This window comes from Hyla sarda, chromosome 9 (assembly GCF_029499605.1).
Source record: "Hyla sarda isolate aHylSar1 chromosome 9, aHylSar1.hap1, whole genome shotgun sequence".
Lineage (NCBI taxonomy): Eukaryota > Metazoa > Chordata > Amphibia > Anura > Hylidae > Hyla > Hyla sarda.
Window position 1 is genome coordinate 44718907 of NC_079197.1, and position 72089 is coordinate 44790995.

At 44.2% G+C, this 72089-nt stretch overlaps 1 pseudogene; it reads right to left on the minus strand.

The window, feature by feature from the left end:
• Window positions 1-14139: 14139 nt before the first annotated feature.
• LOC130291886 (alpha-galactosidase A-like) lies at window positions 14140-51455 on the minus strand (annotated as a pseudogene).
• Window positions 51456-72089: the final 20634 nt, after the last annotated feature.

The following is a 72089-nucleotide window of genomic DNA, read 5'->3' on the forward strand; positions in this document are numbered from 1 at the left end:
GGTCTGTGAAAATGAAAAATAACATTTTTAATTTGCACAGCCCACTGTTCCAAAGATCCGTCAAATGCCAGTGGGGTGTAAATTCTCCCTGCACCCCTTATTACCTTCCGTGAGGGGTGTAGTTTTAAAAATGGGGTCACATGTGGGGGGTCCACTGTTCTGGCACCACGGGGGGGCTTTGGAAATGCACATGGCCAAATTCTCTCTCCAAAAGTTCAATGATGCTCCTTCTCTTCTGAGCATTGTAGTTCGCCCCCAGTGCACTTCACGTCCACTTATTGGGTATTTCCATACTCAGCAGAGATGGGGTTACAAATTTTGGGGGGTATTTTCTGCTATTATCCCTTGTAAAAATGTAAAATTTGGGGGAAAACAAGCATTTTAGTGTAAAAAATATATATATTTTTTTTTTACATATGCAAAAGTCGTGAAACACCTGTGGGGTATTAAGGTTCACTTTACCCCTTGTTACGTTCCCCAAGGGGTCTAGTTTCCAAAATGGTATGCCATGTGTTTTTTTTTTCTGTCCTGGCACCATAGGTGCTTCCTAAATGCGGCATGCCCCCAGAGCAAAATTTGCTTCCAAAAAGCCAAATGTGACTCCTTCTCTTCTGAGACCTGTAGTGCGCCAGCAGAGCACTTTTCATCCCCATATTGGGTGTCTTCTGAATCGGGAGAAATTGGGCTTCAAATGTTGGGGGGTATTTTCTGCTATTACCTTTTTTTAAAATGTAACATTTTTGCTAAACCAAGCATTTTTGGTAAAAAAAAAATCTTTTTTTTTACATATGCAAAAGTCGTGAAACACCTGTGGGGTATTAAGGTTCACTTTATCCCTTGTTACGTTCCTCAAGGAGTCTAGTTTCCAAAATGGTATGCCATGTCGTTTTTTTTTGCTGTCCTGGCACCATAGGGGCTTCCTAAATGCGACATGCCCCCCGAGCAAAATTTGCTCTCAAAAAGCCAAATATGACTCCTTCTCTTCTGAGCATTGTAGTTCGCTCGTAATGCACTTCAGGTCAACTTATGGGGTACCTCCATACTCGGAAGAGATGGGGTTACAAATTTTGGGGGGTATTTTCTGCTATTAACCCTTGCAAAAATGTGAAATTTGGGGGGAAACACACATTTTAGTGAAATTTTTTTTATTTTTTTTTACATATGCAAAAGTCATGAAACACCTGTGGGGTATTAAGGCTCACTTAATTCCTTTTTACGTTCCTCAAGGGGTCTAGTTCCCAAAATGGTATGCCATGTTTTTTTTATTTGCTGTTTTGGCACCATAGGGGCTTCCTAAATGCAACATGCCCCCAAAAAACATTTCAGAAAAACGTACTCTCCAAAATCCCCTTGTCGCTCCTTCGCTTCTGAGCCCTCTACTGCGCCCGCCGAACACTTTACATAGACATATGAGGTATGTGCTTACTCGAGAGAAATTGGGCTACAAATATAAGTATAAATTTTATCCTTTTACACCTTGTAAAAATTCAAAAATTGGGTCTACAAGAACATGCAAGTGTAAAAAATGAAGATTTTGAATTTTCTCCTTCACTTTTCTGCTTTTCCTGTGAAACACCTAAAGGGTTAAAACACTTACTGAATGTCATTTTGAATACTTTGGGGGGTGCAGTTTTTGTAATGGGGTAATTTATGGGGTATTTCTAATATGAAGACCCTTCAAATCCACTTCAAACCTGAACTGGTCCATGAAAAATAGCGAGTTTGAAAATTTTGTGAAAAATTGTAAAATTGCTGCTGAACTTTGAAGCCCTCTGGTGTCTTCCAAAAGTAAACACTTGTCAATTTTATGATGAAAATATAAAGTAGACATATTGTATATGTGAATCCAAAAAAAATAATATTTGGAATATCCATTTTCCTTACAGAGAGCTTCAAAGTTAGAAAAATGCAAAATTTTAAATTTTTTCATCAAATTTTTGGATTTTTCACCAAGAAAGGATGCAATTTACCACAAAAATTTACCACTATGTTAAAGTAGAATATGTCACGAAAAAACAATCTCGGAATCAGATTGATAAGTAAAAGCATTCCAGAGTTATTAATGTTTAAAGTGACAGTGGTCAGATGTGCAAAAAAGGGCTGCGTCCTAGAGGTGAAAATGGGCTGTCCTTAAGGGGGTTAAGGACTCAACTTTTTTTTTGTTTTTTGCATTTTAGTTTTTTTCCTCCTTACCTTTACTATTTTTAATAATTATTACCCTTTCAATTCTCCACCTAAAAATCCATATGATCACTTATTTTTTTAGCATTACCAATTCTACTCTGACATCAGTCATTTTACCCAAAAATCTATGGCAAAACAAAAAAAAACCATTGTGCCACAAAAATGAAGGAAAAAACCCCCACCATTTTGAAACTTTTGGTGGCTTCCGTTTCTACGCAGTGCATTTTTCTGTAAAAATGTCCTTCTCTTCTGTAGGTCCATATGATTAAAATGATACCCTACTTATGTAGGTTTGATTTGGTCGTACTTCTGGAATAAAATCAACTACATGCACGAAAATTTATACGTTTTAAAAATGTCCTATTCTGACCCCTATAACTTCCCCCCCCACATATGGGGAAGTATGAGGGCTCATTTTTTTTGCACCTTGATCTGAAGTTTTTATCACTTCCATTTTGGTCGGACTTTTTGATCGCTTTTTATTCCTTTTTTGTTTTTTGGATAAAAAGTACGCTATTTTGGATTTTTTTGCGTGTACGCCATTGACCGTGCGGTTAAATTAACAATATATTTTTATAGTTCGGACATTAACGCACGTGGTGATACCACATGGTTATATTTATTTACATTGTTTTTTTTTTTTTTTATTGGAAAGGGGGTGATTTGAACTTTTTATTAGGGAAGGGGTTAAATGATCTTAACACACATTCACCTTTTTTTTTTTTGTTGCAATGTTATAGCCCCCATTAGGGGACTATAACATTGCACACACTGATTTCCTACACTAATCACTGCCATGCAATAGCATGGCATTGATCAGTGTTATCACAACTCGACTGCTCCTGCCTGGATCTCAGACACGAAGCAGTCATTCGGCGATCAGACAGCGAGGAGGCAGGTAGAGATCCTCCTTGCTTCCTGCAAGTAGTTCAGTATGCCATGATTTCACTGTGGCAGTCCTGAACAGCACTACTGAGCTGCCTGGAAGGTTTCACTTCAGACACAGCAATCAACTTTGATCGCCACGTCTGAAGGGTCAGTACCGGGCACCCCACCCCATGTCGGCGATCGGTGTTTTGCGGCGATTCCAGGTCAATCAGGTCTCTGACCTGGAAAAAAAGGGTGAATGGGGTTGTCCGAGACAGCCCCATTCACCCAGCAGGAGTGAGGTGGCACGGGTACCGCCTCATGATCACGTGATTGATCGGTCAGAACGACCGACCAATCACAACCCTTTGGGGCAGCGATCAGGGCTGGCGAGGGTCTTTTACCTCTCCCTGGTCCGGCGGTGGTCCCAATTGTTGCGGCGACAGGAGCAGCAGAATCGGTGGTGGCAGGATACAGCAGGAGGTGAGGCCTGTTCACCTCCTGCTGTTGCTTAGCAACAACTCAGCATGCAAAGCCAAAGGGCTTGCTGGGAGTTGTAGTTTTGCAACAGCTTGAGTTCCAACTACAACTCCCAGCATGCCATTTGGTAGTCTGTGCATGCTGTGGGTGTAGTTATGCAACAGCTGAAGGCACATTTTTTCTATGAAAGTGTGCATCCAGCTGTTCCATAACTACAATTCCCAACATGCATGCTGGGAGGTGTAGCAGTGCGCCTCCAGCTGTTGTAAAACTAAAACTCTCAGCATGCCCTTCGACTGTCAATGCATGCTGATTGTTGCAGTTTTGCAACAGCTCGAGACACATTGGTTGTGAAACAGAGTTTGTATCCTAACTGTGTTTCGCAACCATTGTGCCTCCAGCTGTTGCAAAAATACAACTTTCAGCATGCACTGAGACTGTACATGCTGCGAATTCCAGTTTTGCAACAGCTGGAGGCACACTGGTTGCGAAACAGTTAAGCAACACTCTGTGTTTTGCAACCAATGTGCCTCCAGCTGTTGCATAACTACAACTCCCAGCATGTTTTTCTGTCAGTGCATGCTTGGAGTTGTAATTTTGCAACAGCTGAAGGTTTGCCCCTCCCCCAATGTGAATGTACAGGGTACATTCACATGGGCGGGTTTACAGAGAGTTTTCTGCTGCAAGTTTGAGATGTGGCAAATTTTCCGCTGCAGCTCAGACTCCCAGTGAGAAACTCACTGTAAACCCACCTGTGTGAATGTACCCTAAAAACACTACATATACACATACCCCTATGCAATTTCTCCGGAGCACAGAACTACCCCATATGGGGGGCGTAAAGTGCTCTGCGGGCGCACAACAGGGCTCAGGAGTGAGAGTGTGCCATGTACATTTGAGGTCTAAATTGGTTATTTGCACAGGGGTGGCTGATTTACACCGATTCTGACATATGAAAAACAATAAATACCCAGATGTTACCCCATTTTGGAAACTACACCCCTCACGGAATGTAACAAGGGGTATAGTGAGCCTTAACACCCCACAGGTGTTTGACGAACTTTCGTTAACCTCTTAAAGACCCAGCCATTTTACACCTTAGGACCCGGCCATTTTTTGAACAGCTGACCACTGTCACTTTAAACATTAATAACTCTGGAATGCTTTTAGTTATCATTCTGATTCCGAGATTGTTTTTTCGTGACATATTCTACTTTAACATAGTGGTAAAAAAAATTGTAACTTGCATCCTTTCTTGGTGAAAAATTTGAAAATTTTATGACAAATTTGAAAATTTAGCATTTTTCTAACTTTGAAGCTCTCTGCTTGTAAGGAAAATGGATATTCAAAATATTTTTAATTTTTTTTCCACATATACAATATGTCTACTTTATGTTTGCATCATAAAATTTACAAGTTTTTACTTTTGGAAGACACCAGAGGGCTTCAAAGTTCAGCAGCAATTTTCCAAATTTTCACAAAATTTCCAAACTCACTATTTTTCAGGGACCAGTTCAGGTTTGAAGTGGATTTGAAGGGTCTTCATCTTAGAAATACCCCACAAATGACCCCATTATAAAAATTGCACCCCCCAAAGTATTCAAAATGATATTCGGTCAGCCTTTTTAACCCTTTAGGTGTTTCACAGGAATAGCAGGAATATGAAGGAGAAGATTCATAATCTTAATTTTTTACACTCGCATGTTCTTGTAGACCCAATTTTTGAATTTTTAAGAGGGGTAAAAGGAGAAAATGTATACTTATATTTTTAGCCCAATTTCTCTTGAGTAAGCAGATACCTCATATGTCTATGTTAAGTGTTCGGCGGACGCAGTAGACCGCTCAGAACAGAAGGAGCGACAAGGGGATTTTGAAGAGTACGTTTTTCTGAAATGGTTTTTGGGGGGCATGTTGCATTTAGGAAGCCCCTATGGTGCCAGAACAGCAAAGAAAAACCACATGGCATACCAGACCCCTTGAGGAATGTAACAAGGAATTAAGTGAGCCTTAATACCCCACATGTGTTTCACGACTTTTGCCTATGTAAAAAAAAAAAAAAAAAAAATTTCACTAAAATGTGTGTTTCCCCCAAATTTCACATTTTTGCAAGGATTAATAGCAAAAAATACCCCCCGAATTTGAAACCCCATCTCTTCTGAGTATGGAGGTACCCCATAAGTTCACCTGAAGTGCACTACGGGCGAACTACAATGCTCAGAAGAGGAGTCATTTGGCTTTTTGAGAGCAAATTTTGCTCGGGGGGCATGTCGCATTTAGGAAGCCCCTATGGGGCCAGAACATCAAAAAAAAAAACACATGGCATACCATTTTGGAAACTAGACCCTTTGAGGAACGTAACAAGGGGTACAGTGAGCATTTACCCCCACTGGTGTCTGTCAGATCTTTGGAACAGTGGGCTGTACGAAATTTTTAATTTGCACAGCCCACTGTTCCAAAGATCTGTCAGACACCAGTGGGGTGTAAAGTCTCACTGCACCCCTCATTACATTCCGTGAGGGGTGTAGTTTCCAAAATGGGGTCACATGTGGTTTTTTTTTTTTTTGCGTTTGTCAAAACGCTGTAACAATCAGCCAGCCCTGTGCAAATCACCTCAAATGTACATGGCGCACTCTCCCTTCTGGGCCTTGTTGTGCGCCCCCAGAGCACTTTACGCCCACATATGGGGTATCTCCGTAGTCGGGAGAAATTGCATTACAAATTTTGGGGGCTTTTTTCCCTTTTACCTCTTGTCAAAAGTATAGGGCAACTCCAGCATGTTAGTGTAAACAATTTATTTTTTTACACTAACATGCTGGTGTAGACCCCAACTTCACATTTTCATAAGGGGTGAATGGAGAAAAAGCCCCCCAAAATTTGTAGTGCAATTTCTCCCGAGTACGGCGATACCCCATATGTGACCCTAAACTGTTGCCATGAAATACGACAGGGCTCCAAAGTGAGAGCGCCATGCGCATTTGAGGCCTAAATTAGGGATTTGCATAGGGGTGGACATAGGGGTATTCTACGCCAGTGATTCCCAAACAGGGTGCCTCCAGCTGTTGCAAAACTCCCAACATGATTGGTCAGTCAATGGCAGTTGTTGTTTTGCAACAGCTGGAGGCTCCATTTTGGAAACAGTGGCGTACCAGACGTTTTTCGTTTTTATTGGGGAGGGGGGCTGTGTTAGGGGTATGTGTATATGTAGTGTTTTTTACTTTTTATTTTGTGTTAGGGTAGTGTAGTGTTTTTAGGGTACAGTCACATGGGCGGGGGGTTACAGCGAGATTCCCGCTGCGAGTTTGAGCTGCCGCGCAAAATTTGCTGCATCGCAAACTTGCAGCCTGATACTCACTGTAAGCCCCTGCCCATGTGAATGTACCCTGTACATTCACCGGGGGGGGGGGGGGGGGGGAAACCTCCAGCTGTTGCAAAACGACAACTCCCAGCATGCACAGTCTATCAGTGCCTGCTGGTAGTTATAGTTTTGCAACAGCTGGCGGCACACGGGTTGGGAAACACTGAGTTGGGAAACAGACAATGTTTCCCAACCAGTGTGCCTCCAGTTGTTGCAAAACCACTACTCCCAAACATTCTCAGGCATGCTGGAAGTAGTAGTTCGGCAACATCTTTAGAGCCAGACGTTGCCGAACTACAACTCTCAGCATGCTTGGAGTTGTAGTTTTGCAACACCTGGAGGATTACAGTTTGCAGACCACGAATACAGTGGTTCCCAATCTGTGCCCTTCCAGATGTTGCAAAACTACAACTCCCAGTATGCCAAAAATGTCCAGGCATGCTGAGGATGTGTAGTTTTGCAACATCTGGAAGGGCACAGTGGTCCCAAAACTGTGGACCTCCAGATGTTGCAAAACTGCAACTCCCAGCATGCCCAGATGCCAAGGGCTGTCTGGGCATGCTGGGAGTTGTAGTATACAGGGTTCCCATTACAGCAATGCATGTGGCTTTACGGCGACTTGCATTGCTGTAAAGGTCCCGACCGCGGCTGAAGATCAACTCACCTGTCGCCACCGTCTTCATCGCAGGGATCCGGGTCTTCAGGGACGAGGTAAGTTCCGGGGCCGGGCCCCAGCACTCCCCCGTCCCCCACCGCGTCCTCCGGTCTTCCTCCTGTCCTCTCCGGACTTCAAGGGGCCGGGCAGGGCGGGAGGAAGTAGCCGCCCCCCCCCCCCCCCCCCCACCCCTGCGATTGGTCGGTTAACTAACCTAAGAATCGCAGGGGATCGGAGGAGGTGGCAGGCTTGCCACCTCGCTCCTATACTTCAGCATGGTCCTATCAGCCCGGTATCGCCGCAGATCGCAAGGGCGATTTCCCTACATGGCCCCCCTCGGCGTTTGCCCTGGATGCCTGCTGAAGCATTTCAGCAGGCATCCGGTTCCGATCTCTGCCCGGCGCGCGGCAGAGACCGGAAAACGCCAGGGCGTATGGATATGCCCTGGGTCCTTAAGGCCCAGGGTGTGAGGGCATATCCATACGCCCTGGGTCCTTAAGAGGTTAAAGTTGGATGTGAAAATGAAAAGTAAGAAAAAAAAAATTTCACTAAATTGCTGTTACCCTACATTTTTCATTTTCACAAGGGAGAATAGGAAAAAAAGCCCCCCAAAATCTTTAGTCCCATTTCTTTTGAGTAATAACACCCGATATGTGGATGTAAAGTGCTCTGTGGGTGAACTACAATGCTCAGAAGAGGAGGAGCGCGGAGAGAATGTGTCCAAAATTGAAGGCCATGTGTGTTTACAAAGCCCCCATAGTGCCAGAAAAGTGGACGACCCCATTTTTGGAAACTACACCCCTTATGTAATGTAATAAGGGGTACAGTGAGCATTTACACCCCACTGGTGTCTGACAGATTTTTGGAACAGTGGTCCGTGAAAATGATAAAATGTAATTTTTCATTTGCACAGCCCTCTGTTCCAAAGGTCTGTCAAATGCCAGTGGGGTGTAAATGTTCACTGCACCCCTTATTAAATTATGTGAGGGGTGTAATTTGCAAAAAACACTCTTGTCCTTAAGGTGAAAATGGGCTTGGTCCTTAAGGGGTTAATGTTGTCCCCTTAGACAAATAACCCAACACACAGCCATTGATAACCAAACCTTGGCAACAAAAGTAAATATTTAAATTGGACCAAAAGTATCCATTTTGTCAGCCGTTATTTTTCCCGGGAGTTTGCCAGACCTTTACAGGTTGCCACTGGAGGATTTTCTACTACTCCATGATGACATCAGTGAGCTGATAGATGTTAGAGACCTTGTGCTACTCACCTTCTGTTTTAAGATGCCCCCACAGATGCTCAATAGAGTTTAGTTCTGGAGACCTGCTTGGCTAGTCCATCACCTTTACCCTCAGCTTCTTTAGCAAGGCAGTGGTTGTCTTGGAGGTGTGTTTGGGGGTCATTATCATGTTGGAATACTGCCATGCAACCCAGTCTCCGTAGGGTGGGCTCATGCTATGCTTCAGTATGTCAGAGTACATGTTGACATCTATGTTTCCCTCAATGAACTGTAGCTTCCCAGTGCCAGCAGCACTCATGCAAGCCCAGACCCTGACACCACCATGCTTGACTGTAGGCAAGACACTCTTTTCTTGGTATGGCTCACCTGGTTGCTGCCACACAGACTTGACACATCGGACCATGGGACATGGTTTCACGTGCACTCAAACTCTTTGGCCGATCATGACATGTCCCCTTCTGAGCCAAGCCTGTCATGTGAAACCACTGTATGGTCTTGCTCACTGTGCTACAGCATAGTTTCAGGGTCATGGTAACCTTAACCCCTTCAGGACCAAGCCCATTTTGGCCTTAAGGACCAGAGGGTTTTTTGCACATCTGACCACTGTCACTTTAAATATTAATAACTCTGGAATGCTTTTAGTTATCATTCTGATTCCGAGATTGTTTTTTTGTGACATATTCTACTTTAACATGGTGGTAAATTTTTGTGGTAACTTGCATCCTTTCCTTGTGAAAAATCCTAAAATTTGATGAAAAATTTGAAAATTTTGCATTTTTCTAACTTTGAAGCTCTCTGCTTGTAAGAAAAATGTATATTACAAATAAAAAAATTTTTTATTCACATATACAATATGTCTACTTTATGTCTGCATCATAAAAGTGAGGAGTTTTTACTTTTGGAAGACACCAGAGGGCTTCAAAGTTCAGCAGCAATTTTCCAATTTTTCACAAAATTTTCAAACTCACTATTTTTCAGGGACCAGTTCAGGTTTGAAGTGGATTTGAAGGGTCTTCATATTAGAAATACCCCACTAAAGACCCCATTATAAAAACTGCACCCCCCAAAGTATTCAAAATGACATTCAGTCATCATTTTAACCCTTTAGGTGTTTCACAGGAATAGAAGCAAAGTGAAGGAGAAAATTCACAATCTTCATTTTTTACACTCGCATGTTCTTGTAGACCCAATTTTTGAATTTTTACAAGGGGTAAAAGGATAAAATTTATACTTATATTTGTAGCCCGATTTCTCTCGAGTAAGCACATACCTCATATGTCTATGTAAAGTGTTTGGCGGGCACAGTAGAGGGCTCAGAAGCGAAAGAGCGACAAGGGGATTTTGGAGAGTACGTTTTTCTGAAATGGTTTTTGGGGGGCATGTTGCATTTAGGAAGCCCCTATGGTGCCAGAACAGCAAAAAAAAAACACATGGCATACCATTTTGGAAACTACACCCCTTGAGGAACATAACAAGGAATAAAGTGAGCCTTAATACCCCACAGGTGTTTCACGACTTTTGCATATGTAAAAAAAAATATATTTTTTTTCACTAAAATGTGTTTCCCCCCAAATTTCACATTTTTGCAAGGGTTAATAGCAGGAAATACCCCCCAATATTTGTAACCCCTTCTCTTCTGAGTATGGAGGTATCCCATAAGTTGACCTGAAGTGCACTATGGGCGAACTACAATGCTCAGAAGAGAAGGAGTCATATTTGGCTTTTTGAGAGCAAATTTTGCTCGGGGGGCATGTCGCATTTAGGAAGCCCCTATGGTGCCAGAACAGCAAAAAAAAAACCACATGGCATACCATTTTGGAAACTAGACCCCTTGAGGAATGTAATAAGGAATAAAGTGAGCCTTATTACCCCACAGGTGTTTCACAACTTTTGCATATGTAAAAAAAAATAAATAAATTCCACTAAAATGTGTGTTTCCCCCCAAATTTCACATTTTTGCAAGGGTTAATAGCAGGAAATACCCCCCAATATTTGTAACCCCTTCTCTTCTGAGTATGGAGGTACCCCATAAGTTGACCTGAAGTGTACTATGGGCGAACTACAATGCTCAGAAGAGAAGGAGTCATATTTGGCTTTTTGAGAGCAAATTTTGCTCGGGGGGCATATCGCATTTAGGAAGCCCCTCTGGTGCCAGAACAGCAAAAAAAAAACACATGGCATACCATTTTGGAAACGAGACCCCTTGAGGAACGTAACAAGGGGTACAGTGAGCATTTGCCCCCCACTGGTGTCTGACAGATCTTTGGAACAGTGGGCTGTACAAGTTTTCATTTTCACGGACCACTGTTCCAAAGATCCGTAAGACACCTGTGGGGGGTAAATTCTCACTGCACCCCTCATTACATTCCGTGAGGGGTGTCATTTCCAAAATGGGGTCACGTGGGGTTTTTTTTTTTTTGCGTTTGTCAAAACCGCTGTAACAATCAGCCACCCCTGTGCAAATCACCTCAAATGTACATGGTGCGCTCTCCCTTCTGGGCCTTGTTGTGCGCCCCCAGAGCACTTTGCGCTCACATATGGGGTATCTCTGTAGTCGGGAGAAATTGCGTTACAAATTTTGGGGGGCTTTTTTCCCTTTTACCTCTTGTGAAAATGTAAAGTATAGGGCAACATCAGCATGTTAGTGTAAAAAATTTAATTTTTTTACACTAACTTTCTGGTGTAGACCCCAACATTTCCTTTTCATGAAGGGTTAAAGAAGAAAAAGCCCCCCAAACCTTGTAACGCAATTTCTCCCGAGTACGGTGATACCCCATATGTGGCCCTAAACTGTTGCCTTGAAATACGACAGGGCTCCAAAGTGAGTGCGCCGTGCGCATTTGAGGCCTAAATTAGGGATTTGCATAGGGGTGGACATAGGGGTATTCTACGCCAGTGATTCCCAAACAGGGTGCCTCCAACTGTTGCAAAACTCCCAGCATGCGTGGACAGTCAACGGCTGTCCAGCAATACTGGGAGTTGTTGTTTTTCAACAGCTGGAGGCTCTGCTTTGGAAACAGTGGCGTACCGGACGTTCTTATTGGGGGAGGGGGGCTGTGTAGGGGTATGTGTATATGTAGTGTTTTTAACTTTTTTATTTTGTGTTAGTGTAGTGTAGTGTTTTTAGGGTACAGTCACATGGGCGGGGGATTACAGCGAGTTTCCCGGCGCAAAATTTGCTGCATCTCAAGATGCGAGAAACCCACTGTAAAAGCCTCGCCCATGTGAATGTACCAGCTGTTGCAAAACCACAACTCCCAGCATGCATGGTCTGTTAGTGCATGCTGGGAGTTATAGTTTTGCAACAGCTGGAGGCACACAGGTTAGGAAACACTGAGTTAGAAACAGACAATGTTTCCCAACCAGTGTGTCTCCAGTTGTTGCAAAACTACAACTCCCAGCATGCCCAGACAGCTGAAGGGCATGCTGGGAGTTGTAGTTCGGCAACATCTGAAGGGCCAGATGTTGCTGAACTAAAACTCCCAGCATGCCTGGACAGTTAGTGCATACTGGGAGTTGTAGTTTTGCAACAGCTGGAAGAGCACAGATTGGAGACCATTATACAATGGTCTCCAAACTGGGGCCCTCCAGATGTTGCAAAACTACAACTCCCAGCATGCATGGTCTGTTAGTGCATGCTGGGAGTTATAGTTTTGCAACAGCTGGAGGCACACAGGTTAGGAAACACTGAGTTAGAAACAATGTTTCCCAACCAGTGTGTCTCCAGTTGTTGCAAAACTACAACTCCCAGCATGCCCAGACAGCTGAAGGGCATGCTGGGAGTTGTAGTTCGGCAACATCTGAAGGGCCAGATGTTGCTGAACTAAAACTCCCAGCATGCCTGGACAGTCAGTGCATGCTGGGAGTTGTAGTTTTGCAACAGCTGGAAGAGCACAGATTGGAGACCATTATACAATGGTCTCCAAACTGGGGCCCTCCAGATGTTGCAAAACTACAACTCCCAGCATGCCCAGACAGCCAAAGGCTGTCTAGGCATGCTGGGAGTTGTAGTTTTCAGACTCCTAGAAGCAGCAGTGAAGATCTTCACTGCTGCTTCTGAGGACCATATACTTACCTGCCGGTCCCGTCGCTGCTCGCCCACGTGGCCGGTCCCGCAGTGCTCCTCGGTCCCGCCAGGTAAGTCCGCCGGTCCCCTGATGTCCCCCCCCCCCCCCCTATGCCGCAGGTCCCCGCAGCCATCGTCCCCCGTTCTGCCCGACTTCCAGGGGCGGGCAGTGCGGGGGATCTCAACTTTCACCCCAGATGACCAGGACCATCAATGGATGGTCCTGGGGGTGAAGCAGAAGTTGTCCCCTGCTGGAAACAGCGGGACTTCTGCCAGTTAACCCGTGCGATGCTGCGCATCGCCGGGTTAACTGAATGTCATTTATAAACGCCGGGATGCGCGAACGCACTGCACAACCCGGCGTTTATATATGACATTCTGCGGGAAGGGGTTAATAGCCTAGGCCATCTTTATGTAGAGTAACAACTCTTCTTTTTTCAGATGCTCAGTTCTTTGCCATGAGGTGTCATATTGAATTTCTAGAGACCAGTATAATGTTTAGACATTATTGGCAGTGAGTTATTTTGAGGGGACACAACATTAAACAATGTTATACAGGCTGTGCACTCACTACTTTACGGTGTACCAGAGTGTAATTTCTTCAGTGCTGTCACATAGAAAGAGTACAACATTTACAAATATGTGAAGGGTGTACTCATGGGAGGTACTGTATATCCCGAAAGGCATAACTGGACATGTTGTAGAGGCATCAACTTAAAAGTGACCATGTCCTTTTAATAAAATTAAAGGAATTCTTGTACAGCTACAGAAAATAAGTCATTGTATAAAATATACTAATGCCCAACTCTTTTTTGATTTACACTTTTTTTGGGGGACAATGTACAAAGATTAGCATTTCAAACACCAGTCCTAAGTAATTAATTGTCCGAATGCTATGTCTTCTGGGTCTTTAAAAGGATACAGCCTTTTAAAGAATCACAAAGTGCCGTGCCTGTCCTGCTTGTATCACACTGAAATCCACACCAACTCTGAGCTTATGTCAATTTCAGCCACAATCTTTGTCATCTTATGTTGCCTATATTGTAATAAATTAGATGAAGGGTTAGATTTTTATTCACTACCCTCTTTTTAAAAACAGGCAAGAGTGGTGTAAAAATGCAAAAAGGCACACTTTTTTTTAATGCCTAAAAGCAGGCGTAGCAGCATAATAAATTGCCCCCCTCATGGTCTGCTATTGAAAAAGCAAAGTGGGATACCCTTGAAGACATGTTTTAAAATATATAGAATAGGCAAAATCACACTGAAGGGAATCTGCCCATGATTTCATGCTGCCTGAACCACAGGTAGTGTAAAACAGAGACAGGAATAATGATATACAATGACCCTCATTTACTATTGGAATTCTGTATAAATTGTGAATGGAGGAAAAAAAAAATGGAGGAATGCATTTCACCTAACATTGTGTGGCAAAATTATTTTTGTCCTGATAGCTGTCACTTTCAGCTATTTATCTGTGTGTGGTTATGGCTCAGTTACCCAACATAAGTTCTTTATTAAAAATTTTGATTAATAGTCATAGTCCACAGATCTTTCTCTTGTGAGCTGTAACATCACGTCACACTTACTAAATGCAGAGCTCCCCCCTTCCTTTTGTCTGCTCAGCCAGTAATATGAACTTGGGTGATCACACATCACTGCTTATTAGCTAGAGAAACTAATGTGACCATAAATCCAATGAACAGTAATATAAGCTCCAAATATCACCACCCCCTTCTGGACTCCCTCCACATCACTGGTCTTGTCCTGAGCAGACAAGAGGCGAGGGGGAAGCAGGGACGGGAGCTTAACCTTTAGAGTCTTTGACATGATGGCACAGCTTTAGGGCTCGTTCACACAGGCAGATCCACAGCGTATTTTACATTGTGCATCCACCGATGATGGACCCCTACAGTGTGTCTCAGATGTGCCTGCTTGCTGCTTGGAGCGACCATCCGCCACTACGAGCAGACACACTGCGATGTGCGAGTCGCCGCGCAGTATACGCGCACAGATCGCAGCTGCTCTCGGCCTAGGTCAGGGAGCAGGGGGAGCGGCCACGATGTGTGCGAGTACACATTATATTACACCAGTGTGTTTGCCTGTAGCGGCAGATTGCAGGCACATCTGAGACACACTGTAGGGGTCCATCATCGGCGGATCCACCTGTGTGAACGAGCCCTTAAGCCAGACAACACAGCTGGTATGGAAGATCTCTGCACTATGGCTAATAACATTATATTAGTAAGTGGCTTTATTATACATTGACACCATACACAGGTTGCCTGTTTTGTTAGACAATCCCTTTAACCGATCTTCAACACCAATGAATTCACCAATGATTGTTCTCCAAGCTGCAGTGCTGTCCTTGATCTGATTTTCCTGCTCCTTTATTATTAAACAGTGTAAGATTAATCCACCCTCAACAATACAGTGCCTGAGGGGTTCACAGGTAGCAGCAAGCTGAATGTTTCATTGAAGTACCCATATTCGTACCGTCTTGGAAGCAACTGTGTTATGTAACACTTGTTTTTACAAGCTAATCCTTCCCAAAGTATGCCACGTGACAGAAGGAATTGTCGAGCACCACCTATTTCTTGGCGATTTGTCATAGAAACTGCGAGAGATCCTCCAGTAAGGGGCTTTTCCCACAAGTCAAAGTTATCTCCCTGAAAGAAATGAATATTAGGTTCAATTAAAGTGACAAAAAGGCAACATTTGTAATAAAAATCCCAAACCAATGTATTTAAAGGGGTACTCTGGTGCTTACACATCTTATCCCCTATCCAAAGGATAGGGGATAAGATGCCTGATCGAGGGAGTCCCGCAGCTGGGGACGCCTGCGATCATGCACGCGGCACCCCGTTTATAATAAGTCCCCGGAGCGTGTTCGGGGACTGATTACAAACGGGGTGCTGCGGGACTCCCGCGATCAGGCATCTTATCCCCTATCCTTTGGATAGGGGGATAAGATGTGTAAGCACCGGAGTACCCCTTTAAAGCTATGGCCACTTTTACATGTAAAAAACATTTACATATGTTAATACAACCGTTTTAACTCATAATAAGCACTAAGCTTGAGTATGCAATCTTCATTCATATTCAGACCCCCAATGAACAGTTTGCAGCCTGCTCCTAGATTCATTTTATGTGGATGTGTCCTCTATGTATTGCATGCTGGATGTGATGTTTGTGTCTCCAAAAGTCTAGTTTGCTGTGGGTGCACTGCTTTCTCTCTACACTTGTACATAGCCCATGGTATTCTCCCCTGTCTACATCCAGTGTGACCTGCCCTCCATGTATTGTCTCCCTCCTCTCTACACCCTGAGCTGCTGTGTACAACCTACTGCTATTGCTAACACTGAAAGAAGAAATTGGTGGAGCAGAGGGCCAATGGGAAACAAACTGCTTTGATTTCTCTCACACAAGACAGATAGCCAGGTATAGGAGATCCTGGAGATGCTCCACATGTTCTTGTGAAAAAAAAAAATTCAAATAAACCTTGAAGTGCTGCAGTGTGTTTCCCCCCTCTTATTTATTATGATATAAGCTAATGAAACCAGGACTCCAGCTGCTGTGCACCCTCCACCGATACTGGAGATCTTTGAGAAGCTGTAGGCTTTAATGGTGTCTTTTCACAAAGCTTCCCTCCATGTGATAGCCTATGTAATTCCTAAAATGTTTGCAAATCAATTCAATTACGAAAAAGGCTCCTCACCCCAGAAAAAGTCATGCCCACTAGGTGTGTTTTTTTCCCCTGGCAAACTGCTAGCCAATACCCATTATTAGGGAAATTCCATCTCAGCAGTAAAGAGGCCATGCAGGAAATGGGGGCAAGTCTTAGCCAGTGCTATGCAGGGGATAGAGAGAGTAAGACTATGTGCATGTAAAACTGGGTCTTCCTGCCTTCTTTAACCCCTTAAGGACTCAGCCCTTTTTTTTGCAATTCTGACCACTGTCACTTTATGCATTAATAATTGTTTTTTAGCGATATATTCTACTTGCATCCATGCAAATTTAGAAAATTTAGCATTTTTCAAACTTTCTGCTTGTAAGGAAAATGGAGATTCCAAATAACTTATATACTGATTCACAAATACAATCGGGGAGATTCATCAAGACATGTGCCGAGGAAAAGTCGACCAGTTACCCATAGCAACCAATTAGATTACTTCTTTCATTATTGAAAAGGCCTGTGAAAAATAAAAGAAGCGATCTGATTGGTAGCCATGGGCAACTGGACAACTTTTTCTCAGCACAGGTCTTGATGAATCTCCCCAATATGTCTACTTTATGTTGGCATCATCAAGTTGACATGTTTTTACTTTTTGAAGACATTAGGGGGCTTCAAAGTATAGCAGCAATTTTAAAATTTTTCACGAAAATTCAAAATCTGAATTTTTCAGGGACCAGTTAAGTTTGAAGTGGATTTGAGGGGCCTTTCTGTGAGAAATACCCCATAAATTACCCCATTATAGAAACTGCACCCCTCAAAGTATTATAAATTGACATTCAGAAAGTTTGTTAACCCTTTAGGTGTTTCACAGGAATAGTAGCAAAGTGAAGGAGAAATTTCTAAATCTTAATATTTTCCACTCGCATTTTCTTGTAGAGCCATTTTTTGTATTTTTACAAAGGGTAAAAGGACAGAAATCCCCCCAAAATTTGTAACTCAATTTCTCTCAAGTAAGGAAATACCTCATATGTGGATGTAAAGTGTTCGGCGGGCGCAGTAGAGGGCTCAGAAGGGAAGGAGCGACAATGGGATTTTGGAGAGTGAATTTTGCTGAAATGGTTTTTGGGGGGCATGTCACATTTAAGAAGCCCCTATGGTGCCAGAACAGCAAAAAACACATGGCATACTATTTTGGAAACTACATCCCTCAAGGAATGTAACAAGGGGTACAGTGAGCCTTAACACCCCACAGGTTTTAGACAACTTTTCGTTAAAGTCGGATGTGTAAATGAAAAATTATTTTTCTTTTCACTGGTTTTTACCCAAATGTTACATTTTTAAAGGGGTAATAGGACAAAATACCCCCCCAAATTTGTAACACCATTTCTTCTGAGTATGGAAATATCGCATATGTGGATGTACAGTACTCTGCGGGCAAACTACAATGCTCAGAAGAGAAGGAGCGCCATTGAGCTTTTGGAGAGAAAATTTGTCCGGAATTGAAGGACACGTGTGTTTACAAAGCCCCCATAGTGCCAGAACAATGGACCCCCCCCCCCACATGTGACCCCAGTTTGGAAACTACACCCCTCACAATTTAATAAAGGGTGCAGTGAGCATTTACACCCCACTGGTGTTTGACAGATCTTTTGAACAGTAGGCTGTGCAAATAAAAAATTACATTTACAATTAGAATTCCGCTTGAGGAATTCCTCCTTAAATGAAACTTAATACACTTCTATGGGAGTCCACACTCCCATTCACACTTCTGCAGAATTTCCGCTTGGATTCCGCACAAAAGCCTCAAAAGCGGAAGCGGAATTTTTGGCGGATGAGCGGAAACTCTTCTGTGTGAATAGGGCATTACAATTGCCTCAGCTACCAAAAATATTCTATGCCAGTGATTCCCAAATGGTGCCTCCAGCTGTTGCTAAACTGCCAGTATGCCTGGACTGTCAGTAGCTGTCCGGCAATTTTATTGGGATGGCGAAGGGGGGGGGGGGGGGACAGTGTAAGGGTGTGTATATATACAGTTTTTTACCCTTTATTTTGTGTTAGTATAGCATAGTGTAGTGATTTTAGGGTACAATCACATGGGCGGGGGTTTACAGCAAGTTTCTTGCTGGGAGTATGAGCTGTGGCGGAAAATTTGTCGTAGCTCAAACTTGAAGCAGGAAGTTCACTGTAAACCCCTACCCGTGTGATTGTACCCTGTACATTCACATGGAGGGGCGAGGCGGTGGGGGGTCAAACCTCCAGCTGTTGCAAAACTACAACTCCCAGCATGCACTGACAAACCGTGCATGCTGGGAGTTGTACTTTTGCAACAGCTAGAGGCACACTGGTTGGAAAACCAGATACCTAACTAAGTATTTTCCAATCAGTGTGCCTCCAGCTGTGGCAAAACTACAAACTTACTGCATGTATTGATCGCCAAAGGGCATGCTGGGAGTTGTAGCTATGCAACAGCTTGAGGCACGCAACTACAACTCCCAGCATGCCGAGACAGCCATTTGCCGTTCGTGCATGCTGGGATTTGTAGTTTTGCAAGATTTAGAGGGCCACGGTTTAGAGACCACCGCACAGTGATCTCCAAACTGTAGCCCTCCAGCTGTTGCAAAATGCAAATCCCAGCATGCCCAAACAGCAAACAGCTGTCTGGGCATGCTGGGAGTTGTAGTTTTGCAACATCTGTAGGGCTAGAGTTTAGAGACCAGTGGTCTCCAAACTGGCCCTCACCTCCTGGCTCCTGCAGCAGGATCTCACCCGGCGCACCAGCAGGAGTCCCCGCCGCCCGTTAAGGGACCTCCACTGCTGCCGCCGCTCACAGGACAGTTCCCCCTCTCTGCCCGGACTACCCTGGGGGGACATAGCAGGGGAACTGAACTTTAACCCCTACAACCCCCCCCCCCGATCCAATAGCAGGGATAGGAGGGGTGGCACCCCTGCCACCTCCCTCCTATCCCTTCAGGGGGATCGGGGCTGTCTTGGACAGCCACGTTTATCTTCCGGGTCACAGTCCCGTATGACCCGGAATTGCCGCAGATCGCCAGTCTGAATTGACCAGCGATGTGGGCATTGGACGATATGGAGGGGTCTCAGGACCCCCCTCGGCGATCTCAGCAGGCATCCCGGTCCGGTCCTCACACGGTGAGCGTCAGGGATCAGAGAAACACAGGGCGTACCTGTACACCCTGAGTCCTTAAGGACTCAGGAACGGGGCATACGGGAACACCCTGCATCCTTAAGGGGTTAAAGGGTACATGCTGCTCCTCAAAAGGTAAATCAAGGTTTTCTACCCATCTCTTACCACCCATAAAATTCTTGGCAGCTGTCCCTTGCAAAAACATGTGTTCTACTACAGTATGTATAAAGTGCTATACTAAAATATACCTTTTAGGGTATGTTCACACTGAGGAATTGGAGAGGAATTTCCACGAGTAATCTGCTCGCTTTTTCCTCTCCAAATCATTCAGCAGTGAAATCCTCATAGAGTTGTACAGAATTTCTGCCCCTCAGTTCACACTGAGGAATTTCCTCAAGCAGAATTCTGACGAGGAAGTCTGTTCCGCTTGAAGAAAGAACATGTTCTTTCTTTCAGGCGGAATCAGCGTCGTTCTCCCATAGAGATCAATGTTATTTTTTTTTCAATCAGAAGCATTTCCATGCGGAATTCGCGCGGAATTTGAAATACTTGATACTCCTCCTCTGCATGAAACCTGCATTTCCGCGCGGAGTTCTGCGCATAATCTCTGTGAGTTCTTGTGGAAAAGTAACAATATTTTGAGGCAGAAATTTTCTGCTTGATTTCCGCCCAAATTCCTCAGTGTGAACATACCCTTATAATAGTTACCATTAAATAATGAGGTGACCACCTCTAACCAAGCAAAAGAGGAAACACAAAACAAAAAAAAGCCAATAAACAGGAAGAATGCTTCCACCACAGTTGATATACGACCAAGGGGGTGGAGGGAGTGCCTCCTTGTCTTTTGAGGGGTACAGCTTTTCACCATATTCTTTGTATGGTCCATTCATATACTTAAAAGGGTTGATCATCTTTTCTTATAAATAAGATTCTCCTTGTAAGTATGGTTCCTCTTTTGGTCTAACTAAACTGGCTGCAGCAGTGTGCATGCCTAGGCCAAACCCATCCCTCTAGTTCAGCCCTCTTATCTTTACTAATCAAGCTTGGCATCACACGGTGATGCTTCGCTTTGATGTGGCACGTCACCCAACATACTGATGATGCCAGTGACAAGATGTACAACAGGTGTTTTATTAATGTTGTACTGCTATATGCAGATGTAACCTTATAAACTTTGACTCCCTGGGATGATGCCACCCTCGGAAGCGACGATCAAATGCGCATTGGACCTGGTGCATCATTCGGCCAAGAAGCAAATAAGCAAGAGAGTTTTATTTGGGGCATTTACAACACTAGCAGTGCTCCCGCTAGCCTGACTCCTTATTACCCTGAATTAGTTCCCCTGTGGGCCCTTACTCACCCGACGGGAGCGTGCTAGTGCTCTGGTGGGCTTGCTCCTGCGGCTGCTGTGGGGAGAGAGTGATGGGGGCTCCCACTTACCCTGCCATATCTGTGGACTTCTGCATTGGCCTGCAATCACCTAGAAGAGCGGTTATAAAAAAAAAAAAGGTGTCCGGTTGCCTTGCTGGAGAACACTTCTGTCTACTGGCATCTGCTGCTGGAACACTGGGGGTCTCCTGCATGTACCTGCCCTGGGAGGAATAGTGAGTGCAACTGCCAGTGTTATAATTTCTCCAGCATTACTGGACATTATTGTGGTGAGCCTGCCTGCATCATAACTATTGCTGGACTTAACAGTATTGCTACAACTCCTGTGTAATCCTAGTGGGGCTGATTCTGCCCGCCTTCTACTTGTGCATACAGTGAGACTTGCTGTGAGGCTGCTGACATTCTGTGGGCTGTTTGATCCTGCTGTGCTTGCTCCTGTTACCTGGACTCTGCTGCTCTGCTGAGACTTGTGGTGTCTACATTACAGCTGATTGCAATCCTTCAGTAGATATAGGTGGCTCACAGAACAAGGCTAAAAAATCTAAACAAGCTGCTGAGGCCGCAAGGCAATTGTCAGAGGAAGACGCATCTTCAGATGAGGGTCATTCCCAGGCTAGCGGACATTCCAGGCGGAATTCATGTGTTCCCACTCTTCTGGTTTCTAAGGTTTCTACACATGCTGCCAAGGCCCTCAATTCTCCAGGCCTGCGGAGGTTGTGGATAGAGCCTTGCCCGAGCCCTCTCCTCCCATGTTTTCTGGTTGTCCTAGCCATGAAGGGCGATGTTCTCCACCACATACTTCCTGCCATGCTGAGTCTACTGATCAAAAATGTAATCAGTTGCTGGTGGCCTTTACTTCGTGTCAAACTATGATGGTGTCCAAGGTGGATGAACTTCAACAAGAATTCGTTATTCTCCGTCATGAGACACAGAAGCTGCGGGAACGCACTGGAGAGGTGGAGATCAGGCTCTCGGCTGTTGAAGATACCCTCCATCCTTTGCCTGAACAGATGTCCTCAGTACAGTGCCAAAACTACACAAGTTCTTGAGCAGGTGGATGATCCGGAAAACAGACTTAGGCATAACAATATACGCCTGGTGGGACTGCCTGAGAAAGCGGAGGGCTCTGATCCTGTGAGCTTTCTGGAATCCTGGCTGAAGGAAATACTACCCACTGACACCTTCTCACCTTACTTTAGAGAGGGCGCATAAGGTCCCAGCCAGGCCCTCCCAGACCGTTCTTGGCGAAACTGCTTCATTATCATGACAGAGAGGCTATCCTGCGGGCGGTTCGTATCAAAGGAGAGCTGTGCTTTAATGACTCCAGGGTTGCCTTTTATCCGGACTTCTCTGTTGAACTCCGTAAACAGAGGATTAAATTTGCGGAAGTCAGTCTTCGCCTGCGCACTAAAGGATATCGCTATGCGATGCTTTTTCCGGCCAGGCTTTCGAGTTGTGGATGGAGTGACTGCACGGTTCTTTACGTCACCAGCTGAGACTCTGCAGTGGGTGGACGCTGCACCTGTGGCGAGCCCTCCAGACTTCCATGTCAAGACTCTTGCTGCTCCCCCTTTTAGTTAGTCTTGTTAAGCTAGGGAGTTAGGATTTCTATCTAATGTTTCCCTGCTAAGAGACAACCTGCAGACACTCATCTACAAGTATCTGACCAGTTTAAGGGGCTCTTTAGTGAGTTGGCCCACTTAGCTAGTTTAGTTGGGGTTGGTTTGGGGGGAGGGAGTGGAATGGTTTGAATACTTGAGTTCTTTCTACTGCCCATCTGTTAGAGTTTAGGGTCTAGGTCTGCACGAGTTCCCAGTGTTAGACAGGGTTTAATGGGGATGCTATTGCTATATTTTGCATTTGTTTTTGTGTTGTTTTGGTCTAATGTTCATATGTCTGCTGTGTTGGTGTGTATGTGGTGTGTGTGGTCCATGTTCCTGGAGAGCCCAACCAGGTAGGAGTTTACAGCTTAGTTGGTTTTTCCTGAAATCTTTGATTCGCTATTGGGATTATGGGGACGCTTAAGGTATTGAGTTGGAACGTCAGAGGCCTCAACTCTAAGTTTAAAAGGTCTAGATTTTTATTAAAGGTCAGGCCCCACATTTGATTTGTCTACAAGAAACACATAATCACGGGGCAAAAAATGTTATTCCTTAAGAGGGCATGGATTGCAAGGGGTTATCATTCCACTTACTCGTCTTCCACTAGGGGGTGTCCCTGTTAGTGTCTAAATCCCTTCTCCTGGTAATTGAACAGGTGGCTTGTGCCCATTTTGGAAGATTTGTGATTGTCCACTGCTCCTTACATTTCTTTAGTTTTCTCCTGATGTCATTGTATGTCCCCCCTCTGCTTCATCTTGATGTCTTAGAGTGTATTACATCTAAAATGCTTACATTTCCCTCTATTCCTGTTCTTATTATAGGCAATTTTAATGCAGTTCCGGATCCAAGTGTTGATCGCACTAGTGTGGTGGATTCTGGCTCTCCTGGTCTTAACGCCTGGAGTTCTGTGTGGTCTCTTACTGAGGTATGGCGCTGGAAGCACCCGTCTGACCCAGTGTTCTCCTTTTAGTCAGCAAAACATTCTCCAGAATTGATCTGGCGTATGCGTCCTCAGATCTTCTGTCTATGGTAAGAGATGTCACGTACACCACTAGGGGGATCTCAGACCACTCAGCTCTTGTGCTCACCCTATATTTGGGCCCTAGTCGTTCCTCTAGAATTTGGTGTATGCATCCCGGCTGGCTGCAGGAAGTGGTGGTGGCGGCCTCATTGCCTGAAGCTCTTAATTGTTTTTGGGAACATAACAGGTCTCACCCCGACAAATTAGTGCATATTAGTGCAGTGGGATGCTTATAAGACACATGTTAAGGGTGCATTTATGGCAGGGGTTGTGGGGCAGAGGATTGCTTATTCTGCTAGGGAGCGGGCATTGCAGATGGAGATTGGGGTTTTGGAGGCGGAGATGGTGAGAAACCCTTCACCCGAAGTAGAGAGGAATTGGGTTGAGGCCCAGAGAACTTTATTGATTAGTCAGAAGGAGAGAATTCAGAAGAGGATGGTGGATAGGGAGGCGGGCCTTTTTCAGTTTGGAGATAAAAAATGGCAAGCTGCTGGCGTATTTAGCTAGGGCGAGTAGGCACATCCATTCCTTGTATTATAGAGAGAATCTGGGGTGTTGGAGAGGGACCCACTGGTTAGTAAAGGCCCCCCCGTAGGCTTGCATTGAGGGGCGGAGCGTGACGTCACACGGGGCGGAGGCGTGACGTCACACGCCACCGACCCTGCGGTAGACCCTTATCAGACCCGGAGCAAACACGCTCCGGGGACTGATTAAAAATGGGGTGCCGCGTGCATGATCACAGGCGTCCCCAGCTGCAGGACTCCCGCGATCAGGCATCTTATCCCCTATCCTTTGGATAGGGGATAAGATGTGTAAGCACCGGAGAACCCCTTTAATGATGTTTTCTGGGCTTTCTATAGTACTCTATATGCTTCCCGCTTATTGGATGTCCCAGAGTACTTAGTCTCATTTTTGAGGGAATTGCCCCTTAAATCCCTAACTGAGGTGCAGGCAACTGCTTTAGATGCCCCCTTTTCCCCGCTGCAAATGGCGAAAACTCTGGGTTTAGACAAGATGATTGGGGACTGGTAAAGGGTGAACAAGGAGAGGCTGATCCCTATTTTGCAAAATCTCTTTAGCGTTGCTGCGGAGACTGGGAAACTTCCGGACTCCATGAGGGAAGCCCTTATTGTGGTTCTCCCCAAGCTGGGGAAGGATCTGACTCTTACCGATGTCTTAGCTGCAGACATTAATGTTAATGGGCTTACATCTTAATATTGCTGCTGCGGAGAATGATGCTTCTGTGGGCTTCTGTGTATAAGGCTTTTGATTCAGTAGAATGGCCTTATCTTTGGACTGTGCTGAGGATCCTTCGTTTTGGTCAGACGTTCTGAGCTTTGGTAAGGTTACTATATGGTAAACCGAGGGCTAGAATACACACAAATTTGGATATCTCTGCATATTTCTCTTGGGCAGGGGTGTCCGCTGTCTCTGTTTCTGTTTGCTTTAGCTGTTGAACCGCTGGCAGCGGCCATAAGAGCTTCACCTGATATCCATGGGTTAAGTAGGGGGTCCCTTGAAGAGAAGGTCTCCTTGTATGCAGAAGATACTTTGGTCTACTTAGCAGATGTTCGTGGTTCCCTGGGGGCGTTATTCTATCTCCTGGATAGCTTTGGTTCCTTCTTGGGCTTGAGGGTTAACTGGGCAAAATCTTCCCAGATGCCTTTGTCGGTGGTTGCTGATCCTCTGCCCTCTCTTCCCAATGGTTTGCAGGTGGTTACCCAATTTAGATATCTTGGAGTAGAGGTTACTGCGTGTCTGAGGGATTATATGGCGTTGAATCTGGATCCTGTTCTGGCCTCTACGGCTACCAGATTGCAATCCTGGACCTCCTTGCTTCTTTCCTCAGCGGGTAGAATTAATATTTTCAAAGTTATATATCTCCCTAAGTTTCTGTATGTTTTCCATTTGTCCCCCCTGTTCCCCCTAAGAGGTTCTTTGTGAAGTTGGGCGGTGTTCTGAGATCTACTGGCAAAATAAACCTCCACGACTGGGTCAGGCACTGGTCCAGGCGTCGAAGCAACTGGGTGGTTTTGCTTCCCCTGCCATGCATAACTATTTTCTAGCATCACAATTAGTGTACACCGCCTGGTGGATCTACCTGGATCTTGCGAATGTAGCTACAGCACTGGCAGGAGCTATCATGGGTTTATATGAGACTCTTACTAACACCCTGTATAGGTACACCCCCTCTTTTAGGTTACCGTCTCCTATTAAAGGTATAGTTTAGGTGTGGTCGGTGGTCTCCAGACACTTCCCGTTGCCGGCACTGTCTCCTAGAGCACCCCTGTGGGGAAACCCTCACTTTGAGCACCTACGGGAGTTGAAAGTGACCGGCTTCTGGAGTGATCATGGGATGAAGTTTGCCATGCATTTATTTGGGGAATTCTCATCCTTCCCCCTACTTCCATGAATTGTGTGAGTGCTTTCATGTTCCAAGGAATGCCCATTTTAGGTACCTCCAGTTGAGACCTGCAGTTGTGGCACAATTTAGTTCTCTTGATGTGACTCCTGTCTTTTCTGAAGTGGAACTACTGCTGCTGGGTACTACTGACTTCGCCAAACCCCTGACAAAGGCGTTTACTTTACTTCAGTCCATGGGTCCAGATCCCTTTGAGTTGGCGTTTGTGAACTGGGTGGTGGATATCCCAGAGTTGACAGAGGACCAGTGGCAGGAAGTTGTAAAAATGTATTACCCTACTGTGGTAAGTGCTAGGAATATGCTTATACAGGATAGATTAATACTGCGTCTATATTATACTCCCGTTAAACTGTTCCGTATAGGTGTCTCCTCTTCTGATACTTGCTTCTGTTGTCAATCGGATGTGGGACCTCTTACTCATGCTGTGTGTAGTTGTCCGTGTGTAGAACCATTTTGGAGGGTTGTCATGCAGTTCTTGTCCGACCATCTAGAGTTCCCCTTTGTGTTTTCCCCGGTAGTTTGTTGGGAATCATTAATTGTCTCGAATTGGGTTCACATAGATGCTTGCTTTTGCGTATGTAAGGTTGTGATAATGGCATGGAAAAACACTACCATCCCCCTATTTCTCGGTGGTTTACTTTAGTTAACAAGTATGTTCCTTTATATAGAACTTTATATAATCCGTCGCAGGTGCCCAAAGAAATTTGATAAGGTCTGGATGCCGTGGCTGATTTTAAGAGAGTCGGTGGTCCCTCCGGAGCGGGTAAGTGCTCCTCAATAAAGTATTTCCTCCTTGTGAGTGGGGGCTGGGTGGGGGTGCTTCTTTGGGTGTGTCAGTGTGGTGTGTGTGGGTGTCCGTGTGTTGTGTTACTGTGCTGCCTAGTGCTGGGCTTCATGATTGACCTGTCTTCCATGTGTTTCTTGTATCTTTTTCCTGCCTCTCATTACTGGTTGTGATGCTTTGAGGAGTTCTGTGCTGGTGTAGTATTTGTTCTTTTTTTTTGTTCTTTAAAAAACAGTTCTAAATAAATACTTACAAAAAAAAAAAAAACTTTAATCATTTGCAATCTCACGGTGCCGCCCAATCCATGTGTGACTCATTTTACTTACATATACGTTTAATCCAATTGCTCAATAAAGATGTTTTCATTAACTGCAACTATATATCGACACTAATCTTCAGTAGCATTTTTGTTATTCACCTAAACAGGTTTTTAAAATCTTTCATATACTGTAATAACTTATAAGAAAATCGTATACCACCATATTTTACCTTAAACACTCTGTACCCCTGAGCACCTAGGGGGTCTTGGTTGACGGCAATCACCTCTTGGTTTTGCAGAAGTGCTGTGGATCTTGGATTGATATCTCGTAAATCATTAGACATTAGCAGTGGAGCAGCCATGATGGAGCCATTTGTGTGACTTCTTGATCCCAACTCAAGCCAAAGTTACCAATGACCAGCTAGAAAATTAGGAAAAACGGGAATAGTTAGGAAGATAACTATTAGGGACAATAAATAGAAATTGATCTCCAAAAACTCTTCTTAGTGTAGGGTCGCACATGCCGTATTTGCTGCTGCATATTTTCACACCCGTTAAAGTCAATAAGTAGCGAAATCAGCTGCGTATAATGCTACCCTTTGACTTCAATGGGTGAGAAAATATGCAGCAAAATACGGCATGTGTAACCCTACCCTTAAGCAGATTATTAATCATGAGGAAATGGTGGAACCACCGTCCCTAGTACTCAGTCTATGACCTTATAGTGTTCTGCCTAGTACCCTTTAGTGTTGATGCAAAGGAAGTAAATAAATAAAATAAAACCAACCCTGAGGCTGAAGACCATTTTCCTCATTTTAGGGGTAAAAAATGTCTTCCTGACAATCAGAATAAATTCCTTAATCAACATCCCACCTACAGAATCTAGTGACTATAACATTATATTATTGCTCTCTAGAAATGCATCCAGGTCTTTTTTTGAACACTTCTATTAGGTTTACCATGACCACTTCCTATTGCAGAGAGTTCCATACTCTCACTGCTCTTACATTAAAGAACCCCCATCAGTGCTAGTGTGGGAATTTTTTTCCTCTAGGAGTAGAAAATGTCCCCTTGTAATAAGTACAGTTCTGGGTATAAATAGATCATGGAAAAGATCTCTGTACTGCCCCCTAATATATTTATACATAGGTAATAGGTTGCCCCACAGACATCTTTTTTATAAACTAAATAACCCTAATTTTGATAATCTTTCTGGGTATTGTAGTCCTCCCATTCCCTGTATTACTCTGGTTGCCCGTCTTTGAACCCTCTCCAGCTCCACTATATCTTTCTTGTACACTGGTGCCCAGTACTGTACACAGTATTCCATGTGTGGTCTGACTAGTGATTTGTACAGAATAATTTCCTTGTCGTGGGCATCTACGCCCATTTGATTCACCCCATGATTTTATTTGCCTTGGCAGCAGCTGCCTGACACTGGTTGCTACAGGTAAATTTACTGATTACTAAATTTTTATACATATTTCCAGCCTGAATGTTTCCTCCCCATGTGCATAACCTTACATTTATCAGTGTTGAACCTATTTTGCCACTTCTCAGCCAAAGCCTCCAACCTATCCAGATCCATTGGCAACAGTGCACTGTCCTGTATTGTGTTAACCACTTTACAGAGCTTAGTATCATCTGCAAAGGTTGATAACTTACTATGCAATCCCTTTGCAAGGACATTAAAGGGGTACTCCAGTGCAGGATATCTTATTCCAATTGTGGGGGGGGTGGGGTCTGAACCAATGGTCGAGCCCCTGCAATCTCCTGCCAGGCACCCTCAGGCACGGAGAAACCTTTGTTCCGTGCACAGATTACTGTCAAACACCGCACAAAGCAGTGGCCGACACACCCCTCCATGTATCTCTTTGGGAGAGCCAGAGATACACAGTGTTCATGTAAAAGCCAATTTAATAATAAAAAATTAAATTCAAGGAAATGTGAAGACAATTTACTGACCATGTCTGGATCATTCCATGCTCCTGGTCCAGCTGCAGGAACCAGCTGATCTTGTAAAGCTGCAGTGAAATCTAACACCATCTTTACACTTGTCCAAGAGTCTTGAATATCATCAAAATTTTTCCAAGAATTACAGTACTCTGCAACTTGAGTATAATTTACCTAAAGCAAATGTATAACAAATAAAGACTACTGTAATACTAATGTGAGACATGTCACTGAAGTGCTGAAAATACTATGTTAAGTCATGGCCAAAAATGTATTGTTGACCGTTCTTTTTCAAGACTTCTGCAATTCGCCCTGGCATGCTGGATATCAGCTTCTGTGCCAAATCCTGACTGAGGACAACCCATTCTTGTCTAATAGGTTCTTGGAGTTTATCACAATTTCTGTTTTATTGTTTGTCCACCCACTTTTTAAAGGACTGACCACAGGTTCTCAACGGGGTTTAAATCTGGGGAGTTTCCTGGCATAGACCCAAAAATTCAAGATTTTGTTCACTGAGCACTGACTGGGCAAAAAGGGGTTGCCATCGGTCAGGATTTGGCACAGAAGCAGATATCCAGCATGCCGGGGAAAGTTGCAGTCTTGAAGTCTTAAAAAAGAAGGGTCATGACTGAATACTGAATCTTTGCATAAACTTCATGTATTTGCCAGTAAAATGCTTAAGAAATACATATATTACTAATATATTACCATTCTCCCTTACCCACAAAAGTGTCATAGCACAATACCCACAAGACCTCCAAAATTCCGAACCACAGAACTGCTAATAAAAAGGAAGTCAGGTGTGTACTTACAGGAAATTTGCCAGCTGTTTTCAGCCATCAAGTGCTATTTAGTGGTCAGGGAGAGTAACAATGCCTGGTGTTTTGGTCATGCAAGTTGCCTTGGAAAATGTTGTTTAATATCACAACTGTCACCATGGGAAGTGTCCAGGAGGTGGGCTCTTTTTGTTAGATGCACGGAGCTCCTTGGATTGGGTTTCCCTAGCCCCTTTTCTTCACAGTTCTAGTGTGCACTGAGTCTGGGGAATCTCTTAAAGGAAAACTGTCAGCCAGTTCACTCACACTAAACCCAATACACTGAGTTATAGTGCGGGTGAACAGGAGTCCAATGATTGGTCACTTACTTAAATATGTCCAGTAGGTGCTAAATTCAATGAATCTTGTGCAGGGGGGTGGGGCTATGTCAGCTCAATTTACATATTCATTGTCTATGACTCCCCATCCTAGTGAAGTGGTGTCACAGACAATGAATATGTAAATTGATTTAGAAACTCCACCCCCTGCGTGCTATTCACAGAAAATAGCAGTAGATCTTTTGGGGGGCATATCTCAAGACCTACTGCACATATTTCAGTAAGTGACCCCTCGTTGGGCTCCTGTCTACCCACACTATAACCCAGTGTATTGGGTTTAGTGTGGGTGAACAGGTTGACCGTTTTCCTTTAATACAGAGAGTCAAGGGCACCTAAGGAGTAGAGCCGATCTCTTGGACACATTCTGGGAGATTTATCAAAACCTGTGCAGAGGAAAAGTGGAGCAGTTGTCCATAGCAACCAATCAGATCTTTCATTTCTCAAAGGCCTTTTTATAAATTAAAGAAGCGATCTGATCGGTTACTATGGGCAACTGCTCCACTTTTCCTCTACAGGTTTTGATAAATGTTTACCTGTTAACGACTTCACAGCCCTTAAACAAAGGTAACCAATTGCCTAAGATTTTGGTGTCTCTACTGTAAAAACTACCCTTTAAAAAGCCTGGGAATGTAACAGCTAATACTGATTTCACAGGGCACCAGGCAGCCATAAGATCACGCTATACTTATCCCGGTTGCACCTATCTTCACTACCTTGAGGTTTGGGGGTAGCAAACTGCTGGCTAAACTGACACAATGGGAAAGGTACAATTGGCCAGTTTGCCTTGTTATTTCTGACATGTGTACATATGGGTTCTAGAGAAATTTCAGTTTTATACAAATTTTAGCTTCTAAAAAGGACACATCTTTTCACTGTATGAAGAGCACTATTTTTTCATACTTTTGTGAAACGATGGGCATAAAGTGGCCACTCACAAGAATACACGATATTTCTACCTGTGCGGTTCAATGCTATAGACATATTGCGGTAACCTGTAGAAATACAAATGAAAAAACAAACTAAAAAAGGTCTATGGAAGTTGGTCTAGCCTTACACTTAAGCTTATGTGTAAAAAAAAAATAAAATATGCACTGTATGTCGGGGTTTGTCCTTGTGTGTTTCAAAAGTCCCCCCCCCCCCCCCTCATAAATCTTAGAAAAAAGCCAACAACCTGCCCATTGTGGTGGGACTGGATGACTGTCTAATGTGTATGGGGCCTCTTAAAGGGGTACTCCAGTGGCAAACAACATTTTTTCTAATCAACTGGTGCCAGAAAGTTAAACAAATTTGTAAATTACTTCCATTTAAAAATCTTAATCCTTCCAGTACTTAGCTGCTGTATGCGCCACAGGAAGTTCATTTATTTTTTGCCTGACCACAGTGCTCTCTGCTGACACCTCTGTCCGCGTCAAGAACTGTCTGGAGCAGGAGAGGTTTGCTATTGGGATTTGCTCCTAGTCTGGACAGTTCCTGACACGGAAAGAGAGCACTGTGGTCCGACAGTAAAGAACTATCCAACTTTCTGTGGAGCATACAGCAGCTGATAAGTACTGGAAGGATTAAGATTTTTAAATAGAAGTAATTTACAAATCTGTTTTTTGCTCCAGTTAATTTAAAAAAAATAGTTTTCCACCAGAGTACCCATTTAACTCTCCCTGGTAGAAGTTATTGGAGGAAAGAAGGATCAGACATGTTGGATTTAAACTGCTTAAATCTTTTTGTTCTTGGACAGATAAGCCACTGTCAGTGGAGTCTGGCTACATGGATGCTTGGCCTCATGGAGGGATTAGCAGAGATAGCTGTTGGTCGTCTCTTATCCCCTGTGTATGGGTATCTTAAGTCTTTGGATGAGACACTCTAGAATACAATAAACCTGCTCCACTTGTGCATGGCTCCAGCTTTTTTTATGGAAACAGCTAAACAAACAAATCTCCCATAAAAGTGAATGTACACAACTGAAGTAGAACTTGTTTATCATATGACTCCATAGTAATTCCAAAGATCATCTGTCCCCAAAATGTGTTTAACATGAATATGTCAATAGTACAGCCCCCTTTATTGAGCACCTATATGATTCTCCTCTTATATGCAGCAGTCACCTCATTAGGTGGGGATCCTGTGGGAATGGCAACTTTTAGAGAGTAATGGCATATCTACAAAAATATCTGGGATGGGAATAACCAAACAGTAAACCAAAGAACATACAATGCATCAAATAAGTGCACCCAAATACCAACATCTGACTTATTTCTGCTACTGGTGCACGTTTCCACATATTTCCACAGCGCACGTGGCATACCGTACACTTGTACTAATATAATAGACATGGTATACACGTGTACCATATATTAGACCTTCATCAGACCTCGGCCTACCATGACAACCTATCGACACTCTGAATGCAGGGGCACTAATGGGTGACAGAGGAAACCCCTCCCTCTGTAAACCAATGAGGCGGTGCAAGTGCTATTGATCATAACATCTATGGAATTAAAATTTAGCAAATATATATCTTTACAATAACATTTTAGAAACAGGTTATTGAGTCCCCAGGGACTCCAGTCATGTCTATATCATTGTATATCAATACATACTTGATGTTTCCTTTTGGCAGGCTTACATACTGAAGCCTTTTTTCTTAAAGGATCCTACAATGTCACAACAATAATACACACTATTTTCTGGCACTTACCTTCTTCCAACTGCTCCAGATTTTCATAATAACAACCATCAAATTTGAGCAAATCTACACCCCAGTCAGCAAAGGTTTGTGCATCCAACTCCTAAAATCCCTGGCTTCCTGGATATCCAGCACAAGTCTTTATGCCAAGATCCTGATATATTCCAAGCAGTAATCCATGGGAGTGAACCTGGGTGTATAAAATGACAAAACATGCAGTTATACTGCAAGAGACAAGGTTTACAAGTTGTACATTTATCCTTTTTTTTTTTTTTGCTAATTTGTTGTTGAAAATCATGTTTATTTTTTTTAACTCAAGTATTAAAATGACCTTTAAACTTTACTAGACATAGTGTGCTTTATACAGAGCATTTGTACATAAGTAGGATCATACTCTGTATTCTACTCCCAAGTTGTTCTTTTATTGCAGAAAGTAAATCTGTCACTTTCAAATTTACTATAGTAAATGGGGTTATCCTAATATTTAAAAAAATATATATTATCTATTTATAAAATAGGTGATAACTGGCTGAATGGAGGGCTCCGAGCACTGGGACCCGCATCTATCAAGAGAACAGCACAGTATATAGAGTACGGTGCTCGGCAATGTTTGAAATTCCAATAGAGAGTGAATGGAGTGGTGGCAGAGCATGTATACTGTTACTCCAGGGCTGTAGCTCCCATGAGACAAGTGAGGCGATCACCTCAGGCGCATTGTTGCAAGGGGTCGCAGCAACCAGGACTGGATTGACCCTGGCCGATGCACCTGCTTGCACAGGGAGTCTGGCACACATTACACTAGGCAGTGCTTCCCAAATGGGGTGCCAGGACACTCTGGTGTGAAATATGGTGCTAAGATTTTTTGATTCTCCTGCCCAGGCCTGTGCACCTGTGAATTAAAGGCATGCAAGCTGGGCTGGAGAGAAGCCTGTGTGCAGTGCCGGGACGGGTGATGCTGCCGCTCCAATCCTCGTGTATCCTCCCTCTCCTGTGGAGCAGCTCTGGACTCTGGATTCTCCCGGGTCCCTCAGCAGAATGAAGGAGCAGGGGCTGCGCTGACAGAGGCCTACTCAGCTTCAGGTACTGAACCCCTGCCCTTCTGTCACCCCTCTATATCCCTCTGTCACCTGCTGTAACCTCTCTACACCCCTTTGTCACCCCTGTAATACCTTTACACCCCTGTTATCCCTGTATGCCCTGTCATTCATGTACACCCCTCTACACCTCTGTCATCCATGTACAATCCTCGGTCACATCTCTACACCCCTCTGACACTCCTGTACACCCGTCTGGCACCCATGTGCACCCCTCTGTCTCCCAAGTACACCCCTCTGTCTCCCAAGTACACCCCTCTGTTAGCCATCTGTCACCCATGTACACCTCTCTGACACCCATGTGCACCCCTCTGTTTCCTTTCTGTCTCCCAAGTACACCTCTGTTACCCCAAGTACACCTATTCACCCCTGTACTCCTCTACACCTGTAAAAGGGGTGAAACCGGGGCCAAGCTACCTACCTACAGGGGGTCCGCAATTTTCTGTTCCCGCCCCAGGCACAAAAAAGGGCTAGCCTCATCTCCTCTTCTTCCCATATGTTGCTTACACCAACCACATTGTTGTTGATTGTACCTACCCTGATCGCATAGAAGCTCGGACCATGTACCTTGAGTTGACTAATTGATGTTTGAATTGTCATGTCTTTAACTATTCACTTTAATGTATTCAACATCCTGTCTTGTTACTGAATACCTGACTTTATATAGTGATGGTATGCATCATATGTGTGTACCCTATTGACAACCGCGTTTCTTACGATGCCTGTTTATTGATGGTGTTTTTGTACTTTACTTGAATTTTGTACTTTGAATAAAATTAATAAAATGTTAATATTAAAAAAAAAAAAAAAAAAGGGCTAGCTACAGCTCTGTGTTACTAAGTTCATTATTGGATAAGGGACTTTCATTCTCTTGATCACTAAAGTGGTCGGATCCCTTATAATCAGCAAGTTATTACCTATCCTGTGGACAAGTGATGACTTTAGATCTTGAGATATCCTCTTTAACCACTTATTGGCATTTACCTTACAACAAATTATGTTTTGTTAAAATATACATTGGGTGCTACCATTCGGAATATATTAACACTGGACAGGCTCTTGACAAGAAGCACCTATAGTATTCTTTAGTGTATTCCCTGTCAGTTCAGGAAGTGCAGTAACACAGGGCGGCCAATGTGTTGGTTCAAAGCATTTTAGGAGTCTGAGAGACTATCTCTTCTATTCAAAAATACAAAGCCTCTTAAAGGGGCAGTCCAGTGAAAAACTTCTCTATCTTACGGATAGGGGATAAGTTTCAGATCGCGGGGGGGGGGGATACGACCACTGGGGACTACTGGGGTCTACCACTGTAGAGCAAAATAAGAAAGATTTACCTTTACATTTAAGAATACACCAATGAATAACCATCAAAAATATTATTTTCTACAATTGGCCTATTTTAAAACAAGATTGGGATTTAAAGGGGTCTTCCGGTGGAAAACTTTTTTTTTTTTTAAATACACTGTTGTCAGAAAGTTATTTATTAGCTGCTGAATAATACAGAGGAAATTATTTTCTTTTTGGAACACAGCGCTCTCTGCTGAATCACGAGCACAGTTCTCTCTGCTGACATCTCTGTCCATTTTAGGAACTGTTCAGAACAGCACATATTTGCTATGTGGATTTTCTCCTACTCTGGACAGTTCTTATAATGGACAGAGATGTCAGCAGAGAGCACTGTGTTCATGATTCAGCAGAGAGCGCTGTGTTCCAAAAAGATAATAATTTCCTCTGTAGTATTCAGCAGCTAATAAGTACTAGAAGGATTAAGATTTTTTTTATAGAAGTAATTTGCAAATCTCTTTAACTTTCTGACAACAGTGTATTTAAAAAAAAAAAAAAAGTTTTCCACCGGAGGACCCCTTTAAATCACAATCTTGTTTTAAAATAAGCCAATTGTAGGAAATAATATTGTTGATGGTTATTCATTGGTGTTTTCTTAAATGTAAAGGTAAATCTGTCTTACTTTGCTCTACATGTACTATTATTATACAGTAATTCTCTGTTTTTTCTCTCCACCTTGCAGAAAGCTTCTCCTACCACATCCTACCATTCTATTAAACCATCTGTCAATTCCCTCACCTGCTCAAGGTAAGTTTCCGTGGCATTATTGATTCTCTTAATTCGTATAAACTCGCTGTAAGGAATACGTCTTTTGACATGGTCTGGGTGGGAGCTCCCAAAATGTAGAAATACATTTTTGGAAATCGTTTTTCTGTGAAGTGGAAGTATAGAAGCAATCTTCTATTTCTGTAATCTTTACATCGAGAAACGATTTCCCTCCAAAGTGATGGGTAAATAGCATATTCATGTAACAATTCCTATCCACCTCCATAGGGGCTATAACACTGCACACACTGATCTTTTACATTGATCATTGTTATCCCATAGGATAACGTTGATCAATGATTCTGCCGCTTGACTGCTCATGCTCATGTGTTCCAGCTGTTCGGGAAGCCGCGATTTTGTCGTGGCGGTCCCGAACAGCCGACTGAGCTAGCCGGAAGTAGTTTACTTTCACTTCAGACGCGGCGATCAACATTGAACGCCGCGTCTAAAAGCTTAATAGCGCGCGGCACCGCGATCAGTGCTTCGCTCTATTAACTAAGGGTCCCGCTTTGACGGCTTTTTTTAAAGTTGGATGTGTAAATTAATTTTTTTTTCACTAAAATGCTGGATTTCCCCCAAATTTAAAATTTTTACAAGGGGTAATAGGAGAAAATGCCCTCCAAAACTAGTTTCTTCTGAGTATGGAAATACCCCATGTGTGGACGCCAAGTGCTCTGCGGGTGAACTATTATGCTCAGAAGAGAATGAGTCAGATTTGGCTTTTGGAAAGCAAATTTTGCTGAAATGGTTTTTGGGGGGGGCATGTCGCATTTAGGAAGCCCCTGTGGTGCCAGAACAGCAAATTAAAAGCCCAACATGGCACACTATTTGGGAAACAACACCCCTCAAGGAATGTAACAAGGGGTACAGTGAGCCTTTGCACCCCACAGGTGTTTGACAAATTTGGACTAAAGTTGGACGTGAAAATGAAAAATTAGATTTTTTTTCACTAAAATACTGGTTTTACTCCACATTTTTTATTTTCACAAGGAGCAGTAGGAGACAAAGCCTCCTAAAATGTTTAATCCCATTTCTTCTGAGTATGCAAATACCCCATATGTGGATGTAAAGTGCTCTGCGGGCGCACTGCAATGAGCAGAAGAGGAGGAGCGCCATTGAGCTTTTGGAGAGAGAATTTGTTTGGAATGGTAGTCAGGGACCATGTGCGTTTACAAAGCCCCCCGTGGTGCCAGAACAGTGGATCCCCCCACATGTGACCCCATTTTGGAAACTGCACCCCTCACAGAATTTAATAAGGGGTGCAGTGAGCATTTACACCCCACTGGTGTTTGACAGATCTTTGGAACATTGGGTTATGCATATTAAAAAATTACATTTTTCATTTTCATGGACCACTGTTACAAAAATCTGTCAGACGCCTGTGGGGTGTAAATGCTCACTGCACCCCTTAATACATTTCCGAGAGGGGATTACTTTCCAAAATGGGGTCAAATGTGGGGGGGGGGGGGGGGGGGCACTGTTCTGGAACCATGGGGGCTTTGTAAACACATATGGCCTTCAATTCCAGACACATTCTCTCTCCAAAAGCCCAATGGCGCTCCTTCTCTTCTGAGCATTGTAGCGTGGCAGCAGAGCACTTTACAGCCACATATTTATATACTCAGAAGAAATGGTGTTCCATATCCAAATTTTGGGGGTCATTTTTTCCTATTACCCCTTGTGAAAATGAAAAATTTGGGATAACACCAGCATTTTAGTGAAAAAAAAAAATATTTCATTTTCACGCCCAACTTAACCCCTTAAGGACTCAGCCCATTTGGGCCTTAAGGACAATTTTATTTTTACGTTTTAGTTTTTTCCTCCTCACCTTCAAAAAATCATAACTCTTTTATATTTTCATTCACAGACTAATGGGAGGGCTTGTTTTTTGCACGACCAGTTGTCCGTTGTAATGCCATCACTCACTTTACCATAAAATGTATGGCGCAACCCAAAAAAATACTATTTGTGTGGGAAAATTGAAAAGAAAACCGCAATTTTCCACATTTTGGAAGGTTTTGTTTTCACGCCGTACAATTTATGGTAAAAATGACATTTGTTCTTTATTCTTTGGGTCAATACGATTAAAATGATACCCATGATAACATACTTTTCTATTACTGTTGCGTAGTACATTTAAAATCCCCCTATTTTGAAGACCTATAAATTTTTCATTTTTCCGTATAAGCGGCGGTATGAGGGCTCATTTTTTGCACCGTGATCTGTACTTTTTATTGATACCATGTTTGCTTATATAAAACTTTTAATACACTTTTTATAATTTTTTGGGGAATAAAATGTTTTTAAAAAAGCTGCTTTTTTGGACTTTTTTTTTCCGTTCACACCGTTCACCGTACGGTATCATTAACATTTTATTTTTATAGTTCGGTTATTTTTTACAATAACATGCTGGAGTAGACCCCAACATTACCTTTTCATAAGGGGTAAAAGGAGAAAAAGCCCCCCAAAATTTGTTAGGTAATTTCTCCCGAGTACTGAAATACCCCATATGTGACCCTAAACTGTTGCCTTGAAATACGACAGAGCTCTGAAGTGAGAGAGTGCCATGCGCGTTTGAGGCCTAAATTAGGGATTTGCATGGGACAGACCCGGATGCAAGAATTACACTTGCCTCTGATACCAAAATACCCGACGGCAGTGTTTCCCCAAACAGGGTGCCTCCAGCTGTTGCAAAACTCCTAGTATGCCTGGACAGTCAATGGCTGTCCGGCAATACTGGGAGTTGTTATTTTGCAACAGCTGGAGGCTCCGTTTTGGAAACAGTGCCGTACGAGATGTTTTTATTGGGGGGGGGGGGGGGGGGTAACTGTGTAGGGGTATATGTATATGTAGGGTTTTACCCTTTAAGTTCGGCCCAGAGAATGGTTTGAGTGACGTTGGGGCCGCTCTGCCAGTGGGTCGTTCCCCCTGTGGGCACTGGTGTTGCTGCAGTGGTGGTCACCGCACAGTGCTACACCATTTTACGCTAGGGACATTAGGGACCCACTCTAAATAGGTGGCCTTGACGTGGCGAGTGGGCTAATACTTTTTATCAAAATGTATACTAACAACCTGTTAGTTTTTGAATTTATGCTGAGAAGCAATTAGATCAAAATACAATTTGTGGATGTGCGACCATGTCTGTTTTCTCTACTTGAATTCCCATTGTGTTTTCTATCCCTTTTTTTTTTTTTTTTTTACTTGTTCTGCACTCTGCCCCACCCCTTCAGCCCAACCCTATATAAAGTAGCAGGTAGCTACAGAGGGCCCTTTCATTTCTGGCAGCCTCCCAGTCTGACTGGGAGCATATGGTAAGTGAGCTTTTACACCTTGTTCACACTGGTGGGGTGCTGTGCGGCGTACATTGCTGCCGTGGCACCGTGTCTGTGGGAAGGTGTGGCCCAGGGACTGGTTTGAGTGGCATTGGGGCCGCTCTGCCAGTGGGTCATTCCCCCTGTGGGCACTGGTGTTGCTGCGGTGGTGGTCGCCGCCCAGTGCTACGCCATTTTATGCTAGGGACGTTAGGGACCCGCTCTAAATAGGTGGCCTTGACGTGGCGAGTGGGCTTGTACTTTTTGATCAAAATGTATACTCCGGCCCCGTGATCATGATTCCTCAGACCCGGAGTGATATTCACTCCGGAAGCTGATGACAGCAGGGTGCTGCATGAAAAATTGCGGGGGTCCCCAGCAGCGGGACCCCCACGATCAGGCATCTTCCTTTGGATAGGGGATAAGATGTCTTGGGCTGGAGTACCCCTTTAAAATGTAAAGCAAAATGGAATAGAGATGTAGGGGAAATCAAAGAAGAGGAGTGGAAAACTATTTTTAGAAACATCAAAAGGGCATCTGGTAACTCCAATCACCGGTTATCATACTTTAAAATTATTCACTATTTACATTTCGCACCATGAGTTTTAAAACCGATGGGTATAAGATAAGTAGCTATATGCCCTAAATGTAAAAGTGAAGAGACAGATTTATTACACATGTATAGCGGGGGTCAAAAAATGTAAAGGTTTTGGAAAGGTGTTTATGACCAAATAGTGGAGGATTCGAAGGTTAAAATCCACTTTAAGGGTACGTTGAGATGAGCGGATTTACAGCGTATTTTACACTGCAGATCCGCCGCTGAAGGACCTCTGTATGGTGCCTTTACATGTGCCTGCTCGGAGCGGCAATACGCTGCTATGTACAGACACACTGAAGCGATGTGCTAGGCCGAGAGCTGCCGCGATGTTCGAGTATACTGCGCATGCACATGTGGACTCGCACATCGCAGTGTGTGTCTGCTCGTAGCGGCGTATTGCCGCTCCGAGTAGGCACATGTAAAGGCAGCATATAGAGGTCCTTCAGCGGCGGATCCGCAGCAAAATACGCACAATTCTAGGTTTATTCAGGATGAAAGGAGGTAAAGAGGGAATGGTACTCAAGCTATTGGGGTTACAAAAGTTGAGGAAGGAAAAATTAAAAAGTTTGCACGGAATGGAAGGAATGGAGGAGTTAAGGATGTACTAACTGCGTTAGTGTTTAGTGTTTAGTAGTGCCAGGCATCGAGGTACGGGAGGGAAGGAGGAAAGGGGATGGGATAGGAAATGTACTTAATTTAATGTATACATTTTTGTATCGCTGCATAAGGAAAGAAAAAATATCTGTAACCTTGCATTGGTGTATTTATTACCCTGTGCCTGGCCCAGGAGAAGCTATTTCATCCTCAGAACATGGAGGTTAACATTGCCCTGGCATCATGAATTTCACCTTACAACCTTTTTTGGTCACCTCAACATCATCACTAGTGGGTGCCACAATACCAGTTTTTTTTCACTATTTATGCTGTGACTTGTGCTTGCCACAGAATCAGGTGACAGCTCCAGCAAAGCAGGTGGAATGCGAGATGTCTATCGTCTGCTATGCACTGTGGGGGAGATTTATCAAAACCTATGTAGAGGAAGAGGGATGCCCACGGCAACCAATCCGATTGTTTCTTTCATTTTTTACAAAGGCCTTTGAAAAATGTAGATAGCGATCTGATTGGTTGCTATGGGCAACTGCAGTACTGTACTCTTTCTCTACACAGGTTTTGTTAAATATCCCCATGTCTGTAATAAAGCACCTGTGTATGTGTTGTGCAGTTCAGAACATATGTATAAATTAGAAAAAAAAAAGAAAGTAAAATTATATAACGTTTGAAGTTTTAAATTTTGAATTACAAATGAAAAAGAAAAATAATAAAAAGTGAGACATTCCTGCTGAATGAAAAACAAAAAATTGATTAGTGGTGTCAGCAATAGGTATTTTCTGTTATGCAGGTGATTTGGAGCCAAGATTTATAATAGTGTTTAAAGTATTAAATTAAATGTAATAATTCTAAACTATATTGATAAATATATAGTAAATATAAATCATGGTGTAGTCCTTCACATGGGGGAAGCTATGATGTTCTAGAATAAAAATGTTATGAAATTCTTCCATGTAATCAGAACATAAGAAAAGCTTCTCATCACAATTGTAACAATCTACCTAATAATCTGCAGGAGCTTGAAAAAGACCAGGGAGCTGGTTGAAACGTTGTTCTGAACATCCTCACTGTGATGGAATAAAACTTTTTTTTGGATTTTATCATTCAGTCTGCTGCGGATATTTCCAATTTTTGTTTATATATGGATCCCTGACCCGGGTCTGGACTCTGCGTGCACCAATTCCTGTTTGTTCGGGTGCTGCTCTCCTTTCAATTTATAATAATCTGCAGTGATATATTCTCAGTTAAACTGCACTTACCATATATACTCGAGTATAAGCCGAGTTTTTCAGCACAATTTTTCGTGCTGAAAACGCCCCCCTCGGCTTATACTCGAGTGAACTCTCCGCCTGTCAATCCCTTCTCAGTGCCCGGAAAGCCCTCTTCTCCGCTCGGGGCTGGCCCCATACTAGTGATGTTGCCTTGACGACGACGTACAGGGATGTCCGTGTGCAGCAGAAGAGGGCCTCCCGGTGAAGATGGACAGCCCGGAACGACTAACCCTCCCCACCGGATGGTCCCTGCAGCATAGATGGCCTGGAACAGCTCACCCTTCCCACCGAGGGGAAGTGAGAAGAAAACTAAAGGGGGGTCTGGATGATGACGAAGGCTGCCGATGGCTGTCCGGGCATGCTGGGAGTTGTAGTTTTGCAACATCTGGAGGTCCGCAGGTTGAAGACAACTGATGAAAAGATTGACAGGCGGTGATGATGAAGAGGGGGGGAGGGGGGAATGATGACGGGGGTCTGGATGATGACAGGGTGATGATGACGGGGGTGAAAATGACAGGGTGATGATGACGGGGGTGATAATGACTGGGGTCTGGATGATGACAGGGGGGGATGATAACAGGGTGATGATGACAGTGGTGTTAATGACGGGGTCTGGATGATGACAGGGGGGGGATGATGACAGGGGGGGGGGATGATGTATTTTCCACCCTAGGCTTATAGTCGAGTCACTAACTTTTCCTGGGTTTTTGGGAGTTAAATTAGGGGGCCTCGGCTTATATTCGGGTTGGCTTATACTCGAGTATATACGGTACTCCTCTGAAGAGGGAGAAAAGTGGAACCTATTCCCATATTTCAATGGGTAAATAATTTAGGCAACGTTTCACAGATTTGTTTTAAGCAAATTTCTATTTATGTACAATATATGTGAATTGGGATTTCAAAAGATTACTCACACATAGCAGAAAATTTTCATCTGCAGATTTTCAGGGCCATAACATGCCTATTATATGGTAAAGTTGCATCAAATTTCACCTCCTCTATGAATGTCTTACCTGATCTTTTCGCTTCACTCCTCACTCTCCATCATGAGGGTACAGTTAGAAAAATCATAGTCCTCATCTGGATAATATCCCACTACAAAAACAAGAAGAAGAACATGACTCTTCTGCTCTATTCTACACAGTGAAGAAAACAATACCCAACAGGTCTATTATAAATTATCATTACACGGATCATCGGTGTAGGCCGACTCAAGGTCCTTAAATACCATAAATTGGCTTTTCTTTCTAAAAATAAACAAAACAACAAATGGTTAGCAGCTATTAGGTGATTGTCCTGTACAGAATGAACCCACCAACCCTGTACAGAATAAACTAATAATGCAGGGACTTACCTGAAAAATTTCCTAAACAGGGCAATGCCCACCACAAACACTCCTACGCTCACCACATAGAAAACTGTTAAGGAATAAAACAGTAGCGATGATAAGCCATAATATCTAAAAACACTTCCATCCTCCTAAATATTACTTCAGCCACAGGACCAGTTCTGGTAGAAGCCTTTGATAGTAGCATAGGGGGAGATTCATCAAAACCTGTCCAGAGGCCAGAGACCTGTCCAAAGTTGCTGAGTTGCCCATAGCAACCAATCAGATTTCTTCTTTCATTTTTAACAAGGCCTCTGTAAAGTGAAAGAAGCAATCTGATTGGTTGCTATGGACAACAGGGCAACTTTTCCTCTGGACAGGTTTTGATAAATCTCCCCCATAGTCCACATCCTGCTTCATACAGGTGATAACGTCAAAATCCAGATCTTTAGTAGTAAATAAACCCCTAAAAATATATTAATAAAGGACCCCACAGACCTGACATCCTGTCGCTCTCCATCACTAACCCTCAAAGATTCAGGCGGCTGATGGAATTCTAATGACACCACTGACATCATTGTGACATCACTGCCTCATCTTTACCAGCCTATAACATGTACATTACATACAGTACATACTATATAGGGGGAGATTTATCAAAACCTGTGAAGAGGAAAAGTCGCTGCGTGGCCCATAGCAACCAATCAGATTGCTTCTTTCATTTTTTAAAAGCCCTCTGAAAAGTGAAAGAAGCGATCTGATTGGTTGCTATGGGCAATTCAGCAACTTTTCCTCAAGACAGGTTTTGATAAATCTTCCCCATAGTTTTCAATGATAACATGCTGGCTACCATTAAATGGGAACCTACTGCTTACACTGAACTGAATTCAAACACTTTAGGCAAATTTACTAACACCTTATAAAGTCTCAGAGACTGAAGACAGTGTAAAAATGTGCGGGATTTTTCACAATGGTCGGGCTGTTTGATAAATCTTAAGACTTTCTAGTTTAAGTTTAGACCATTTATTAGCTCAGTTTATGGCAAAATTGTGTGCAAAAATGTTTTGGTGCACAAAGCCTCATGTAAAAAACGGATCTATTCTTGATAGACCACACCCCCTTTTTAGACCAATGCCACACCCCCTTATCAAGCCCTGCATAATGGTATCTATAAAAGCATCTATAATACTTGTGGGGCAAGGCATGTATGCCTCTGGTACATTTTCCATAGTAAATCTGCCCTAATATGCCGCTGGCAACTTAGCTCCATGAAGTCGTGGCTGCAGCATGTCATGCAGGGGATTTGGATCTCTATAAGAAAAAGAAAGTAATCAATATACCGTATTTTTCGCCGTATAAGACGCACTTTTTCTTCCCCAAAACTAGGGGGAAAAAGTCGGTGCGTCTTATACGGCGAATACACCCCTATCGCGGCGGTCCCTGCGGCCATCAACGGCCAGGACCCGCGGCTAATACAGGACATCACCCATCGCGGTGATGCCCTGCATTAACCCTTCAGACGCAGTGATCAAAGCTGACCGCCGCATCTGAAGGGAAAGTGACACTAACCCTGCTGTTCAGTCGGGCTGTTCGGGACCGCCGCAATTTCAATGCGGCGGTCCCGAACAGCCCGACTGAATAGCCGGGTTAGTGCTTACAGGACACCGGGAGGGACCTTACCTGTCTCCTCTGTGTCTTCTCCGTTCAGGGATCCCCTGTATGGCCGGCGCTCTCCTTCCTCGTCATCACGTCGTCGCGTACGTGCGTCGGCGTGCGTAACGACGTGATGGCGGCGACGGAGAGCGAGGATACCCGGCCGGCAGCAGAGACGTTCCAGAGCGACGGGGACACGGCAACAGCGATGGAGCAACATCCAGGGCAGCGGTGACGGGTCTGGAGCGGCGGGGACACGTGAGTATTACCTCCTCCTGCAGTGGTCTTCAATCTGCGGACCTTCAGATGTTGCAAAACTACAACTCCCAGCATGCTGGGAGTTGTAGTTTTGCAACATCTGGAGGTCTGCAGGTTGAAGACCACTATTGGGTTCAAAATCTTTATTTTTTTAGATTTTGCCCCTAAAAATTGGGTGCGTCTTATACGCCGGTGCGTCCTATAGGGTGAAAAATACGGTAATTTGGGGTCTAAAAACTATATGGTGTTAAAAGGAGGAGATAACCCTTTAGTCCAGGGGTACTCAACTATTTTTAGTGAGGGTCCGCTTATCCAGGTCTGCCACTGGTAAAGGTCCGAGCAAAGCGCTGAGGCCTGATTCACACCTAGTTGCTGCAGTGCCATGAAGGAAATAGGTAAAACGACTGAAGACTGGAGGATGTAAATGTATTTTCGGGATACTGAGAGACTGTACCCCTGAATAAAATACTGCCACATTGTATGTCCCTGAATATAACACTGCCACATTGTATGTCCCTGAATATAATACTACCACACACTGTGCCCCTGAATATATTACTGCCACACACTGTACCCCCTAAATATATTACTGTCGCACGATGTGCCCCTGAATATATTACTGCTGCACGCCGTGCCCCTGAATATATTACTGCCACACACTGTGCCCCTGAATATATTACTGCCGCACACTGTACCCCCTGAATATATTACTGAAGCAGGCTATGCCCCTGAATATATTACTGCCACATGCTGTGCCCCTGAATATATTACTGCCGCACGCTGTGCCCCAGAATATATTACTGCCACACGCTATGCCCCTGAGTAATATATTTAGGGGCACAACATGCGTCAATAATATATTGCCGCACGATGTGCCCCTAAATATATTAATGCCGCAGGCTGTTCCCATGGTATTATACTGACACGCTATGCCCCTGGTATAGTGCTGCCACATGCTATGCCCCTAATATATTAAAGCCACACGCTGTTCTCCAGGTATATTACTGCCACACGGTGTGCCCCTGGTATATTTCTGGCACTTGGTATGCCCCTGCTATAGTACTGCCACTTGGTATGCCCCTGGTGTAGTACTTGACAGTAGAAAATGAAAAAGTGTTCCCCTTGAATGAAGGCACTGGTCCCACTAGTTAAGATATATATACTTTATTGCAACGCGTTTCGATCCCGAACTGGGATCCCAGTTTGGGATCGAAATGCATTGCAATAAAGTATACTGGTATATATCTTAACTAGTGGGACCAATGCCTTCATTCGAGGGGAACACTTTTTCATTTTCTAATGTCATGCATCCACACCGGACCAACAGACGTCATCTCCGGGAGTTCCCCTTGGCGGCTATCCTGCGAATTTGTCTCCACAAGCCACTGTACGTGTTGTGCCCTCAGCGCAACACCTAAGGGTAAGGACCCTATATTACCTCTTATTGCCTCCCTATCAAAACGATCTTCACTAGGAACGTACTCTATGTATCTTTTTCTCCCCATCTCCTACCTTGTGTAGTACTGCCACACTCTATATCCATGGTATAGTACTGCCACACACTATGTAGCTGGTATAGTACTGCTACATGCTATGTCCCTGGTACATTACTGCCGCACAATATGGCCCCAAATATAATTTTAACGAACACTGTGCCATGTAATGACTAAGTGTACCATAAAACAACGAATGATACCACCGTCACTCTCAATGAATGATACCACCATACCATCGTGCCCCCAGAATAAATGATGTCAATATGCCCCCAGAATAAATGAAGTCACTGTGCCCCCAGAATAAATGATGTCACTGTGCCCCAAGAATAAATTATGTAACTTTATCCTCTTAAGAAATGAAGTCACTGTGCCCCCAGAATAAATGAAATCACTGTGCCCCCAGAATAAATGAAGTCACTGTGCCCCCAGAATAAACGATGCCACTGTGGTGTCCCGTACCGTATCCTATCTGGTACCTTTTATTGTGGGTCCCCATAGCCAGAGTCCCTAGGACGTCAGGGTCCCTATTGTCTTATCCACACCTAGTCACCTCTCATCCCTATAGTACTTATCCTGTAGCCATTTAGGATTTGTATGTGTAAGATTGTATAAATGTAAATAAATAGTTAATTACCTGCCCATAGCGTAGCAGGACCTGCGGGTCACGTGGTCAGGTGAACTCTATGGTATTTCTGCTTGAGGACCTTTGGAGGTCCTTGTGACGTAGTCAATCCCATCACACTGTGTAACAGTGAGTGACGGATGTTCGGACCAATCAGATTAGCCCCGCCCCCTGCCCATATAAGGGAGCGGCGGCCATGTTCTCGCTCTCTTGTTCCTGTGCAAGCAAGCGAGAAGCATCTGCGCTGCTGAGATCAGTGAGTCTAGGCCTTTACCTTGCGGCGACGGCCGATAACTTCTAAATTCTGAGTGTATCAATCCCCACGCACTCTGCAAGATCACCGAACCTTATCTATCCCCTAAATCCGGACGGATCTGCAATAATTACCCTAAATTCAGAGACTTTAATCTCTTTCAAGGTCCGCAACAGTTGTCAGTCATTTAGCTATATAATGACTGTATTCCTGAGACTGTCATTGTTCACTGGATGTACCGCAAGCACTTAAGTAAAGTTACCCAAGTTCAAGTTCAAGTACCTTATGGACCTTCAGTCATTTTATTACATGCACCTGTCGTTTCTGGGAAGGGCGGCGATAGCCGGAGAATTACCTCAGCATACTAGCCCTCAGCCTGGCGTCACGAACTATAGGGTTAACATTAACCCCTTACCTACTACAACATCCCAGCTACCCTACACCCCCCAAGGCATACCACACCACTTTGTCCTCTTAATAAACTGTGCCCCCAGAATAAATGAAGTCACTGTGCCCCCAGAATAAATGAAGTCACTGTGACTCTACAGCTGCTGCAACGTACAACTCCCATCATGCATAGACAGATGGTTATGATGGGACTTGGAGTTCTGTAACAACTGGAGAGTCACAGGTGGGGGGAATGACTGCTCACCTGACAGCGTAGGCTCCCCGTCTCAGGTCCTGTGCTGCTCCGCTGCTCTGGCCTCTTCTTGTCTGGCCTGGCTAATCGCTCCGTCTGCATCACTGGAGAAGTGCCAGGCAGGGATCTGGACCGCGGCCCGCCAGTTGAGTATCCCTGCTCTAGTTAGAGACCCCTGAAGTGGGAGGAATTTGGTTGCTATGGAGAATACTGACACATTTTGCATTTATGCTGGAGGTCCTGTACATAATATAAGCTAAGCGCTCGGAGTGGTTGTCCAATTGTGTGTTATACATGGGGTCCTGGAATTGGTCTCATAGACGAGTCTAACATTTGACACCCAAGGTAGACAATGGAATGGCACCCCTCTTCGTGACAAAATATTACGGCCATAGCATGATTGAATAAACACCCATATTTAATTACTTACTTTTTTGGGATTTATTTGGTTGTGGTCAGTTGCTTTCCTTTACATCTTCACCTGGCCTAGTTATAAAAGCATATTATATGAGTTTTTAAAGCCATAATTATTTTAGAAGCATTAAAACACAACAAAAGCAGTATAAATCTGTTATCATCATAATTAACATGTCATTTTTACAGCATGGTGAAACAATCATGATTTTTTTTTCCCTTCAATTTAGTGCTAAAGTATTTTTTTTTGTTCTACAATTCAAGAAAAAAAGGTACAATTAAAAAGTACAATTTGTCTCTAACACGTCCCCTCCCCCACCTCATCTGGCCCAGTGTCCCTGCAAACCAATGTTAGCAAGGCTGGTAGCCTCAGCTTTAGAATGACACCGCCAGTGCCTCAAGAAGTAAGAGACCAGAATTGAAGCTGAAAAATGGCCACATGGCCACAAGTATATTATACCCTTATTTAGCGTTGTTGATGCAAAACATTATAGCCATTAAAAGGTGAGGAGGAGAAAAAAGAAGCAAAACAGCTCTTCCTGGGTGGGCCATAGTGATGTTGTCGGCTATAAAACTGGTATCATGGGCGTGGTTTGCCATGCGGGTGTGAGGACGTGCTTTCTAGGAGCTCCGGTCCTGCACCCCCTGTTATTCCCTGAAACCTCTGTCCGACCTTATGGGGAACCAAAAGAAAAGGCAGAAGAGGCAGACTAGATCTCGGCCATCCTCGCCACAGAGGGATTTGAGGGGCTACTTCACCCGCTCGCAGCCCCAGAGGAGTGCATCCCTACCTCCCTCTGCACAGCCCGGCAAGATGGCGGCTCCTCCTTCACCCATGCAGTCTCCAGAGTGCTGCCCTGCTAATGGGCTGCCTGCTCATCCTCAAGCGCAGGACTCCGTACCCGCTCCTCCGGTGCCAGCCCCGGCCACAGTCCTCCGGCTCTGGCCTCCTGGATGCCGGCTGCGGCCCAGCCACTACAGACCGAGGCTCCCTCTTCTCCTAGGTCGCAAGTGAAGGACCCCGGGGCTGGCCCCGACTCTGCAAGCAGCGCCAGAGGGCTCCAGCGGCGTCAGGAGATGGACAGGTGAGGCAAAACTCCCCTTCACCTGCAGTCACCTGGGACTCCCTGTCCGGCTGCAGCACTACATTTTCTCCCCGGGGGTCTGTGGGCTGCCTGCTCCCTCCTGCAGCCTCTCCCACCCCTCAGCTGGCTCCCACCTCCCCGGTCACTGCACCCTGGGCACTGCTCTCTGGCTCCCTGGTGGTGGGCTCCCCTGCATCCTCTGTGTGGGGGCTCTTGCTGGGGTCCCCTCACTTACAAATGGACTGGCCTCCATTGCCTGGCTCCTGCTCCTCCCCTCTGGTGGCCTTCTACGCGGTACCCCAATCGGGCCCCTCTACTTTGCCGGTGGCTGCCCCCCTGTCTCCACAGTGGTCCTCGGGCCCCTCCTGGGGACTCCCAGCACAGCGCTCCCCAGCTGCCCTATGTGGGGGTGACCTGCCGCCTCTCAGCGAACAGCCATTGTCCGTAGGGGGTACACCAATGGCTTCTGGGCCTCATGCTGACCTACCCCCGAGTTTGAGGGGCACGCCACCTGTCTTTAGAGCCCCTTCGCCGGGTCCCACAACACCGACGCCTGTCATGGAAATGCCGGCCTCCTATGCCCCAGCTCCTTCTGTTGCTGAGACTGAATGTCCGCTGACTCTGGCTGACCTGCCTTCTTTGATTTCTTCCTTACCTACCAAGGAGGATTTTTCCTGTGTAAACAGGAGTTTGTGCAAATCCGTTCTGAAGTTTCCACGTTGTCATCCAGGGTGGACACCATTGCTTCTGCTCAGGACTCCTCCTCGGCCATTGTTCAATCTCTTCATGAGACGGTGCAAAAACATGGCAATCAAATCTTCCATTTGCCGCAGCACCTGGACGATGTGGAAAACCGCAGCCGGCGGAATAACATTAGCATATGGGGCTTGCCTGAGGTGGTTGGCCCTGATGAACTGCATTCTGCTTTGCTCGCAATCTTCAATGACCTATTGGACAGGCCTGCTGATACCCATATTGAGCCCTGCGTCCCCCTTCACCGGATGATCGACGTCCCAGAGATGTTATTTGTCGAGTGCACTTCTATAACATCAAGGAGGACATAATGCGGTTGTCCCGCACCCGCCGTTGGATTTACTACAAGGATGTGGAAATTCAATTGTTCCCAAATCTGTCCAGCCATACTCTGGCGCAATGTGCTGCCCTTCGTCCTTTGTTAGAAGTGCTTCGTGAACGGGGCCTGTTGTTCCGCTGGGGCTTCCCCTTTGCCCTCACGGTCCGTAAGGAGGGCAGAGCCTACACTCTGCGCTCCCCTGATGATCTTCCAAGTTTCCTTAAGGACCTGGACATTACTCCTCTCTCATTGACTGACTGGCCCACTGTGGCCTCTCAAGCCCCCAAGCGCCCCATCCAAAGGTCCCCCCAGAAAATCTCTAAACAGGCCCGGCCGGGTCTCCCGCCCCGGGACACTAGGTGTCAGCGTTTGGTTACTAGATGGGAGTCTGTCCCTTCCTCATCCCGAGCGGGCCCACTCCCTGCTTCCTGAGACTTTCCTTATTGGGGTGGTTGATTGTTTATTGAGTAGTACTGCCCCCGGGCCCTGATCTCATGGAGGAGATACAGAATGTATATGTTTCTTTGATGTTTGCATAATGTGATATTAACATATTGTTTTCTCCTTTCTTAGGGCCGCATTGCTCACTGTCTTTCTCCTGTATTGTCCCTTCCACTGTTCTCTCTATGCCGTCATTTGTCTGTGTCACTTCCCCGTTCCCCATCTGCACCGACTCATTACCTCTACTCTTTGACGGAGGTTTCTCTGTTTTCATGTTTTTCTCATGTACATTTTTGGGGGTGCCGGCTCCGGCCTCCTCTCATGCTTGTTTGCGTTCCACGTTGCCCCAGTAGGTTGAAACTGTCGGGGGTTCTGTACCCCGGCGTAGGTTTCCTTGGTCTAGGACCTTCTCCTTTGTAGTCAGTGCCGCAGCAGATCATAATCTGCTGCTACGTTGTCTTTTGGTAGTCTTCTATTTCTTTTTCTTCTATTTTCTCCCCTCTTTCCCTCTTTTCTTTGGTTACTTGTGCTTCTCCTCTTTCTAGTTTTTTCTTCTTGACTTTTTGGAAGAACGGGCCGGTGAACGTGCGTGCCTTCCCTTCGTGACCACCCCTTCGTGATCTCAATTTGGCCTCTTTCAATGCGAAGGGTCTCAACACGCCAGTGAAACGGACGCAGATTCTACACCACCTTCATAAACGCAAGGCACATGTTGCATGCTTTCAGGAAACCCATTTTAAAACTGGACATGCCCCCACACTTAAAAATAGACATTTCCCACTATGGTTTTGTGCCAACATCCCGAAGGCTCGTGCTAAGGGGATTGTGATTGCCACTCATAGGTCCCTTGCACATTAGGTCCTTAACCCCTTAAGGACTCAGGGTTTTTCAGTTTTTGCACTTTCGTTTTTTCCTCCTTACCTTTTAAAAATCATAATCCTTTCAATTTTCCACCTAAAAATCCATATTATGGCTTATTTTTTGCATCACCAATTCTTCTTTGCAGTGACATTAGTCATTTTACCCAATAATTCACCGAAAAACGAAAAAAAAAATCATTGTGCAACAAAATCGAAGAAAAACGCCATTTTGTAACTTTTGGTGGCTTCCGTTTCTACGCAGTGCATATTTCGGTAAAAATGACACCTTATCATTAGTTTGTAGGTCCGTACGGTTAAATTGATACCCTACTTATATAGGTTTGATTTTGTCGTACTTCTGGAAAAAATCATAACTACATGCAGGAAAATGTATACGTTTAAAAATGTCATCTTCTGACCCCTATAACTTTTTTTATTTTTACACATACAGGGCAATATGAGGACTCATTTTTTGCGCCGTGATCTGAAGGTTTTATCGGTATGATTTTTGTTTTGATCTGACTTTTTGATCACTTTTATTCATTTTTTAATGGTGTAAAAAGTGACCAAAAATATGCTTTTTTGGACTTTGGAATTTTTTGGCGCGTACGCCATTGACCTTGCGGTTTAATTAATGATATATTTTTATATATTGGACATTTATGCATGTGGCGATACCACATATGTTTATTTTTCATTTTATTTACACTGTTTTATTTTTTTTATGGGAAAAGGGGGGTGATTCAAACTTTTATTAGGGAAGGGGTTAAATGACCTTTATTAACACTTTTTTTTTACTTTTTTTGTGCAGTGTTATAGGTCCCATATAGGTCCCATTTGCATAAGTTTTAGTGCCCTATTCACATTACGTCAGAAGAAAACAGTGTTACATTTAAAATACAAATAACGTAAAGTGCATTTTAAAAACATGGTGCATAATCTATCTTGTAGTTTAAGCCTAAGGGACCTGTAGCTGACGTTCGAATTATCCAGTATGTTTCACGTTGTACAAGATACCTTTCTATATTCTGTCCTGCTTTGGGTTTAATTCGTTCAATACCTGAAAATTTAAGAACATTAGATTGTCCCCCATGGAATTCTATCACATGAGAAATTAGGCGAGGTGATCCTTTAAGTGTACGGAGTGAGTACATATGCTCACGTATTCTAGCGCACAACTGTCAGATAGTTTTACCTATGTAGTAGAATCCACAGGGGCAATATACTACATATACTACGAATTTTGTCCTGCAGATTATTAGATCAGTAACTACGTGCGTGATTGGTCCCAGTCTGAGTGTTTTCAATTCAGCATTGTACTTACAAAAATTGCAAGTCTTACAGGAATAATTGCCTTTTGGTGCACATTGCTCTAACCAGGTGGTATCTCTCTTAGAGGTAGCTTGGGCTTTATGTTTAAGGGTGTCCCCTAATGATTTATTCTTCCTATACGATATTAAAGGTTTTCTGCTTGCTACTTCATTTAATTCTACATCCCCTTCTATTATGTGCCAATTGCGTCTTATCGCCTGTTCAATAGTTTTGTTTATCGAGGAGTTTTGAAAAGTAGAAGTAAAACGTTTCTGTACTGAAAAAGCTTATTTCTTCTTGTTTTTAGATATTAATAACTCTTTCCTAGTTAAATTGTTCAACAGGGTAATTTCTCTCTAGCAACTTTTTTGCAAATCGTCGGCTTGTCTACGATTGTTCCTTCTGAGTCGTACAAATTGTCCGTAGGGAATACCCTTTTTCACCGCGGCAGGGTGTGAACTACCGTAGTGAAGGAGGGTGTTCCTAGCTATTTCTTTCCTATGACCCTCGCTTATTATTTTGTTATTGCATACTATCAGTTTAAGATACAGAAATTCGAGCGATTCTCCACCAAATTGGGAGGTAAATGATAAATTAACATCATTAACTGTGTTCATGTAGACTACAAATTCTTCAAATTGGGATGCAGTGCCTGCTCATGTAATCAAAATATCGTCTACATAACGAGAATATGACTTAATCAAATTAATGTAAGGGTCACTGAAGGCATAGATGGAGTTACTCTCAAATATAGCGAGGAATATGTTAGCGTACGTGCAGGTCACCGGGGTCCCCATCGGGGTCCCGGTGTCCTGTCTGTACCACTGATCCTCAAATTTGAATGTGCTATTCGAGAGAACAAACATCAAAGCTTCACTCACAAAAGTGACAAATTCTTCTGGTTTGTTAGATTTTCTCACGAATTCTTGTACAGCCTGCACACCCGCTCCGTGAGGAATTCGGGTGTACAGGCTGACCAGGTCAACTGAACAGAGGCTCCATCCTGGCTCCCAGTTCATGGATTCGATTGTTTGTAAAATTTGTAGAGTGTCTCTAACATAAGCTGGTATGGAAATTAGAAGTGGACTAAGCAACCACTCTAAATAGTGAGAAAGATGTTTGGTGACAGATCCCAACCCCGAGACAATAGGACGGCCCGGGGGGGGGGGGGGGGGGGAGTCTGCCCCTTATGCACCTTAGGTAAGTGATACCAAGTTGCCGGTTTGAGAGTATCAGGGATCAGTCGTTCCGCATTCTTTTTGGACAAATATAACTTACAAATATGTTTAACTTTCTACCACCAGTTGATTTAAAAGAAAAACGGTTTTCACCAGAGTACCCCTTTAATGTAGTGCTAGACCCGCAGGCTAGGTTCATCATTTTGTCTCTTTCCGTAGAGGTACCCTGCTCACGATTGTCAATGTGTACGCCCCTAATCAGGGCCAGGTTGGCTTCCTAGTGGAGCTTATTGATCAGCTTTTTCCTGTGGTCTCGGGGACTGTGGTCCTGTGCGGGGACTTGAACTTGACTCTGGATCCCACCTTGGATAATTCCTCGGGACGCTCTAGCCTGTCTTACATTGCCATTAAGCGAGTAAAGCGTGCTTTTGGTCTCTTACAATTTTATGATGTCTGGCGCTTACAACATTCCACAGATAGGGACTACAGCTTCTTCTCCTCCCTGCACGGGACCTACAGTCAAATTGACCATATCCTGGTGACGCATGGTGCTTTGCCCTTGGTGAGTTCTTCCTCCATTGGAAACATTTTGTGGTCGGATCATGCGCCAGTGTATTGTTCCCTCCATCTGCCCTCTCTGACCCGGTCCACCTGGTCATGGAAACTGAATGAGTCCTTATTACTAGACCCCCTTTGTATGTCTGATCTGACCACAACTGTTTCTTAATTTTTAGCCGATCACAGTACTGACTCCATGGCACCCTTTTATCAATGGGAGGCACTTAAGTGCGTTCTACGCAGCGTCCTCATTAAACATGGCTCCAGGATAAAACAAGGTAAGGCCCTCGCCCTTCGTAAAGCCCTCCTCCTGGTCTCCTCACTCGAATTATCCCATAAGCGCTCGCTCTCTCCAACAGTCCTCAAAGAACTGCAGCTTGCTAGATTAGAGGTCAAGCTCCTCTTGGAAGCGTCTTGGGGGCGCTGGCTACAGGTAGGCCGCAGTAGGTTTTACGAATTAATACATAAAAGGTAATAAAAGCGGTCGTATGTTAGCTAGGGTGCTGCGCTCAAAACTAGCCCAGAACATACGCTCCCCTGCTGGAACAGTAGTACACTCCACCCCTGACATAGCTTCCTCTTTTCTTGACTTCTTTTCAGACCTTTATAACCTCCCCCTGCCGCCCAACCCTCCCCGCCCTCGCCCTTTCCATCCCTACCCCCGGAGGAGATAGAGGCCCTTGAGGCCCCCTTTACCCCGGAGGAGCTTGCCACAGTAGTGCGGGACCTTCCAAGTGGGAAAAGTCCAGGCCCTGATGGCTTCACGGCCAGATTCTTTAAATCCCTCCCAGACTCCCTTTCCCCTCTCATGCTTAGGGCGTTTAATTCCATTTCCCCCTCTTGTCCCATTCCCCCCACATCCCTGTTGGCACACGTGGTGGTTATCCCAAAGCCCGGGAAAGACCCCCAGACCTGTGGTAGTTATAGCCCCATTTCATTGCTGAACGTGGATTTGAAGGTCTATGCTAAGTTGCTGGCGAATCGCCTAAATTCCATTCTCTCCTCACTAGTCCATCTTGATCAGGTTGGTTTTATGCCGGGGAGGGAAGCAAGGGATAACACAATCAAGACTATTGATCTGATTCATTATGCCCAGTCTTCCAAACTGCCGGCAATGATACTTTCCCTTGATGCCAAAAAGGCTTTTGATCGCATCTCCTGGTCCTCCCTGGCACAAATCCTACGTCATATTGGCCTTGGCCCCATCTTCAACTCTAAAATCTTGGCCCTTTACAGCTCCCCTGCGGCCCGTCTGAAGATCAACGGCTTTCTATCTGATTCTTTTTCCATACGCAACGGCACTCGCCAGGGCTGCCCTCTTTCCCCTCTGCTGTATGTCCTGGTGATGGAACGAGAAGTATATATATAAAAATATGTAGAAGCGCTCAAATCCAAGGACCACCACCGTTATTATAAGGGAGAGGACTCACCCGGTGTGAGTGGAGCGGCACCCAGATACAGGTGACAAACCCCACTAACACCCACGAGCCTAGACAGCAGTCAGATCAATCAACACATAACATGGCCTCTTCATATATCCACAGGTCTGGAGAGCGCGTGGTCTTCCGGGGACAAGGAATGCCCGTAGAATACCAGTAAATAAACAGAAAAAACAACCATAGAAAAATGACCAGCGCTCAATGAAGGGTGACTAGGTAGACATAACATAATGGGTAAGATAGATTCTCACTTACTCCACAGTGGGGGATCTAGGTGTGTAGTTCACCAGAGATACCCCCTCCACGTTAGCTTGCATCAATCAGTCCCGGTCAGGATGCCAATAAACAGCGCCAGAACAGCCAGAGATGTCAGGAACTCATTTAATATACATATATAGCAACGCGTTTCAAAGATTAAAAACTACCTTCTTCCTCAGGCTTACAACTAAAAGTAATGCAATAAATCAATTTATACTCACAAAGCGTACCCTCAGACGCCGGCGCCTTCCGCTCATCACTTCCGGTTTCGTAATCACATGACTACGGTCACATGTCCAGATCAGTTTAGTGCTAGCCACATGACCGAGATGTTTTTCTAACATATGCGCTGTGTCTAGCCCCATGCGTCCCAACCTGGAACGCACAGGGAACAGACATGCGCAAGATAAGGCCTGATCGGATCTCCGTGTGTCCCATCCCGAAACGCACGGAATACCGACATGTACAGAGGGCCTAGCTCTTTAACAGGTATTAACAATTTATTTAGCTAAAAGATGGAATTTTTTCAAATACCTTAATTAGCATTTGTGTGATATTACGTTTCCCATTTCTTGTGCGGGAAGCGCCGGTGTCATCAGGGACAATAATTCATAAAAATATAAAAAAATTATATATAAATGGAAGTTACCAATTCTAAAATACCTATTGAATTTTCATACATGATTTAATAAAATCTATTATAAATAGTAAAAATTACCTATAGAGTAAAAAATTACACAAACACATATACATACATAAAAATTCATAGAATAAAAAACTGTGCTTATAAAATTCATAATGCCCCTTCTAGTATACATGTTCCAGTGACTCATTTAACCCATATGGTTGGAGCGTGTTGAGTCTAAAGATCCAATACATCTCTTTTTGGCACAGCACTTTGAAATTCTTATTTCCTATTTTTTCCAATGGGGTCACTATCATTAATATGGGATCTTTATTATGACACTCATTAAAGTGTCGAGAGACACTGTGTAGTGGGAACCCATTAACAATATTAGACTGATACTTATTAATATGTTGTCTAAGACTGTTAATGGTTCTCCCCACATATTTGTACTTACAGGGGCACTAAATTAGGTAAATTATAAATTCACTGGCGCAGTTTAGATATTCATTTATATAATGTGTTTTTTCTTCTTGTGGGATCTTAACCTCAGTTCTTTTATTTGAGATGACGGAGCAACATTTGCATCTACTTGTGCTGCATTTGTACACTCCTTTTATCTCCTTAGCTCCAAAATATATACCTAACTTTTTTGTGATGATTTTCTCTTTCTGTTTTTTAGGGATTGAAGGGGCTATCATATTTTTTAAAGTTTTAGCTCTCCTAAATATACATTTAGTTTTTTTTTGGAACCATAGAGCCTATGATAGGGTCTCCCGTGACTAGATTCCAGCTATCTCCTAGTATCTTCTTTATCTCCTTATGTGAAACGTTATATTTTGTTAGGAAAGCTAAATTGAAGGGTTCTGTATTGTCAACCTCTTTTTGATTTTTGACTTTTTTGTCAATTATTTCAGACTGTTTATCAAGACAGTCCTCTTGTCGCATATTTTTTATTTTATTTACAGTGTCACTGACAAGGGGTCTTGGATACCCCTTATCAAGAAAACGTCTTTGTAATAGTGATAGTTGTTTTTGACAATCTTTGTCAGATGTACAATTCCTCCTAATTCTCCTGATCTGGCCATACGGGATATTTGTCTTCCAGGCTTTATTGTGGAAACTGGAAAAATTTAAGTAGCTATTCGCATCTACCTCCTTGAAATGGTTGGCAGTGCGAATACAGTTGTCCTCAATATATATTTTAAGGTCTAGGAAGACAATCTCAAGGGGGCTAACATATGACGTAAATTCTAAACCCCAATTATTTTGATTAATGTTATTAATATAAGATTTCAATGAGTCTTCACTTCCCTCCCAGATACTTATTATGTCGTCTATGAATCGCTTATAGAATTTTATTCTTTTTTCACTCATGAATTTGTTCTCAAAAGCCCCAACGTACAGGTTTGCGTAGCAAGGGGCAAATTTTGTCCCCATTGCCGTACCGCCAACCTGTACGTAGTGGGCATGGTCATACATGAAGTGATTATGGTCCAGAATGAACCTAATCGACTGTAAAATAAAATGTAGCTGATTTATAGACATGAGAGGATCTTCTTGTAAGAAAGTTCGTACTGCATCTACTCCCTTTTCATGGGGGATATTACTATACAAAGCTGCAACGTCTAGTGTTGCCCATATGTAGTTAGTTTGCCATTTTACATCTTTATTAAGAAGAGATATCAAATGACCTGTGTCCCTTAAATAGGCCGGCAGGGAAGTCACGAACCTTTGTAGCTGGTGATCAATGTATTCCGACAAATGGCTCGTGATGGATTCCATGCCGGTTATTATTGGGCGACTGGGTGGCTTCACAGGGTTCTTATGCAATTTAGGTAGGAAATAAAAATAAGGTACACTAGGGTTAGGGTTATAAATATAATTTCTTTCTCTTTTTAATACACATTTATTTTCCAAAGCTTCATCTAGCATTATTTTTTAATTTGTGGTTATATTCAACTATGGGGTTCCCCTCTTTTTTACAATAATATTTTTTATCTGATAGGATCCGAAGAGCTTCAATGTTATAATCTTGGTAGTCCATAATGACTATCCCCCCTACCTTGTCTGCTGCCTTTATAACTATATCTGAGTTCTTCATTAGGGTAGTCAGGGCTAATTTTTTATGTTTGTTTAAATTTTTCGCATGGCGATTTTTCTCCCTTATTTTGCTGGTGGCCATATTTTTAAAACCCTCCATGACACGGTTGTAAAATGTCTCAATATGGGATCCTCTACTTTCAATGGGATAAAACGTGGATGCTGGTTTAATGAGGTCGGGATGGGTTCTAATAGTAACGCCTCTACTACTTCATCCACATCTACATACATCGTTGCTTCACTATCCGAGTCTGTAAGGATAGGGAATTTTCCCTTGTCTTCTTTTATACTCTTTAGGGCAAAATGCCTTTTAAGTGTTAGTTTTCTAACAAAATGATTCAGGTCTACAAACAGCTCAAATAAGTTTGGTTCATCACTTGGGCTGAATGAGAGACCTTTACTTAGCCTCTCAATTTCATACTCTGAAAGTTTATATTTAGAAATATTAAAGATTCCGTATTTTTTCTCTTTATCTTCGGTATTTAGATGACTCCCTCTACTCCCTCTGTAGCGCTCTTTTTTTCTTTATTGCCCCTTTTCCCTCCACCTCCTCTACATCCCCTTCTTCTTCTTCTGGATTTATTATTTTCCTAGGGTTGGGAGTGGTTACATCCTTGTGTGTCTTCACACTCAAGGATTCTATCAAAGGGGAGAGTAAGATCACTTCTCTCTTTACTGGGCACCTCAATTCGGACATGTTTTTCCCAGGGTCTAGTTCCTTGGTTCTCTCCCCTAAAAAAGGCCCCCTATCTTTATTGATTGGATGTGGGGTGTTATCCTTATTCGGGGAAGTGATGTTAGTGATGACCTCGGTGTGAACCTCCACCTCTATTAACCTAGATGTAATAGGTTTGGTGTAGGTCATGGGTCTAGTCTGCACCTTATGTATATTCTGATTGATGGAGGTATCTATATCAATTTGTCTTTTACCCCGAGGTGTGCTATTATGGATGGTTTCAGAATGTACCTCCACTTCTACCACCCTAGATGCGGTAGGCACACTCCAAGCCACAGGTTCATTGGGGTGCATATACAAATTCGGATCAATTATGGTGTCCATCTCTATGCTCTTAATGCCTAGGGATAGGGCTTCTTTATAAGTTTGGTTATTTCTATTTTTATTTATATTATTATGCATATATTGAACATTGAAGCTCTTCGTATCCTATCAGATAAAAAATATTATTGTCAACTAGAGGGGAACCCCATTGTTGAATATAACCACAAATTAAAAATAATGCTAGATGAAGCTTTGGAAAATAAATGTTTATTAAAAAAAAAGAAAGAAATTATATTTATAACCCTAACCCTAGAGTACCTTATTTTTATTTCCTACCTAAATTGCATAAGAACCTCGTGTGTTACACTGAGCGCTCCGGGCCCCTGCTGGCCTCGGAGCGCTCACAGTGTGTGTCCGCAGGCACCGCTCCGGCGTCAAAGCGTGTGCATCCCCGCTCTCTAGGGCGCGCGTGCACCGGGACTCTCAGATCTAAAGGACCAGTGCACAGGTGATTGGTGCCTGGTCCGAAGTGGTTCATTAAGGGTTAAGCTTTGTGAGAGGGAGTGCTGTTTGGACTTAATTAGGCCTCACCTGTGCACTGCCTATAAGTACTGTCTCCTCCCACAGCCTCCTGCCGGATCTTTGTTGCCTTTGTGCCTGAGAGAAAGCATTCCTTGTTCCTGTGTTACCCTGCCTGTTGCCGTTCCCGTTGCTACTGACTTCCGCCTGTGAACCTGAGCCGCCTGCCCTGACCATTTGCTACGTCTGACTATGCCTTTGCCTGATCCTCTTGTACCTTGCCTTATCTCAGCAGCCAGAGAGGTTGAGTCGCTACTGGGTGGAACAACCTGGGGGTTACTTGCCGCAGCAAGTCCATCCCGCTTTGCGGCGGGCTCTGGTGAAAACCAGTAACTCCTTAGACTCTGTTCCCCTGGTACGGCCCACGTCATCACCTCTCTGGCACAGCGGATCCACCACCAGCCTCCACTACCAGCTACCAGCCCGGATCCTGACAGTAAGATCCGGCCATGGATCCCGCTGAGGTGCCTTTGCCAAGTGTCGCTGACCTTACCACCATTGTGGCCCAGCAATCTCAGCAGATCGCTCAGCAAGGTCAACTGCTGAACCAGTTGTCCACCATGATGCAGCAACTTCTGACAGCCCAGCAGCCACCATCTCCACCGCCTGCTCCTATGTCACCCACTCAGCCTGCTGCCGTTTCCAGCTCCAGATACCGCCTGTCCATGCCGGACAAATTTGATGGAGACTCCAAGCAGTGCCCTGGGTTCCTGTCACAGTGTTCTCTTCACTTGGAGATGATGGCCGACCAGTTTCCTACTGAACGTGCCAAGGTGGCTTTTATAGTCAGCCTGCTTACCGGGAAGGCCCTGGCTTGGGCCACACCGCTTTGGGACCGCAACGATCCAGCCACTGCTACTGCCCAGTCCTTCTGCCAAGAATTCTGGAGTGTTTTTGAGGAACCAGCCCGGGTTGCCTCAGCAGAGACTGCCTTGTTGACCCTGAATCAGGGAAATTCTTCTGTGGGCGAATACGCCATCCGTTTTTGCACTCTGGCCTCGGAACTGTCCTAGAATAATGAAGCGCTCTGTGCCACGTTCAAGAAAGGTCTGTCCAGTGACATAAAAGATGTTCTTGCCACACAGGAAATGCCTTCTACCCTGAGTGACCTCATCCACTTGGCCACCAGGATTGATATGCGTTTCGCTGAGAGACGAGAGGAACTCCATCAGGAGAAAGGAAATGTTTGTATGAGACTCTATCCTCGTTCGGCTCCTGTCTTCCTGCGTCCACTGCAATCCTCTGCTGGGCCTCCTGCAGAGGAAGCCATGCATGTGGATCGGTCACGCCTGACCCCTCAAGAAAGGAACCGCCGCAGAGATGAGAATCTGTGTCTGTACTGTGCCAGTACACAACATTTCTTAAAAGACTGTCCTCTCTGTCTGCCTCGTCTGGGAAATGCGCACCTAGTTAACGTTGGAGAGGCGTTGCTAGCTGTGAACGCTTCCTCTCCACGCCTTACAGTGTCTGTGTGAATCTGTGTCCCAGCCAAGACATCCTTCGTTGCTATTGCCTTTCTGGATTCCGGCTCCGCTGGCGACTTCATTGACGCTTCACTTATAAGCAAGTTTAATATTCCAGTGGTCCGTCTTGTCAAGTCCTACTACATTACCACTGTCAATGGTGAGAGACTGGATGCTACCGTTCTCTACCGTACTGAACCCCTCCAGATGTCTGTTGGAGTACTTCATTCTGAGAAATTGGAGTTTCTTGTTCTTCCTCACTGTACTTCGGAGATTCTGCTAGGTCTGCCCTGGCTCCAGCGTCACAGTCCTGTCCTGGATTGGTCCTCCGGGGAGATCCAAAGTTGGGGGTCATCTTGTTTTGGCAAATGTCTCCTGCCAGTTTCTGCTAAACATGCACCTTATATTCAACCTCCTCCAGGCCTTCCGGAACCATATTTGGACTTTGCAGATGTCTTCTGTAAAAAGCAAGCAGAGACTTTGCCCCCGCATAGGCCTTATGATTGTCCTATAGACCTCATGCCTGGCACCACCCCACCTCGAGGAAGAATTTACCCTCTCTCTCTCCACCTGAGACTTAAGCCATGTCAGAGTATATTCAGGAGAACCTACAGAGGGGGTTCATCGGGAAATCTTACTCACCTGCTGGAGCAGGTTTCTTCTTTGTCTCTAAGAAAGACGGCTCACTGTGACCCTGCATCGACTATCGTGGTCTAAACAAAATCACCATTAAGAACCGGTATCCCCTTCCACTCATTTCAGAGCTCTTCGATCGACTTTGAGGTGCCAAGATCTTCACCAAATAGGATCTGAGAGGTGCAGGCCTGCTTTAGCCGCTGCCAGTTCCAGAGACTCCATGGTCCCACATCGCCATGGACTTTGTCACCAATCCCCCACCTTCTCATGGCAAAACTGTTATTTGGGTGGTTGTGGACCGGTTTTCCAAGATGGCGCACTTTGTATCTATGTCTGCTCTTCCTTCTGCGCCATTGCTGGCGAAACAATTTCTTTCTCACATTTTTCATCTCCATGGTCTACCCACACACATTGTATCCGACAGAGGGGTACAGTTTGTGTCTAAGTTTTGGAGAGCCCTCTGTGTTCAACTGAAGATTAAATTGGACTTCTCTTCTTCCTACCACCCCCAGTCCAACGGTCAAGTAGAGCGCATTAATCAAATTTTGGGTGACTATCTCCGGCACTTTGTCTCCTCTCGTCAGGATGATTGGGTAGATTTGCTCCCGTGGGCTGAGTTCTCCTACAACCACAAAGAGGCCTCCGCTTCTAAAAAGTCTCCTTTTTTCGTGGTGTATGGACGTCACCCTTTGCCGCCTCTTCCGTTGCCCACCTCCTCGGAAGTACCCGCTGTCGATAATCTTGTCAGGGATTTTGTATCCATCTGGAGCGAGACGCGCCAATTTCTTCTTGCAGCCACCTCTCGCATGAAGACACAGGCCGATAAGAAACGTCGGGTTCCTCCTGTTTTTGCCCCAAGGGACAAAGTGTGGCTGTTTTCCAAGTACATCCGATTTAGGGTCCCTAGTTACATTACTTGAACCCTACAGAATCAAGAAGAAAATTAATCCTGTGGTCTATCAGCTCCATCTTCCTTCCTCCCTCAGAATACCTAATTCTTTTCATGTCTCCCTTCTGAAACCAGCAATCTTCAATCGTTTTTCCCCCAAGGACATTTCTCCCACTCCCGTGTCTGGAACTTCAGATGTGTTCTCCGTCAAGGAGATTTTGGCATCCAAAGTGGTTAGAGGGAGAAAATTCTTTCTGGTTGACTGGAAGGGCTGCGGTCCTGAAGAGAGATTTTGGTAGCCGGAGGAGAGCATCCTAGACCGCGGCCTCATTCTTGAGTACCAAAAAGAGGGGGAGACCAAAGGGGGGGGGGGGTACTGTTACGCTGAGCGCTCCGGGCCCCCTGCTGGCCTCGGAGTGCTCACAGCGTGTGTGTCCCGGCAGCGCTCCGGCGTCACAGCGTGTGCATCCCCGCTCTCTAGGGTGCGCGTGCACCGGGACTCTTAGATCTAAAGGACCAGTGCACAGGTGATTGGTGCCTGGTCCAAAGTGATTCATTAAGGGTTAAGCTTTGTGAGAGGGAGTGCTGTTTGGACTTAATTAGGCCTCACCTGTGCACTGGCTATAAGTATCGTCTCCTCCCACAGCCTCCTGCCGGATCTTTGTTGCCTTTGGGCCTGAGAGAAAGCATTCCTTGTTCCTGTGTTACCCTGCCTGTTGCCGTTCCCGTTGCTACTGACTTCCGCCTGTGAACCTGAGCCGCCTGCCCTGACCATTTGCTATGTCTGACTACGCCTTTGCCTGATCCTCTTGTACCTTGCCTTATCTCAGCAGCCAGAGAGGTTGAGTTGCTACTGGGTGGAACGACCTGGGGGTTACTTGCCGCAGCAAGTCCATCCCGCTTTGTGGCGGGCTCTGGTGAAAACCAGTAACTCCTTGGACTCCGTTCCCCTGGTACGGCCCACGTCATCACCTCTCTGGCACAGCGGATCCACCACCAGCCTCCGCCACCAGCTACCAGCCCGGATCCTGACACCGTGAAGCCACCTGGTCGCCCAATAATAGTCGGCATGGAATCCATCACAAGCCATTTGTCGGAATACATTGATCACCAGCTACAAAGGTTCGTGACTTCCCTGCCGGCCTATTTAAGGGATACAGGTCATTTGATATATCTTCTTAATAAAGATGTAAAATGGCAAACTAACTACATATGGGCAACACTAGACGTTTCAGCTTTGTATAGTAATATCCCCCATGAAAAGGAAGTAGATGCAGTACGAACTTTCTTACAAGAAGATCCTCTCATGTCTATAAATCAGCTAAATTTTATTTTACAGTCGATTAGGTTCATTCTGGACCATAATCGCTTCATGTATGACCACGCACACTACATACAGGTTTGCGGTACGGCAATGGGGACAACATTTGCCCCTTGCTACGCAAACCTGTACGTGGGGGCTTTTGAGAACAAATTCATGAGTGAAAAAAGAATAAAATTCTATAAGCGATTCATAGACGACATAATAAGTATCTGGGAGGGAAGTGAAGACTCATTGAAATCTTATAATAATTGGGATTTAGAATTTACGTCATATGTTAGCCCCCTTGAGATTGTCTTCCTAGACCTTAAAATATATATTGAGGACAACTGTATTCGCACTGTGAACCATTTCAAGGACGTAGATGCGAATAGCTACTTAAATTTTTCCAGTTGCCACAATAAAGCCTGGAAGACAAATATCCCGTATGGCCAGATGAGGAGAATTAGGAGGAATTGTACATCTGACAAAGATTGTCAAAAACAACTATCACTATTACAAAGACGTTTTCTTGATAAGGGGTATCCAAGACCCCTTGTCAGTGACACTGTAAATAAAATAAAAAATATGCGACAAGAGGACTGTTTTGATAAACAGTCTGAAATAATTGACAAAAAAGTCAATAATCAAAAAGAGGTTGACAATACAGAACCCTTCATTTTAGCCTTCCTAACAAAATATAACGTTTCACATAAGAAGATAAAGATACTAGGAGATAGCTGGAATCTAGTCATGGGTGACCCTATCATAGGCTCGATGGTTCCAAAAAAAACAAAATGTATATTTAGGAGAGCTAAAACTTAAAAAAATATGATAGCCCCTTCAATCCCTAAAAAACAGAAAGAGAAAATCATCACAAAATAGGTAGGTATATATTTTGGAGCTAAGGAGATAAAAGGAGTGTACAAATGCGGCACAAGTAGATGCATATGTTGCTCCTTCATCTCAAATAAAAAAACTGAGGTTAAGATCCCACAAGAAGAAAAAACACATTATATAAATGAATATCTAAATTGCGCCAGTGAATTTATAATTTACCTAATTGAGTGCCCCTGTAAGTACAAATATGTGGGGAGAACCATTAACAGTCTTAGACAACGTATTAATAAGCATCGGTCTAATATTGTTAATGGGTTCCCACCACACAGTGTCTCTCGACACTTTAATGAGTGTCACAATAAAGATCCCACATTAATGACAGTGACCCCATTGGAAAAAATAGGAAATAAGAATTTCAAAGTGCTGTGCCAAAAAGAGATGTATTGGATCTTTAGGCTCAACACGCTCCAACCATATGGGTTAAATGAGTCACTGGAACATGTACACTAGAAGGGGCATTATGAATTTTATAAGCACAGTTTTTTATTCTATGAATTTTTATGTATGTATATGTTTGTGTAATTTTTTACTCTATAGGTAATTTTTACTATTTATAATAGATTTTATTAAATCATGTATGAAAATTCAATAGGTATTTTAGAATTTGTAACTTCCATTTATATATAATTTTTTATATTTTTATGAATTATTGTCCCTGATGACACCGGCGCTTCCCGCACAAGAAATGGGAAACGTAATATCACACAAATGCTAATTAAGGTATCTGAAAAAATTCCATCTTTTAGCTAAATAAATTGTTAATAACTGGTAAAGAGTTAGGCCCTCTGTACATGTCGGTACTCCGTGCATTTCGGGATGGGACACACGGAGATCCGATCATGTGGAAGGTGCCGGCGTCTGAGGGTATGCTTTGTGAGTATAAATTGATTTATTGCATTACTATTAGTTGTAAGCCTGAGGAAGAAGATAGTTTTTAACCTTTGAAACGCGTTGCTATATATGTATATTAAATGAGTTCCTGAAATCTCCGGCTGTTCTGGCGCTGTTTATTGGTATCCTGACCGGGACTGATTGATGCAAGCTAACATGGAGGGAGTATCTCTGGTGAACTACACACCTAGATCCCCCACTGTGGAGTAAGTGAGAATCCATCTTACCCATTATGTTATGTCTACCTAGTCACCCTTCATTGAGCGCTGGTCATTTTTCTATGGTTGTTTTTTCTGTTTATTTACTGGTATTCTACGGGCATTCCTTGTCCCCGGAAGACCACGCGCTCTCCAGACCTGTGGATATATGAAGAGGCCATCTTATATGTTGATTGATCTGACTTCTGTCTAGGCTCGTGGGTGTTAGTGGGGTTGGTCACCTGTATCTGGGTGCCGCTCCACTCACACCGGGTGAGTCCTCTCCCTTATAATAACGGTGGTGGTCCTTGGATTTGAGCGCTTCTACATATTTTTATATATATACTTGTCAGTCCATCACCAAGACATACAGCAGAGGAGAAAGAGGGCAGCCCTGGCGAGTGCCGTTGCCTATGGAAAAAAGATAGAAAGCCGTTGATCTTCAGACGGGCCGCAGGGGAGCTGTAAAGGGCCAAGATTTTAGAGGTGAAGATGGGGCCAAGGCCAATATGACGTAGGGTTTGTGCCAGGGAGGACCAGGAGATGCGATCAAAAGCCTTTTCGGCATCAAGGGAAAGTATCATTGCCGGCAGTTTGGAAGACTGGGCATAATGAATCAGATCAATAGTCTTGATCGTGTTATCCCTTGCTTCCCTCACTGGCACAAAACCAACCTGATCAAGATGGACTAGTGAGGGGAGAATGGAATTTAGGCGATTCGCCAGCAACTTAGCATAGACCTTCAAATCCACGTTCAGTAACGAAATGGGACTATAACTACCACAGGTCTGGGGGTCTTTCCCGGGCTTTGGGATAACCACCACGTGTGCCAACAGGGATGTGGGGGGGAATGGGGCAAGAGGGGGAAATAGAATTAAAGGCCCTAAGCAGGAGAGGGGAAAGGGAGTCCGGGAGGGATTTAAAGAATCTGTCCGTGAAGCCATCAGGGCCTGGACTTTTCCAGCTTGGAAGGTCCCGCACTTCTGTGGCGAGCTCCTCCGGGGTAAAGGGGGCCTCAAGGGCCTCTATCTCCTCTGGGGGTAAGGATGGAAAGGGCGAGGAGGGGAGGTGGAGGATTTGGCGGAAGGGGGAGGTTATAAAGGTCGGAAAAAAAGTCAAGAAAAGAGGAAGCTATGTCAGGGGTGGAGTGTACTACTGTTCCAGCAGGGGAGCGTATGTTCGGGACATGAGTCTGGGCCAGTTTTGAGCGCAGCGCCCTAGCTAACATACGACCGCTTTTATTACCTTTTATTTATTAATTCGTAAAACCTACTGCGGCCTACCTGTAGCCAGCGCCCCCAAGACGCCTCCAAGAGGCGCTTGACCTCTAATCTAGCAAGCTGCAGTTCTCTGAGGACTGTTGGAGAGAGCGAGCGCTTATGGGATAATTCGAGTGAGGAGACCAGGAGGAGGGCTTTACGAAGGGCGAGGGCCTTACCTTATTTTAACCTGGAGCCATGTTTAAGGAGGACACCACGTAGAACGCACTTAAGCGCCTCCCATTGATAAAAGGATGCCGTGGAGTCAGTACTGTGATCGGCTAAAAATTAAGAAACAGTTGTGGTCAGATCAGACATACAAAGGGGGTCTAGTAATAAGGACTCATTCAGTTTCCATGACCAGGTGGACGGGGTCAGAGAGGGCAGATGGAGGGAACATAACACTGGCGCATGATCCGACCACAAAATGTTTCCAATGGAGGAAGAACTCACCAAGGGCAAATCACCATGCGGCACCAGGATATGGTCAATTCGACTGTAGGTCCCGTGCGGGGAGGAGAAGAAGCTGTAGTCCCTATCTGTGGGATGTTGTAAGCGCCAGACATCATGAAATTGTAAGAGACCAAAAGCACGCTTTACTCGCTTAATGGCAATGTAAGACAGGCTAGAGGGTCCCGAGGAATTATCCAAGGTGGGATCCAGAGTCAAGTTCAAGTCCCCGCACAGGACCACAGTCCCCGAGACCACAGGCAAAAGCTGATCAATAAGCTCCACTAGGAAACTAACCTGGCCCTGATTAGGGGCGTACACATTGACAATCGTGAGCAGGGTACCCCCTACGGAAAGAGACAAAATTATGTACCTAGCCTGCAGGTCTAGCACTACATTAAAGGGGTACTCCGGTGAAAACATTTTTTCTTTTTAATCAACTGGTGGCAGAAAGATAAACATATTTGTAAATTATATTTGTCCAAAAAGAATGCAGAACGACTGATCCCTGATACTCTCAAACCGGCAACTAGGTATCACTTACCTAAGGGGCATAAGGGACAGACTCCACCCCCGGGCCGTCCTATTGTCTCGGGGGTGGGGGGTCTGTCACTGAACATCTTTCTCACTATTTAGAATGGTTGCTTAGTCCACTTCTAATTTCCATACCCGCTTATGTTAGAGACACTCTACATATTTTACAAACAATCGAATCCATGAATTGGGAGCCAGGATGGAGCCTCTGTTCAGTTGACGTGGTCAACCTGTACACCCAAATTCCTCACAGAGCGGTTGTGCAGGCTGTACAAGAATTCTTGAGAAAATCTAACAAACCAGAAGAATTTGTCACTGTTGTGAGTGAAGCTTTGATGTTTGTTCTCTCGAATAGCACATTCAAATTTGAGGATCAGTGGTACAGACAGGACACCAGGACCCCGATGGGGACCCCGGTGACCTGCACGTACGCTAACATATTCCTCGCTATATTCGAGAGTAACTCCATCTATGCGTCCAGTAACCCTTGCATTAATTTGATTAAGTCATATTCTCGTTATGTAGACGATATTTTGATTACATGAGCAGGCACTGCATCCCAATTTGAAGAATTTGTAGTCTACATGAACACAGTTAATGATGTTAATTTATCATTTACTTCCCAATTTGGTGGAGAATCGATCGCATTTCTGGATCTTAAACTGATAGTATGCGATAACAAAATAATAAGCAAGGGTCATAGGAAAGAAATAGCTAGGAACACCCTCCTTCACTACGGTAGTTCACACCCTGCCGCAGTGAAAAAGGGTATTCCCTACGGACAATTTGTACGACTCAGAAGGAACAATCGTAGACAAGCCGACGATTTGCAAAAAAGTTGCTAGAGAGAAAGTACCCTGTTGAACTAAAAAAAGAAGGAAGAGAAAGAAAGGGCCGACAATTTAACTAGGAAAGAGATATTAATATCTAAAAACAAGAAGAGAAAAGCTTTTTCAGTACAGAAACATTATACTTTTACTTTTCAAAACTCGATTAACAAAACTATTGAACAGGCGATATGACACAATTGGCACATAATAGAAGGGGATGTAGAATTAAATGAAGTAGCAAGTAGAAAACCTTTAATATCGTATAGGAAGAATAAATCATTAGGGGACACCCTTAAACATAAAGCCCAAGCTACCTCTAAGAGAGATACCACCTGGTTAGAGCAATGTGCACCAAAAGGCAATTATTCCTGTAAGACTTGCAATTTTTGTAAGTACAATGCTGAATTGAAAACACTCAGACTATGACCAATCACGCATGTAGTTACTGATCTAATAATCTGCAGGACAAAATTCGTAGTATATGTAGTATATTGCCCCTGTGGATTCTACTACATAGGTAAAACTATCCAACAGTTGTGCGCTAGAATACGTGAGCATATGTATTCACTCCGCACACTTAAAGGATCACCTCGCCTAATTTCTCATGTGATAGAATTCCATGGGGGACAATCTAATGTTCTTTCATTTTCAGGTATTGAACGAATTAAACCCAAAGCAGGACAGAATATAGAAAGGTATCTTTTACAACGTGAAACTTACTGGATAATTTGCACGTCAGCTACAGGTCCCTTAGGCTTAAACGACAAGATAGATTATGCACCATGTTTTTAAAATGCACTTTACGTTATTTGTATTTTAAATGTAACACTGTTTTCTTCTGACGTAATGTGAATAAGGCACTAAAACCCATGCAAATGGATACCGCCCATACTAGTTACGTCAGTCAAGAAGGGCAGACCTGTCTAATCAGTCCCAGCCACTCACCTGTATAAGAAACAGTTCAGTATTCTAAGGTGCCAGGGCCAGAAGAAGCACGTTTATCGTGTGAAACAGTTCTGTTGCCAAGCACTTATACCCCCCGCATCGATCCCTCTCCCTCCACTATGATGTTTGTATTGTGAGTACTTTGCATTAAAGAAGAACTTTTGAACGAAGACTGGTGAGTCTGCCGACTTTTTCCTTTTCTACGTACTTGAAGATATTTGTAAATTACTTCTATTAAAAAATCCTTCCTGTACTTATTAGCTGCTGAATACTACAGAGGAAATTATTTTCTTTTTGGAATGCTCTCTGATGACATCACGAGTACAGTTCTCTCTGCTGACGTTATTATAATAACAATAACGCTTTATTTATTGTTGTCTTTAGTGGGATTTGAACCCAAGTCAAGCAGTGGCAGCAGTGCTAACCACTGGCAGCAGTGCTAACCACGAAGCCACAATGCTGCCCTGCTATGCATGGTTGCTAAAATGGCACAGATGTCAGCAGAGAGCACTGTGCTCGTGATGTCATCAGTGTTCCAAAAAGAAAGGCATTTCCTCTGTAGCATTCAGCAGCTAATAAGTACTGGAAGGATTAAGATTTTTTAATAGAAGTAATTTACAAATATGTTTAACTTTCTGCCACCAGTTGATTTAAAAGAAAAAAGGTTTTCACCGGAGTACCCCTACCCCTTAATTCCCTGGTT